The sequence below is a fragment of the Pinus tabuliformis genome, chromosome 1_2 (assembly GCF_031772625.1).
Source record: "Pinus tabuliformis cultivar Carrire ecotype Pingquan chromosome 1_2, CPIR1, whole genome shotgun sequence".
In the NCBI taxonomy this organism is placed as follows: Eukaryota; Viridiplantae; Streptophyta; class Pinopsida; order Pinales; family Pinaceae; genus Pinus; species Pinus tabuliformis.
The window spans coordinates 1,357,923,986-1,357,996,074 of NC_142298.1; the positions used below are offsets into that span (position 1 = coordinate 1,357,923,986).

The following is a 72,089-nucleotide window of genomic DNA, read 5'->3' on the forward strand; positions in this document are numbered from 1 at the left end:
CAACCAATCACGCCAACTCATGTTTTCATCCTCTACATGTCACCCTAATGTTGAGTCATCCTGACTCTTCATAACGATGCATGACAGGCTACCTCTAGGAGATGAACTCCTAGATGGGAATTTTCCCATTAATTGCGGTATGAAATCTCTGTCTACATAGGCCTTAACTCCGGCCTTTTAATGTTTCACATGGTTTCTCCACTTAGCCGTTTAGACATCCCACCATCTAATTTGTGGGCTCCAACTCATCCTAACCTCTTCCACATCGTCAACTACTCCAAGTTGTCTTAGGCCTTATCACCCTGGTGATTCCTTTGCATGCTCTCTCTTTAAGCTTCGAGGGATGATAACCTCGAAGACACATCACCTTAGGTTCCTTCCTCTTGATGCACTTAACGCTGGCCCCATGAAACCTTCGAGGATGAAACCTTCGGGATATGTTATTTCTATTGTGGGCTTTGTCTGCCAATCGCACCAATCCATCGCATTTACTTTTACACATCACCCTTCTACTGAGTTACCCTGACTCTCCCACTGTTGTTGTGCAAAGTGCTACCTATGGGTAACAGAATTTGGGATGGGAAATTTCCCATTAGCTATTATTAGGATTCCAAGAAACTCTCCTAGGTTGTAGCTTAGAGATGCCTGGTAACATATAATTTCAACTATTTTTGCAGGTTTAATGGAAGGAATGATGGTTTGGTTCAAGCCAGATAACCACTTCTACTTTGTCTCACTCCAGACATGCATGAAAACCCTCAGACTACAAGGCTTTAGACCACCAATGCTCACAGTTTTAGATATAAGGTGAATATGGAGAATACTAACCACACCAGCAGATACACAAGACCATGTGATGGTCGGCTGCAACTAGTAAAGAAACCTGTAAATCTAATCTATTAATGCAAAGATAGGATGAAAACTCTCCTGCATTAGATAGAAAGAAACCTGAGCGACCTATTCAGTGATGCATTCAACATTTTAACACGGAGATAAGATGATAGTTATCTGGTGCTAAACATTAAAAGATCTAGAACACAGCATATCAGGCACAAGCTTGGAGCAGAGGAAAATGGACAGTGAGAAATTAACAGCAAAAGAAGCTTGTATTAGCTGAAAATGAAGATGAGACGCTGCAAGTGACAAAATATCTACAGTCTCTAGAGGTTGAACCTTACATCAAATGCCAACCTTGATTACATCTTGCTCCTGGATATTTATAAGTTTACAATACTAAGGCACTTGGTCGTTCAGGTATGGAGGGGTCATAATTGACCACCAACTGCATTTAACCGCCTGATGGAGTCTCTGAACATGTTTGCTTGCTTCAGTGGGTGAATCCGATCTGTTCAGGTGTTGTGCTATCCTTTTAGGCTATTGGAGTGCTCGTACTGGTGGAGTCCATGACTGATAAATTCAGTTACAGAGTCATGCTTGTCCTTTTCTCCTTTCAGCCATGCTTTCTGTTAAATATGGTGGTTGGGAGTCTGACTATGACTAATGATGGCGGAGCTGGTCGTCTCCTTCTTCGGGCAACAAAATGTCAGAGGACATGGAATGCATGGGCAGGTGGATGATTTGTGTGAATGGGAAGAATGACCGTCGGATCGGGGAAATGGACGACGGATATGGCTCAGCGGAGGCTATCGGTTGAGGTGAGATCAGGGTGAGTTGGAGCCATTGGATCTTCTGCAGATATATTGGAGGGTCATTGGGAAATGAAGTTGCACAGTTTTTTATCGAGCTGGGTGGATTGGTCAGGCGGTAACGGTTTTCATTGCACCATTTTCGGGCCTAAAGTGGTAAAAGCCCGGGGCCTAGCGATACCATTCAACGATAGACACGTAGCAGTGGATGAGAGAGAAAAACCGCTATCATCGCGTGCTATCGCTCGATTACGTTATTGGCATGATGAAAGCGAAGACCGTCAGATCTTGACAGGGATGATCTAACGATGGGGATTTGTGGAGTGGGTCGCCTTTATCGGGTGTGAAGGGAGCCGTTGGATCGGCGGGATGATCAACGGTGGGAATGCGGCGTGACAAGTTATGAATGCACTAAGACATATGGTAGGGTTTTGTGGTAGGTTTGGGGTTTTACGCTTGGGGCTAAGGTCCAAAAAGGGGGTTACTTTGTCGGGTTTAGGAGGCAAATAGGGAAACAGAGATGGTGGAGAGTAAGCGGGGTAGAAGGAAAGAAAGGAAGAGTGACCAATGTGAAACCCCTTCTTTGGGCGTAACAATCAAACCATGATCCTTTTTGACCCTAGGAAGTCAGCATTGCATAGCAGAGCTAACACTGGCTCCTTCTGGGGATGAAATCCTCCCTGTGAGGTTTCAAGAATTGTAGACCACTGCCTTTCATTCAAAAACAAGATCAACAATATTTCCTAGTGTTCCATTGGGCATGGAGTCTAATTAAGCCTACAATAAAACTTGTAAAAAGAACATATTTAAAATGTTGAGGTCTAAAGGCCTTAAATAACATAAATCTTCAAAAACCGCCCATTAACTGGGCTACCAAGAACTGTTTCTCCTTCCATACTTCGCAGCATGAAAGTGTTGTTCCCCTGGATCTAAGCAATGACAAAAGGTCCAATCCACTGAGCATCAAACTTCCCATGATTGTCTTTCTTTTCCTTCAGTGCATTCCATTTGAGCACCAAGTATCCAACTTGAAAATTGTCCATCTTTGCCTCTCTGTCAAAGGCTTTCTTGATTCTCTCTTGATGTGCTGCAGACTTTTCAATCAATTGATCTCTGATCTGATGTAATTCAGCCAAGTCATTAATCCTCTTTGCCATGTCATTTTCCTCATTTTGCTCTTCCTACAAGAACTTGGCCACAGGGAGGGTCAACTGGATGGGGAATATAGTCTAAGTGCCATATAGCAGCTTGAACGGAGAATTCCTTGTAGATTTCTTGGTGGTCACCCTGTCAACCCACAATGCATACTTCAGTTTGGAATCCCAGTTCCTTCTGTTGTCTTCTAGCAGCTTTTTTATTATCATTATTAGGCTCTTGTTAGATGATTCTGCCAGACCATTACCTTGAGGGTAATATGAGGTGGAATGTACTAGCTTAATGCCCATTGAGTCACACATGTCCACCAACTCTTTTGCCCTGAAGGCTGCTGCATTGTCTGTAACCAATTTGTGTGGACAGCCAAACCTGGTGAAAATGTTTTCTATCAAGAATCTCATGACCACATGGTGATCAGCTTTCCTAGTAGGGATGGCCTCAATCCATTTAGTGAAGTAGTCAGTGGCTACTAAGATCCATCTGTGTTGGCCACTGGAATGTGGATTAATTTCCCCTATGAAATCCAAACCCCACTGCTGAAAAGGACCACTGGCATGTATTGGCTTCAAGGGTAAGGACTTCAACTGTTGTTTCCCTTCAAACCTTTGGCATTCGTCACAGGATCTTACAAATGACAAGACATTAGAAAATAGAGTGGGCCAGTAATACCCAGCTCTGAGGATCTTGTGGGCTGTGGTTTTCCAATAGTGGTGTCCTCCACAGATGCTGGAATGAAACTGATGCATAACCTCCACAGATTGTTCTTTGTCCAGACATCTTAAAAGGATTCCAGATGGATCCCTCCAATAGAGCAAGTTTTCATGAATGCAATACTTGGCTACTCTGAGCTTAATAGTTCTAGCTTGGCTTGAACTAAGACCTGGAGGAACTTCTAGCTTTAGCAAAAATTGAGCTATTGTAGAATACCATTCACAAGAAGCTAGATTTTCAGCCAACAACTGGTCATGTCCTACTGTTGCTTCTTCTGTCGGTCCATCCTCTAAATTTGTACCTGCGTAGTTTATGTCAAGAATTTTGTAATTTTCTTTAGCCATTAGCTGAGCAAGGCCCTGACCCTTGACCAACCTGGTGGGCTTTAGTTCTATGTTGAATTCAATCAGATTTGCAATCCATTTAGCCCTTTTTCCATTAACATTTGGCCGTGTCAGGACATCCTTTACTGAAGCAGAGGGCACATATGAAATTACCTTGGAGTGCAGAATGTATATTCGGAAAGATTTCAAAGATTTGATAAGGGCATAGGCCTATTTTTTGATAATATCATACCTTAGTTCAGAATCCCTCAATGTTTTGCTGAAGAATGCCACTAGATGCTTTGATCCCTCCTCATATTTCTGCAATAAGACTGCTGTAAGGGTGTCACTAGAAACAAAGGAGAAGATATGGAACTCCTTGCTGTAGTTTGGGCTCATAAAAGTGGGAGCTTCCATAATAGCTCTCTTGATGGCTTCAAAAGATCTTCTTGCTACATCAATCCATTTGATCTCTGATCCCTTTTTTAGCATGGAGGTGATGTGTTTTACTAGTTCTGCGAAATTAGGAATAAACCTCCTTACAAAATTTATTTTGCCCAGAACGGATTAGATGTCCTTTTTTGATCTTGGGACAGACAAGGCCTATATTGCTTTCACTCTTTTTGGGTCAATCTTGACACCTGCAGTGGAAACAATGTGTCCTGGAAGCTTGCCTTCTTCTAGAGCGAACTGTGACTTCTTAGGATTCACTGATATTCCAAACCTTCTGCACTTTAGAAACACCTTCTTCAAATGTTTCAAATGACTTTGATGGCTGCTGGAGTACACTATTATATCATTCAGGTAGACAAGGATGAATTTTTCCTTCTCTCCTATGAACGCTATATCCATGGCTCTCTGAAAGGTAGCTCCAGCATTCATCAGCCCAAAAGGTATCTTGGAGTACATAAAAGTGCCCCAAGGAGTGGTGAATGCAGTCTTTTCTTGGTCATCTAGATGCACAACAACCTGGTTATACCCTGAAAATCCATTCAGGAAAGACATCACTTTGGCTCTCGAGACTTTCTGCAGCAAATGCTCCATCTTGGGCAGAGGATACTTGTCTTTCTTAGAGCATTTGTTTAGGTTCCTGAAATCAACACACAGCCTGATTTCTCTGCTTTTCTTCCTCACCACTACCAAGTTGGATACCCACTTTGAATGTCTCAGAGGAACTATGATTTTGGCAACCAACAACTTCTTGATTTCTTTTTCAATCAGAGGAAGGAGCAAAGGATTCATGGGTCTCAGCTTCTGCTTGAAAGGAATGGTGTCTTTCTCCAATGGGATCTTATGCTGGATGATCTTTTTGTCATAAGTTTTGAGGTCACTGTATTCCTAGGCAAAGACATCAACAAATTTCTTCATTAAGGTGCAGCATTCAGAACTTTGGGTAGCAGACAAATGGGTGGACAGATTTATATACTTTGGATTATTTGGACTCCCTATGTTATGCCTATAGACTGTAGACTGATTTTCTTTTTGGGAATCTTATGAGGCACATCGTTATGGTCAAACAGCTTCTCTAGAGGCACTAGCCCTTTAGGTATATGATTGCTAGGCAACTGTACAATGTTGTCTTGGCCAATTCTGTTCTTTAGCTGGGGCTGGGGACATTCCTCCAAGGTTTCATTTTCTTGGTCAATTTGCATTTCAGAGAATTCATCAATGACTTGCAGAAACCTATTTACTTCATCATCATCCTCAAAGACTTTCTAGTGTTGGACATTATCAGGCAAGGATGGTCTATATTTTATCTGGACTTCATAAACCAATTTAGGGGGCATGGGAGGGATGAACATGTTAGCAGACACAGCAAGGGAATTAGCAAGCTGATTTTTTACTCGAGGAATATATGAGATACAAAAACTATCAAAAGAGTCTTTGAGTCTCCATACCTCATCTCTGTATGCTTTCAGCCTTGGGTGCCTTGTTTGGAACGTTTTGTTCACCTGTTGAATGATGAGATCAACATCTCCAAACACCTTTATGTCTCTAATTCCCATGTCTTTGGCAGCATTTAAGCCCAATATCAGAGCCTCATACTCTGCTATATTGTTGGTGACCTGAAAAGTCAGTTTGAAAGACAGATGTGTGCTTTCTTGTTTTGGAGACACTAGCATTACTCCTGCTCCTGCAGTTTCCTTCGAACAGGCTCCATCAAAGAACATATCCCAAGCCTGTGTCCCTTCTTCTTCCATGGCCTGGTCTACTGGTTTCTTGAGCTGCACCGAGGCCCTATGGGATTCTTCGATTTGGAGAATACATGCTCCAAAATTAGTGTCCACAACGTAAATGGGATGATCAGTGGGATCCTTCTAATCACTAATGATATAGGCTAGCTAGGCTTCCCTGTACAGTCTTATGCTTTCTCCTCCAAAAACTGGGATAGTGGCATAAGATAAGCCATTTTGCAATGTCCCATCTAACCTCTTAATCCACCCTTTGGAAAGTAGCATACCAAACTTAGGGCGGACATCTGCTACCACAATATCCATCATCATGCTTTTCATGGGCAGCTGAGTTAGGGTGATAGCCAAGTCTTTGATTAACCCTAGACATTTCACCTTCCTCGAATCAAAGGAGAACAAGTCATGATAAGGTATGGTAATATCAAGGCCTAACTATTCCATGATAGCTTTGGGCATCAGATTATGGTTGGCCCCTGTGTCCAGCAGACAACTATGGAGGATTTTGTCATGAATGGTCAAGGAGACATAAAATGATGGGGAATTGTTATCAGCAGGTTTAGTCATCGGGCTAAGCACAACTGCCGGTTTATCATCTTATAAATTCACATAGTCATTGGGTGCTTGTGTGGCTTTCAGCTCAAGGGCATCAAGGATGGGCGTCCTAAAGGCCTCACTCTTTACAAGTTCTATCATAGGAACATATATTTTTAACTTCTGGACCTCTGATTCAAAACTGAAAGGGAAAGGAGACTTGTCAAGGCCTCTTACCTTTGGAGCTGGTGCTCTGAGGATGATGGGATCAACTGTTGGTTGCTTCTACTTGCTGATCTGCTGCTATGTGGGGACAACAGCTCTTTGGACGGGATTCTCCTTGACATTAGTCGTTCTTGACCTCAAGTTATATCTTTGCTTATCTTCAGTCTGTAGAACAACTTCTCTATCCCACTCTTGACTGTTCTGGTTTCTGAGTAACGATTCTTCATAGGCAGCTAGTGTCAAAAAGGCAACACTGCCCTTGTCTTCCATACAGTGAATCTCATCCTCTTCATCTAGTTGTTCCTCCTTCATGGCTACGTTCTAGAAAGGAGTCTTAACCCTTTGTTCCTCACTGACCTCTTTTCCCCTCTGAATGATCTGTAATTGTTCATTTGCTCTTCTGAATGGATTTGGATTTCTAGGAGCACATGTATTAGGAAGCCTTGCTTTCCCAGAACTCTGTTCAACCTTAGTTTGGATATCTCGGTAGATCTTAGTCATTTTTTCTATTTTAGGTTCTAAATATGAAGAAGAAGAAGAAGAGGACTCACCTCTCTGCCTCCTTCTATCATCAGGTCCTTTGAGTTTTTCTGCAGCCATGATATTGGATTCCACCTCCAATGCTGCATCTTGCATTTGGCTAGAGTAGCACATCTTCTCTCTCTTAATAGTAGGCAGAAATTAGAATCAAAGGCATTGGCATAGGTGATTTTAGCAGAGGTGGGGGTAGGCTTCACTTCAGTTGGTATCTTGCTATACATACGATTGAATCTCTTATTAAAATCAGACAATGACTCCCCATTTTCCCTTTTCAGGTTGCCAAACTTAGTATGGTAATATAGTAGGTCTTTCTTATCTCCCCAATTTTTTAAAAACACATCATCTAATGCCTCAATGTCTGCTATAAACCTAGGGGTTAGTTCTCTGAACCACTTTCTAGCCTCTCCATCAAGGCTTTGGACAAAAACTCTCATCCACACATCATCTTCACTGATATCTAGGTTATCAGCATAACTATAAAAAGACTCAAGGTGTTCTTCAGATGTTACTCACTCCGTACCAGTGAACTTAGGCATGTATTTTTGATATTCTCTCGCAGGCATGGCATTCAAAGGAATAGGCAAGACTAGGGGTCCATACCTAGCAGCTATGATTCTTTCCATTTTGGTAGGTGCTTGTGGGCCTGCCATGACTGGGGTAGAGGGAAGGATACTGGAAGTTTGAAAGGTAGGGAGTTGAGAAATGACTGACAGGGCTAAAGGAATATTATGGACTGGAAGGGAGGTTTCCTTTGGACTAAGATCCAAAGGGGAACTTATTGGACAAGGAGCTTTATGAATCTCTGAGAGTATTTCTTCACTGATAATGCTAGGCTCTATATTTTCAATGTGTGAATGCTCAGTTACAAGCCTTTCTTGCAGAGATACATAAGGTTGTTTAGGCTTACCTGATCCTGATGCTCCTTTTTGTGAGATCTTGCTTTGCTTGACAATCTTCTCAGGGCTAGGCACTGGGTCAGCTGGTGATTTCTGAGGATTTCTCTGAGTATGTCTCACAAAATGAGCCAGAACTGTAATGTAGAGTCGCCAAGAGGTTCGACCTCTAGTAGGGTCGCCAGATAGATGATTACAACAAAAAATGTGTCCGGACTTTGTCTATAATCAAAGCTGGATCTGTGTTGTTCTCCTAGGGAAGCTGAGCTTCAATCTCCTCTCGCCGGAAATGGCGCCAATTATGTTAGGATTCCAAGAAACTCTCCTAGGTTGTAGCTCGGAGATGCCTGGTAACATATACGTTCAACTATTGTTGCAGGTTTAATGGAAGGAATGATGGTTTGGTTCAAGCTAGATAACCACTTCTACTTTGTCTCACTCCAGACATGCATGAACACCCTCAGACTACAAGGTTTTAGACCACCAATGCTCATAGTTTTAGATATAAGGTGAATATGGAGAATACTAACCACACTAGCAGATACACAAGACCATGTGATGGCTGACTGCAACTAGTAAATAAACCTGTAAATCTAATCTATTAATGCAAAGATAGGATGAAAACTCTCCTCAATTAGATAGAAATAAAGTTGAGCGACCTATTTAGTGATGCATTCAACATTTTAACATGGAGATAAGATTATAGTTATCTGGTGCTAAACATTAAAAGATCTAGAACACAGCATATCAGGACAAGCTTGGAGAAGAAAAAAATGGACAATGAGCAATTAACAACAAAAGAAGCTTGTATTAGCTGAAAATGAAGATGAGACGCTGCAAGTGAGAAAATATCTACAGTCTCCAGAAGTTGAACCTTACATCAAATGCCAACCTTGATTACATCTTGCTCTTGGATATTTATAAGTTTACAATACTAAGGCACTTGGCCATTCAGGTATGGAGGGGTCATAATTGACCACCAACTGCATTTAACCGCCTAATGGAGTCTCTGAACATTTTTGCTTGCTTCAATGGGTGAATCTGATTTGTTCAGATGTTTGCTGTCTTTTTAGGCTGTTGGAGTGCTTGTACCGGTGGAGTCCATGACTGATAAATTCAGTTACAGAGTCATGCTTGTCCTTTTCTCCTTTCGGCCATGCTTTCTGTTAAATATGGTGGTTGGGAGTCTAACTGTGATTGATGATGGCAGAGCTGGTCATCTCCTTCTTCGGGCAACAAAATGTCAGAGGACGTGGAATGCATGGGCAGGTGGATGATTTGGGTGAATGGGAAGAATGACTATCGGATCGGGGAAATGAATGGCAGATATGGCTCGGTGGAGGCTATCAGCCGAGGTGAGATCGGGGTGAGTTGGAGCCGTTATATCTTCCACAGATGGATTAGACAGTCATTGAGAAATGAACTTGCATGGTTGTTTATCGGGCTAGGTGGATTGGTCGGGTGGTAATGGTTTTCATCGCACTGCTTTTGGGCCTAAAGTGGTAAAAGCCCAGGGCCGAGCGATTCCATTCAATGATCGACACGTAGCAATGGATGAGAGAGAAAAACTGCTCTCATCGCATGTTATCACTCGATTACGTTGTTGGCATGATGAAAGCGAAGACCATTAGATCTTGACGGGGATGATCTGACGGTGGGGAGTTGTGGAGCGGGTCGCCTTTATCGAGTGCGAAGGAAGCCATTGGATCGACGGGATGATTAACGGTGGGAATGCGACGCAACAAGTTATGAATGCGCTAAGACATTTGGTAGGGTTTTGTGGTAGGTTTGGGGTTTTGAACTTGGGGCTAAGGTCCAAAAAGGGGGTTACTTTGTCGAGTTTAGGAGGCAAATAGGGAAACAAAGGTGGTGGAGAGTAAGCGGGGTAGAAGGAAAAAAAGGAAGAGTGACCAATGTGAAACTCCTTCTTTGGGCATAACAATCAAACCATGATCCTTTCTGACCATAGGAAGTCAGCATTGCATAGCAGAGTTAACAGCTACCACTCCAATTCTTTTGTGTAAGCGGGTCTTGCCTCAGTCCTTCTAATAATGTGGCATACCTTCTCACATGGGGTCATTTGTTCTCCCACCATCAAATGCATGAACCCTAACTCACCTTGGCCTTTTCCATGACACCGACTCCACTAGGTCATCCTAATCCTTGTCATCCCAGGATTCTTCTTAAGTGATCCTCCATGAACTTTTGGGGATGTGATATTTGGGACACATCAACCGGGGTTGCTTCCATTATGTACACTTTGCATGGTTCACGATAATATTTAAACAAAACAGGTGCAACTCTACCCACATACTCCAGTCCTAGCTCTGCAAAAGGATCCAACGTAGGATTTTTCGAAGTCCAACCTATAGCCATGGCGCCTCTATCACAGGTTATGGGGATTATGCCAAGGTTGAAAATACACAATGTTCTTGCAACACTATAAGACATACACACACACACACATACATATGCTCAATACTAGAAAAATACAATTGCAAAAGGACTAGTTGATCACGTTTAACTTGATTACCACATCACCTATGCTTGTTCATGGACACACACACACACACGTAACTATTTATAGATGCTTACTTCTATAACTCATGAGCATATTTCCCTCATGCACATAACCATTAGTATAAGAATTCCTTGTGATTTCCATTCATTACAATGAGGTCCTATGCCTTTGAATATTAGTCATACTAATGAGTTTATTAAGTGTTGGAAGGTCAACCAAGTCCCCCCCCAAGGAATATATGGGTTCAGAATTTTTTCATCATTGCAACTCAACATTCAAGTTCTAGGTTTAACCCATCAATACTAGTCGTCATTCCTTTCCCAATGCTTAGTCACACTAATTACAAAATTTCATTCACTCAATGCCTACGACACTAATATAAATATAAGTCTCCTTGCATATAGAGCATTAGAGCATACTCATAGTCACAAGGACTAGTTAATAGAATATCATTCTCTTCAATTCACAAGTGAACCACACATCATTCAAGCAATTAATCCAAACTTAACTTAACATTTTGAACACACACACACACACACACATACATGTGTGTGTGTGTGTGTATTCAATGAAATGATTTACATGTATAGAGACTTATCTTGGATTGAAAGCTAGAGTTGCGAAACTAAGTCTAGGACAACAACTCTCCACCCAACCATAAACAGGTTGTAGTCAGTCCTCACTTGTAGTTGTCACCCCCAAGCCAAATTCTAGAGACCGAGGGGCTTAAACACCGATTACCAGTTGAAGCATGGACTCCAGAGTTTCACCCACCGCCACCCACCAACTAATGAAGTAGTCAATAAAATCACAGGGAATCCAGAGGCCCACTACCTCCACCCTTCAACTGCTTGGTAACCAATAATTTCAGGGAGACTAAAGACTTCTTCTCCACCCTGGAATTTCAAGGGATTCCAAAGAAACAATTCTCCACCCTTCAGACAACAACACAATGGTTCCACCCACCTTAGGGATTCCAAAACCCACTGTAAAACAAACATGGAAAGAGAGGCTTCAGAGATCCTCCTTTCAGGAATCCAAGGAACAACCCTCCACCCTGGCCATCAAGAGACTCTAGAGAAAGCCATTTCCACCCTCTAGTTATACAAGAAATCAAGAGGACATTGTTCCTCCCCTAGGAGTGATCTTCTTACTTCCAACCTTTCCAACCGAAGTTGATATCACAATTCTTCCTCCTTTTTTAAGTAAGTCTACTTTGTTGTCAACCTTTTAAGGACTCTTTTTCTCTTCTCCCCCCTTGAACACAAAGACTCCCCTCCCTTTTTAACTCATAGGTTTTCGTGTCTTACTCTCGTCTTCAATTCACAAGTGAACCACACATCGTTCAAGCAATTAATCCAGACTTACCTTAACAATTTGAACATACACACACACACACATACATATATATTTATAGATGCTTACTTCTATAACTCATGAGCTTATTTCCCTCATGCACACAACCATTAGTATAATAATTCCCTATGATTTCCATTCATTACAATGAGGTCCTACACCTTTGAATATTAGTCATACTAATGAGTTTATTAAGTGTTGGAAGGTCAACCCCAATCCCCCTCCAAGGAATATCTAGGTTTAGAGTTTTTCATCATTGCAACTCAACATTCAAGTTCTAGGTTTAACCTATCAATACTAGTCATCATGCCTTTCCCAATCCTTAGTCACGTTGATTACAACATTGTATTCACTCAATGCCTATGACACTAATATAAATATAAGTCTCCCTACATATAGAGCATTAGAGCATAATTATAGTCACAAGGACTAGTTAACAAAATATCATTCTCTTCAATTCACAAGTGAACCACACATCGTTCAAGCAATTAATCTAAACTTAACTTAACAATTTGAACACACACACACAGACACATGTGTGTGTATTCAATGGCACGATTTACATGTATAGAGATATATCTTGGATTGAAAGCTAGAGTTGGGAAACTAAGTCTAGGACAACAACTCTCCACCCAACCATAGATAGGATGTATTTAGTCCTCACTTGTAGTTGTCACCCCTAAGCCAAATTCTAAAGACTAAGGGGCTTAAACACCGACTGCCAGTTGAAGCAGTGACTCCAGAGTTTCACCCACCTCCACCCACCAACTAATGAAGTAGTCATTTGCTTAATGGAATTTAAACACCAACTACTAGTTGAAGCAGGGACTCTAGAGTTTCACCCACCTCTACCCACCAACTAATGAAGTAGTCAATAAAATCATAGGGAATCTAGAGGCCCACTACCTCCACCCTTCAACTGCTCAGTAACCAGTAATTTCAAGGAGACTAAGACTTCTTCTCCACCCTAGAATTTCAATGGATTCCAAAGAAACAAGTCTCCACCCTTCAAAGAACAACACAATGGTTCCACCCACCTTAGGGATTCCAAAACCCACTGTAAAACAAACATGGCAAGAGAGGCTTCAAAGATCCTCCTTTCAGTAATCGAAGGAACCCTCCACACTAGTCATCAAAGGACTCTAGAGAAAGCCATTTCCATCCTCTAGTTATACAGGGAATCAAGAGGACATTGTTCCTCACCTGGGAGCGATCTTCTTACTGCTAATCTTTTCAACCGAAGTTGATATCACAAATCTTCCTCCTTTTTTAGTAAGACTATTTTATTGTCAACCTTTCAAGGACTCTTTTTCTCTTCTTCCCCCCGAACACAGAGACTCCCCTTCCTTGTTAACTCGTAGGTTGTCCTGTCTTACTCTCGTCAACCTTATCTTTTATTCTTATGCACAAAGCCCCCAACCTCATAAATTATTGTCCTCTTAGCATTGTCCCTTGCCCCAACAAGCATGGCCCTCATCCTTCTTTTCCAACTCATTTAATTCAGAGAAAACAAGCCATTTAAAGCTCACCAACCAACCTTCTAGGGTTGTCAAGAGCAGTTCAAATTTCCTACAATAAGGAAATCTCAAAAAATCCCAAGCAGGTAACCTCCTTAGCTCTAGAATCTATGTCCCTTGACTCCATCCATTTTTTTTATCACATATTTACATTGTGTGTACATTAGTGTAGAATAACAGTAGGGGTTGTCACACCATTAGTTACATGTCCCCATAAATCTTTACTAATGAATATGGGTTGCATTCTTTTACTCTAATAGAAATAATTTATATTGGTGAGCTTTGGTACCACAATATTACTTGTTGCCATTGAAAATGAGCAAGAAAGGATGCAAATTCAACATAAGTTGTCCCACTTCAACTCCATATGAGAACAACTGTCCCAAAATCGAGACTCAACCACCACCATTTTTTTATTAGTTTTGAGAGTACAAAAAGAACTAAAAACTCAATAATTCTAAAAAGTGAAGCAAATCTCATTAAGTACAATATATCCCTTAACGAAGGGTGAAAAGCAATAATTTTTTTTTAATATATATCTATATATATATATATATATCTATATATATATATATATATATATATATATATATATATATATATATAACTATTTTACATCCACAATCATACAATAAATCCATTGAACTTTTTCGAGCACCTTTGTCTTATATATATATATATATATATATATATAGATATACACACACACACACACACACACACACACACATATACATATACATAAAACTATTTTACATCCACAATTATACAATAAATCCATTGAACTTTTTCGAGCACCTTTCACATGTCTTACAATGAAAAAGAAAACTTTAAAAAAGTACAACTCTGATATTAAGAACATTGTAATTTAAAATTGTCATATTATGTCCAATTGTATGTTGAAGCAAAAGAAAATGCAACAAATTGAAACTTTGCTATTTCAAATGATTCATTTAATGCCTAATGGCTATTATTGAATAATGGACATGATCAACCATGCCAAGTAGAAACAATCAATGCCCTTCCAAAAGGAGTCTGAGATGCAAAACCATTCCTCTCACATAATAGTCCACTCTACATCTAGGCTCAACTCATCTTGTCTCCCAAACCCATTCAAAGTAGGTAGGCCAAGATCACCATTAAGCTGAGTTTTGTTTCCATGGACATACAAACCCTCAAGGAGCGCAAGAGAGACAACAACTATCCATTTAACATGTCAATTCCACGTGAAGATAAATGAAGGCCATCTCTTCACTATTTTTGAAAATTAATCGAAAGAATGCACAAATTGTGCTCCATGTTGATTCTATAAGGTAAGCATTCAAGTGCGTGCAAGTTGAGCATACAAAATAAACGTGGTAGAAACATGAGATAAAGTCTTTAACACTTTTTGTTATACCAAATAAAGAAAAACCAAGCCAACAATAATGAAGGAATACAAAAATCAACAATATTACATACTAGCTCAAACATTCTCATGACCAAAATGTGTATTTATATATGTGCAACAGATAAGGCATGAAACAATGAATACCTACAATCTCTCCACAATCTCTCATCCTTATAAGAAAAAAGAACGTGTGTGCAACAGCTAGGACATGAAACAATGAATACCTACAATCTCTCCACAATCTCTCATCCTTATAAGAAAAACAAACGTGTGTGCAACAGCTAGGACATGAAACAATGAATACCTACGATCTCTCCACAATCTCTCATCCTTTTAAGAAAAAGGAACGTGTCTTTAATATTTTCATATGAATAACATGTATCATAAAACAAACAATATCGTAAAAAATAATATATAAAACTTAAAACCTATATATCATTGTGGATATTGCATATCTCAAACATATATATAACATTTATTATGTCGTAAGGCGTTTCCCTCTGAAATGAACTCCCCCAAATGCCTTTCTGTCCTAATCCTAGCTGTTAGATCTTTTGTTAGACGATTGAACAAAAATCAGCGGTCTAATTTAATAAAAAATGTTTTAAAACATTAAAAAATATTTAAAAACATTCTACTTTCCACTTGACATCTGTGCGTCGAGCATGGGAAAAGCCCCTGATTCCAGTGTCATCTGGACTGCATATTCTTGCAAGAATTACTGGTGCCTCATTCAGAGAAAATACGAGAAGGGCTTCGATGACTGCAAAGACTGCTTCAATCTTCAAGGCCGGGAGAAAACCAGGTAGGTAAATGGCGGTGGCTCCATGGATTACTCTGTCGACGAGACCATGTAGAGCAGATATGTACATTCATATGGATCTAGGCAGTTCCATGTAGTTTACAAAATAGTTCCATATGTTCATGCAGATAGGGCCGTGCAATCCATAAAGCAACACAGTCCAGACATACAGCATGCCGTATCTTCTCAGGCCAACTGTGCTGCTCAGTTTAGGGTGATTTGTTGACCATAGAGCTGCTGGATTTTAGCACACTGTGAAGGTTTCTTCGTAAGTGTTTTTGAAAGAATGAAAATCTGATTTTGAAGGAGAAATTACCTCTGTATGTGTGAAACTGTTTTATGCTTCCACTATTTAGTTTCCATCTATTGTGTGATTGATGATATGGCCTGAAATTTAATTTCTGGTTAATTAAATTCAGCAAGTTATTTGTTTAATTAAGATCATAACGGCATTAGTCATCCGGCCATTCTTACTGTAGTGTGCCCTACCCTAATGGCAGTAACCCTCAAAGGGATGAGGCCAGCGATCATGCATGTTGGATTTTGAGAAGTGCAGGTGTGTCCGCTTTCTAATATTAAGCAGTCCACTAGGATTTCATTTTTCACTATTGTGTCCACTGTGACCTACCCAAATGGCAGGAGTCTCAAAGGGCAGAGGATGTGTGATGGTGCATATTAGATACTAGGCAGTCCTCTTGAATTCCTTTCTTGTTGTAGTCTGCCCTAAACTAATGGTAGGAGTTTCAAAGGGATGAGACTGTGCGATGGTGCATGTCAGACACTAAGCATTCCATCAGTATTCAGTTCATAATGTAGTGTGCCCTGTCCTGATCCCTAATCCCTAACGGCAGGAAGTCTCAAAGGAATGAGGATGGGAAATGGTGCATATTCATTTTGAAAAATTGAAAGTATGTACAGGTGGGTTGAGCAGATTTTTACGCCGTAAGGCGTTTCCCTCTGAAATGAACTCCCCCAAATGCCTTTCTGTCCTAATCCTAGCCGTTAGATCTTTTGTTAGACGATTGAACAAAAATCAGCGGTCTAATTTAATAAAAAATGTTTTAAAACATTAAAAAATATTTAAAAACGTTCTACTTTCCACTTGACATCTTGTGTCGAGCATGGGAAAAGCCCCTGATTCCAGTGTCGTCTGGACTGCATCTTCTTGCAAGAATTATTGGTGCCTCATTCAGAGAAAATACGAGAAGGGCTTCGATGACTGCAAAGACTGCTTCAATCTTCAAGGCCGGGAGAAAACCAGGTAGGTAAATGGCGGTGGCTCCATGGATTACTCTGTCGACGAGACCATGCAAAGCAGATGTGTACATTCATATTGATCTAGGCAATTCCATGTAGTTTACAAAACAGTTCCATATGTTCATGCAGATAGGGCTGTGCAATCCATAAAGCAACACAGTCCAGACATACAGCATGTCGTATCTTCTCGGGCCAACTGTGCTGCTCAGTTTAGGGTGATTTGTTGACCATAGAGCTGCTGGATTTTAGCACACTGTGAAGGTTTCTTCGTAAGTGTTTTTGAAAGAATGAAAATCTGATTTTGAAGGAGAAATTACCTCTGTATGTGTGAAACTGTTTTATGCTTCCACTATTTAATTTCCAGCTATTGTGTGATTGATGATATGGCCTGAAATTTAATTTCTGGTTAATTAAATTCAGCAAGTTATTTGTTTAATTAAGATCATAACGGCATTAGTCATTCGGCCATTCTTACTGTAGTGTGCCCTACCCTAATGGCAGTAACCCTCAAAGGGATGAGGCCAGCGATCATGCATGTTGGATTTTGAGAAGTGCAGGTGTGTCCGCTTTCTAATATTAAGCAGTCCACCAGGATTTCATTTTTCACTGTTGTGTCCACTGTGACCTACCCAAATGGCAGGAGTCTCAAAGGGCAGAGGATGTGTGATGGTGCATATTAGATACTAGGCAGTCCTCTTGAATTCCTTTCTTGTTGTAGTCTGCCCTAAACTAATGGTAGGAGTTTCAAAGGGATGAGACTGTGCGATGGTGCATGTCAGACACTACCATCAGTATTCAGTTCATAATGTAGTGTGCCCTGTCCTGATCCCTAATCCCTAATGGTAGGAAGTCTCAAAGGAATGAGGATGGGAAATGGTGCATATTCATTTTGAAAAATCGAAAGTATGTACAGGTGGGTTGAGCAGATTTTTACGCCGTAAGGCGTTTCCCTCTGAATGAACTCCCCCAAATGCCTTTCTGTCCTAATCCTAGCCGTTAGATCTTTTGTTAGACGATTGAACAAAAATCAGCGGTCTAATTTAATAAAAAATGTTTTAAAACATTAAAAAATATTTTAAAACGTTCTACTTTCCACTTGACATCTTGCGTCGAGCATGGGAAAAGCCCCTGATTCCAGTGTCGTCTGGACTGCATATTCTTGCAAGAATCACTGGTGCCTCATTCAGAGAAAATACGAGAAGGGCTTCGATGACTGCAAAGACTGCTTCAATCTTCAAGGCCGGGAGAAAACCAGGTAGGTAAATGGCGGTGGCTCCATGGATTACTCTGTCGACGAGACCATGCAGAGCAGATATGTACATTCATACGGATCTAGGCAGTTCCATGTAGTTTACAAAACAGTTCCATATGTTCATGTAGATAGGGTCGTGCAATCCATAAAGCAACACAGTCCAGACATACAGCATGCCGTATCTTCTCGGGCCAACTGTGCTGCTCAGTTTAGGGTGATTTGTTGACCATAGTGCTGCTGGATTTTAGCACACTGTGAAGGTTTCTTCGTAAGTGTTTTTGAAAGAATGAAAATCTGATTTTGAAGGAGAAATTACCTCTGTATGTGTGAAACTGTTTTATGCTTCCACTATTTAATTTCCAGCTATTGTTTGATTGATGATATGGCCTGAAATTTAATTTCTGGTTAATTAAATTCAGCAAGTTATTTGTTTAATTAAGATCATAACGGCATTAGTCATCCGGCCATTCTTACTGTAGTGTGCCCTACCCTAATGGCAGTAACCCTCAAAGGGATGAGGCCAGCGATCATGCATGTTGGATTTTGAGAAGTGCAGGTGTGTCCGCTTTCTAATATTAAGCAGTCCACCAGGATTTCATTTTTCACTGTTGTGTCCACTGTGACCTACCCAAATGGCAGGAGTCTCAAAGGGTAGAGGATGTGTGATGGTGCATATTAGATACTAGGCAGTCCTCTTGAATTCCTTTCTTGTTGTAGTCTGCCCTAAACTAATGGTAGGAGTTTCAAAGGGATGAGACTGTGCGATGGTGCATGTCAGACACTAAGCATTCCATCAGTGTTCAGTTCATAATGTAGTGTGCCCTGTCCTGATCCCTAATCCCTAACGGCAGGAAGTCTCAAAGGAATGAGGATGGGAAATGGTGCATATTCATTTTGAAAAATCGAAAGTATGTACAGGTGGGTTGAGCAGATTTGCCACTGGGTATCATCGAGATTGCCACTGGGCATCATCGAGATTGCATGTTTCGATCACCCATTCAGGAACTATCAGTGGGCCTTTCCATTTTGTTGTCAAAAAATTTCCTCCGATTCGAACGCAGACAAATTGATTAGAAACCCACTCAGCCATTGGCATTCCCTCCTCCTTTTTTTCGAGGCTTCGATCAAATTTCTCTTATCTGCTCTGTACTAGGTGAATTGGGTCTCAGCCATAATCGAGCTTTGGGTTTTAGTCATAATCGAGCTTTGGGTTTCAGTTATAATCGAGCTTTGAAATCTGTAGAAAGGAGGTTATTGAGAGAAGAATAAGTGGATTTGCAGGTTGCTGCCAATTTGATGATTTTGATTGAATGTGCTAATAAACATAATGGCAGATTAGGGAAAATCGAGCTTGGGAGCTTGTCTTTTATTTATATTCAGCTTGATTATATATATATTTTAGTTCGGGTGAAGCGGCATCATGGTGCAGGGAGCAATTTAGGGCAGCTTTTATGATAACAATAATAAGAACTGAACCTTGTTTTTAGGCCTGGATTTAACCGTGGTGGAAATGGAGCCGGGTTTTAGGAGAGAGTTTTTAGCAATCATGGCTAGCGATCTTATGACTAAATATCACGATGGCACTACAAAAATAGATGCGGATGAAACTGCTGGTGAAGAACGCCATCTGAGACACAAGCGCACCAAGTATCATCTGGTAATTTTCCCAGTGAATAATGCTCATTGTTTATATTTTTATTTTTCAAGTCCTTTATTTGAGTTTTAGCTTTTTTTTTATTACGAATCTGGCCTGCATGAACATACCCATCATTGATTATGTTGAGTTTGATTATATGTTGTAGTATGAGTTATAAAACCAACAAATAGACTTTAATCCTATGGTTGTTACAGGACATATTCATTGTTCTTTTCATTTTTATGGAGTGTAGTTTGCTTTGGGTGAGTCTTTATTTTTGAAATAAATGGATCAGGGTTGGTCTCTAGGCCGAAAGGAGCCTAAAGGTATCCATATCATCAGCCTGTGAGAATACAGATGGAGTTGGGGAGAGTGATTTGGAGAGGGACCTGGTTCACCATGATTGCAACGAGTGAAATGAAATGTTTGAAAATTTCTAAGAAGCTGGTGCAGAGCTGCTAAGCCACATCTAGAAAGCAAAACCAAATAAACATCTCTCCTTAGGACATGCAGAGATGGAGTTAAATATTTTTAAGTTTTTAACCATTCAATTTACCTCCCTTTTTCCAACGGCTATGATGTTTGAAAATTTATGCAGAACTGCTAAGCCTCATCTATAACGTGAGTGGAACATAAGCATAAAGTTAAGATTGAGCCTTGAGCTTTGCTAGTGCAAAACCAAATAAACATCTCTCCTTAGGACCTGTAGAGGTGGAGTAAAAGAGTCTTTAAGTTTTTAACTATTCAATTCACCTCCCTTTTTCCAACGGCTATGTTGAAATGTTTTGAGAAAAGTGATTTGAAGAGTACCCTGGGTCACCAAGACTGTTATGAATGAAAGTGTAAATGGATAAGCAATTGGTTGAAACCTCCCAGAGTACTAAAAGAATGTTGGTGACTTACAAGTATGAAGCTATGTTTGAGCCCTGAAATTCTGTTGGGCAAAATTAAATAAAACATCATTTGCTCAAAATACGTTTTTGCCCAAAATTTGTTTAAATCGTCAATAATACGATGTTTGTCGTATTAGTGGCACTCTGAATTTGTTTACAACCTCAAATAGATTTTTGTTTTTACCTGGTTGGTCATTAATAAATTTTGAATGTCTTGAGAATCTTGATTTTTTTTGTAGGGTATCAAGAATTGAAAATATGTCTTTTGACATTGTTGAGGAATTTAAGAAAGTTGTGTGCTTCTACAAAACTTCGCTGAGGCATTGCATGGTGTGGATTTCCTTAGTTTGTTTTTGTATCTACCTTCTATTCTCTTTGGCAATGATGCTTCTATTTCATGTTTTGGTGGATTAGCAGGGGAGCCCTGTAACAAGCACGACATTCTCTCCAGGATTTTTGTTGCATCCATTCGAGGAGGCTAGTCCATTGGGTTTAACGCTGAAGAAAACACCTTCATTCATAGAACTTATTCAAATGAATCTTTCTGAAGGGGACTCAGCAGCTCCCTTAGCTATAAATAATTCCAGCCTGGAGGTGGGGAGAAAGAATGAATCAAAGTGTGCACCAGGACCGGCTATTGCTGACAAGTACAAGGCCTCAAACTTCCCAGCCTTGGTTTTGAGAATTGGTTCTTGGGAGGTAATATGCATAAGAAATTAATACAGCTAAGTTTGCATATTAAATTCTTCAATCTTGTCAGAACATATTAAATATTTTTTGTTCACCTGAACAAGCCTTTTGATAGCCACTGATGGAAACTCATGATATGGTAGTAAGTAATGCACATTTAGCAAGATTGCATTGACATAAAGATGCTGATGATGCCAGCGTATTTCAAGATATGAAGGAGACTTGGTGGTAAAATGCTATGATGCAAAGCGTAGACTTGTTTGGGAAGTCTTGGAGGGTGGTCTGAAGAGCAAGATGGAGATTCATTGGTCAGATATAACCTCTTTGAAGACCAGTTGTCCCGACAATGAACCTGGTACCCTAGAGATTGAAGTAAGCATCAGGTTTTGCTTATTTTTTGTGTCCTACTTGAGGCGGAGTTGAAGTGCAGGTGCTTTTGATATTTCTATACCAGTATCTTTTCTTCTGTATCATACAGGTACGACTTCCATGAACTTGAACGGGCCCTTCAACAGTTTCATTGCCTCCAGAGGGGTTATTCCCATGTATATCACTATAACACAGAGGCTGCCATTCTTTGAAAATACTTTGGACATTGTTCATTCTATGCATGTCTTGAGCAATTGGATTCCCTCACAGCTGCTGGAATTTGTACTCTATGATATCTATAGGATTCTGAGGCCTGTTCTGGCTAGATCTTTTTTTCTACACAAAGGATCAGCTGAAGATCTATGTGCCCATGATTGAGCAGCTAGGGTATAAGAAGCTGAAATGGTCTGTTGCCCCTAAGTTGGATAGAGGGCCCGAGCTCAAAGAAATGTATATCTCTGCTGTCTTGGAGAAGCCACTTAAGAGGCAGTGCGCAGGCTACTTGTAGATGCAGTTTTAAGTTTCATGGGCTTAAGGCCCCTTAACTTAAAACAAATAAACATTTCTCTCTGTAATGTATTTTAATTTTCAATTATGGGAATATATATGATGCCCTTGCCTGTTTTTAAGATATTTGCCACTTTCAGTGTATGGTTCATGTATCTGGGTTTGATTTAGGGCTCCAAGATTTTCATATTCATATTAATATATAAAACACATCTGCAATTTGAATTTCTGGATTTTCTACCGTGCCATGGTTTTCATTGATTTTTGAAAAAATGTGGATGGTTCGTCTGTAATGGTCAAGGGCTGAAATTCAATGGCCATGTTTAGTAGGTTTTGACTGCAATGGCGAAACTGCAAATTAACTGGAATTCATCGAGATAAGCTTATCAAGAGAAATGATAAGCTTATCTCATGACAAATAGGAAAAACGGTGATGTTGAATTCTAGAGAACAAATTGATTAAAATTAGAAGCCCAAAGGACATGGACCAAGAGCATTTTGTGCGCCAAATCCAAATGTAGTCATTTTGAAAGAAAATGGCACTTTTGAAGAACTTCATGAGTACTCAGATCCTTCAACCAATGAAAGAATTCAAGAATCAAATGTCCTAGAATGCATGCAATGTGAAGAGAGCATACAAACTTTTACTCCGTAAAACTATGATGAACATGAAAATTATGAAAAAGATCAAGAGAATTTCATTCAAACAAGAGCTCAACTAAGTAGGTTCAAGCCTAGAAATCAAGTAGGTAAAGGAAAAGCATTCAATAATACTCCTCATTCAACCCTTCATCAAGCTAATGAATAGCATACAAGGAACAAGCTAATGCAATGATGAAGATGACTTATAACATAATGAATGAATTGATAGAGCTACAAATTACTCATTCTTTTGTTAAAGTGATTAAAATACCTCAACAAAAGGAGAACTTGTTGAAAGCCTAGGAGAATACAAATCCATCAAGCTCAAGAATAGAAACAACTTTTATCAGTAGTTAACAAAGACCCAAGTACCTCCACCTAGAGTAAGAAGAAAGATACTCCTTTTTATCTCTCTCAAAAATCATGATTTTTATCTTACATAATTGCATGGTCCATAGTTGTCTACAAATAATATAATGCCACTTTCAATTATGAAGTTTTTAGGATTGGAACACCAAATATTATGAAGCCCCAAAAAAGTATACACGCTATTGGTTCAAAATAGATTCCTTCCTATGATAAAATTAAAGATTTTTGTGCATGGATAAGCTCTGCTCCACATATAAATACAATCTTCTCTCTCATTGTAGTTGACTTTCCAATGGCTTATGGAGTTGTTGTTGGTTGTGATTAATCAAATAGCTGATCGTACCTACGGTTGTATAACTTTGTTTTACTTTTGTATGATCTATGAAATGGATTTTGAAGGGCTGTAAAGCTTTCAAATGAAATATTTTCTCCGGATCTATCCTATACAAATTTGTGACAGAAATAGCGACTAAGATGGCCATAAAGCGATCTCTTACTTCCAGATTAAAGGTTATTTGGGCACAAGTACCATGCGAAATTAGATACAGAGGTTCATTAAATAAAAAAAACAGTTATATTCACTTGGAGCTGGTGCCGAAGAGGATTTGCTGTCTCGTGCATAAGCTTTCACATTCAAGCTTTGGCCTGATGATGTGGATTGCATGATGTGCTTTTTATTGTTCACTGATGAAATATTTGATGCATTTTAAAAAGAATTCTGAGAAATAGTTTGACAAACCATCTAATAGTTCTAACAGATCACTTGGTGAAAGCATTGCTTAAAGCATATTCAGAATAATATTTGTATTGTTGTGCAGGTAATGAAGTATGGTACAAATGAAACACTACCAGACCAAGCCTTAAATGGCCATTCAGCACAGGTGTTATTTTAGCCAATTTGGAACCCACGAGTGCTTTATCTTGATTGTGGTCTTTTATCAAAAGGTGGCAAATCACTTTTAGACAATACTTTTATTTCAAACTGGCGATCAAATGCAAAAACAAATTTGTTTCTCCGCGGCTCTCTCCTCTTTTTTATGAAACTCTGCTTAAATGTAGTCAACTATTTATCATGCTGGAATCGCGGCTCTCTCCTCTTTTTTATGAAACTCTGCTTAAATGTAGTCAACTATTTATCATGCTGGAATCATACAACTGTTTCCTTGATATCTCTGTTACACGGGAACCGCTCCCTAGAAGTGGGAAACTCGTTCCAGTGGTTCCCGCGCTCCCGGAAGCTTTGGAACTATATGGGAACGTTCCCTTTTCTGTGGGAGCTGCAATGGGAGCTTGGGAAAGTTCCGGGAGCTTTGAAGACTGTTTTTTTTGGAGTTCCCGTGTTCCCTGGGGTTGGGGAATACAGAGCATGTAGAAAAATATGTTGAACTTCCCACAAAACATGAGGTTTTCTTGAAACCTTCGCGGGGAGAAAGGCCAAAGACATCCTTAACACCGATATCCTTAATTGAGAAACTGGAGCAATCCCTTGATGGGTTAAGGAAGCGTGTGACACCTCAATGTAAGGGGGATATCTCGAGTGTCATGCTGATGAGTATTTTTTTTTTGTTTATGTATATGTATCGCAGAATATTGTGTGCATATTGTATGTGGCAATCAATGCTTAACCATTAGAGTCGCTTTACTTTTTCTCATAAGAATAACTAGAGAAACATAGGTAAAATTTTTCCTTTGTATTTTTAAGGCAGATTGTTTCAAACACTGGTCATGTTTCAGAGAGCTAATAATGAACTTGACATTTTAATATTTTATATATATAAAAGGGAGAGACTCGGGAAGAGAGACACCCAGAGAATATATTTCTATATAAGAGAGATTATATATTTAAATTGATTTTAATACTTGAATATTTTGATTTAATATTAATTTTGATTATTATATAATTATAAATTTTATATTTTTATATTTTAAATTTTTTTATTATATAATATTACCGTTCCCGATTAGCCGTTTCCTGTAAATTTTGGGGAAACCTCTAGCCGTTCCCGACACCCGTACCCAAGTTCCCAACGTTCCCACGTTCCAGAAACTCATACAACATAGCTTGATATATACCAAACGCTAGAAGAGAATATGAAGAGGAAGAGCAAGCTGCTTTCCCAAGTTCTTGATCACATGATATTGCTTCTTCTAATGTATTTCTGTGAGACACTGAGGGATCTTCTAACACCACAAATTGTTCAGCAAGAGATTCAGAGGACTGCAACACCCGCCTCTGTGTGGAAGATCTGTCAGAAACAACCAACTTCAAGAGTTAGATTCGTAGATCTATTACTTGATTAGAAGAGAAAATGAAGATTAAGTGGTTACTCTAGAGTCTAAATGACAAAATAAATCTTTAATTAATGTCTAGTTTCTATCCTTGCCATCAGGAATCATGCAGGGGAACCATATTTCCCGTAGTGGAGTGTCTAAATCTTGAAACATTTCCCGGTATCTTTCTTAAACTTTTTTAGTTTTTCTTGGATAAGTTTTCTAAACATTTTTAGGTCAAGTTTAGGATGCATTTTGAAAAGAAAGGCCCAATCCTCAAATCGAACTTATACTTATTTCAATTAGATATTTGTTTGCCGAAACTTGGTAGTGAAGAGTGCTGCCCTTGAAGCAAATTTTAAGAGTTGTCTGTTCTTTTCAGCTTTTAGGTTGCTTGGGTAGCCTTCCAGGTTTTTAATGCTATATATTTCTTGTGTAGGAGATTATTTGCTCTTCATAGGCTGTTAAATGTGATTCGAGTCTTCTTTTTGTGTGATTCAATTCTGTTTTTTGTTTCTATATCCTTTTACTAGAGAAGACTATTTACTATTAATGGGCTGTTCAATGCAATTTGCCTTTCTTAAGTGTACTTTTCAGCGCTTTAACAAGTAATTAATTGTACAAAGATAGTTTCTTTACCTTCTTTTCACATACATTACAAAATATATTTTGATTGCAACTCAAAAGTTTTAGGTTTTACATTTCTGATTACTTGTTTTGTGGTTGATGAGGTTTACAATCTGTCAATCTGACAAGGAAAGAAAAGATTCAAGTTAGGAAATATAATGGATATCTCTAATATCTAAATGATTCGTGGTGTCATGACTGTTCGTGTGAACCAAAGATTATATTAAACATCATCAAATATGAGTACAATGATATCATCTAAGCAACCTCACCAATCTCTTCCATTTTAGTTTATTTAGGAAGTAAAGACAAGAAAGGGAATAAGTTTCTCTGTATTCAACTCCAGAACATGGGCATTACTGGCAGTGTTTTGATCAGAGGGAATAGCAGGGCACCAAAAAGAGGAAGTGGTGATGTAGTACTAAGGATAAATTATGAAAGATTCCCTAAATGCAAGTTCATAGAAAATGTAGATGCAACTACTCCCTTATTTGACAAATAAAAAAATGCAATCAATGGTGTACTTGGGAAGAGTCAGTTACTAGCTCTCATCTTGCCATATCTCTTACATGTACAAATTCATAAGAAAAATAATAAAAACTGCACTAAATCCTATAGAATAAGAATCAAAGGTAAAAGAAGAAGGTTCAGAACTTGGGAGGATTTTGGCAGTCTGAGTGAGCCCATCCAATCTGGTTTTTCTCATTGTCATAAACAACAAGGTGCTCTTGCAAAGAGATATCTGCAAAATGCAACACACTTTTGTTACTTTATCTTAATACAATCACCAACATGTAGATTAAGAACATGCCTTAACTGCTCTAGATACAAGCCCACCCAAGGTCATTCATGACATGCTTGTAGAAAAATCAGACTGACAAACACACAAACAAAAAGCAGCAAAACAATATGTTGTTTCATTACCTCCAAGAATATTCGTGTCCACATTACCGATTGCAGTACCATTCAAGATTCCCGAGCAGACGTTACCTTTTTCCTGTGCATTGAAACTCATTCAGCAGTAATCTTTTTTTATCATAGCAATCATTAAGCTTAATGAATAAATAGCTTCTTCAATAATATCTTCTTTGGCAGACTCATAATGTTGATCCTTGAATGCTATCTCATGTTACAATCTCATCTAGTGGTAAAATACAGTTCTTATAGAGTATGTCAAAGCTTATGCATGCTTACACTGATGACCAAATAACCTTCTGGGAAAATTTCCATCTGTTTTGCTCTGGCACTTCTAAATTTGAGTGTTAACAACTGAAAGTATGGTGCCGCCTTTGCAACAGAGCTGATACATTTCACAAAACTCAGGAAGCATTCAGGATACTAATATCTTTCCAATGGCCATAGTTTTTATAATTTGTACTCTAAATAATGCTAAGATGGAAAGGTTGACTTTCTGGCCATAGTTTTTATAATGTGTACTCTAAATAGGCCGGAGATTGAATTGTTGAAATTGAACTCACACTTGATTTTCAAAACTTAACCAAAACCATTTACCTGAACCTATTTTTCCCTCGCCAACAGAGTGGTAGGAATGAGTCTGATGAATCTTGTTCCAACTGATTCCTAGCTAGGTTTTCTTTAACCTGTCAGCATTGCATTATTAGAAACAGACAAATTCCTTATAGTACAAGGGAAGGGTAATTTGTGATACTTACAGCTGAAAGGAAAGCACTATAAGCTTGATTTGTGAAGTATGTGTAGGAGCTACCACTATCAAATATTATTCTTCCTAGTCTTTTTCCATCTCCATCTTTGTCAAGGGGTTTGTTCCCAAACATCATCTGTGCAGCCCCCACATCATAGTGTTTTCTGTAAAACAAGAGAACAGTATGATAATAGAAGTTCACAGATTATTTTAAATAACAAATTAAATCAAGAAAGTTTATTTTAAAGGGATTCCAAGTTAATTCTTAAAGCAGAAGACATGGGAGTTGTTTCTAACTAGAGGCCTATGATGCAACTCAGTGTCCCTAATACCTATGAATTATGGGCCAAGTCTAAAATGCAAGATGCTACTGTAAGTAAATAACAAACTGGCTTTAGGATGGGAAGATACTTGTCAGAGAATATAGTTAACTCGTAGGAAATTCTGGACTGAGCTTCAAGAACAGATCAAAATATATTGTTAGTGATGTACTTCTCCAAGGCTTAGACAGAATGGAGTTGCATGTTTTCATGTTGATGTTTCTGAAGGAAGGAATACTGTTGCAATGACGTCTCTTTACTTCATCTTTTTCTTAATAAATATGCCATAGGGTATATGATAATAATAATTTCAGGTCTTAAACAAATACATCTCCTACAAAGTGGTTCTTAGCTGATTAACAATTATCTTGCAACGGACATAGTTTTACACCTACAAACAGATCATATAATGTGGAATGGACTAGAAAGCCTGTTGACAACATTTGTTTAGTAATTTGAGCTTAAATTGGACGTTAAGGAAGAAGTTATAGCCACCCATTCTATGAATCTATTCAAATGGAGTAATGGCTTCTTCAGCAAGGATGGAGATAGTTACAGAAAGAAGAAAGAAGTAGCCTCTATTGGAAACCATTTTTCCTACAAGTTTCCTCTTACTAAACATGGGAGTGAGCTACAAATAAAATAAACATAACAAGTAAATATGAATGGATAACAGTTATATATTCATAGTTGGGGAATCTATCATCTTTTGAAAGGGTCTTTGCACAATGTCTATTGATTATTCCCCTCCAAAAAGTAAGCATCTTGGTCACATGATTGCATTATAGTTTATAACAAATGATAAATGGTCAGATAGAAACTAAGCAAGTAAAATGCATGCATTAATTCTAAAGTGGACAGCATGGAGCTAAAACAATTAGTTATTCAACACTATACATTTGGTACCAACTTCCAAGTATAAGGCGGTAGGCTAAACATATTAAAAACATGAGCCATGGAAATGGCTGATAATATGAAAGGAGAAAAAAACAACTTGCTTGAAAGCAGAAAGAGTTTTTCATATATTTAACATTATGTATATTATAGAAGTAAAAGATGAATCTTTTATCATATTGTTCAAGTTCCTTTGGAGACGATGGTGAAAATGTTCTCAGATTGTTATTCACATTTGTAATAACCTAAGATGGTCCTCGTTTTTTTTTTTTTTCAGAGAGAAAATCCACATATGGCCGAAGCCTACAGATATTTTTTACAATACGGCCGAAGCCAGCAGAATATGGCCGAAGCCAGCAGAATACGGCATAGCCGTTCGAAATCGCCCAGCGAGGGGCAGCCGCAGGACTCGATCACGGCTGGGGGGTGCGAAAGCCAACCGCCCCAGCCGTCCTATCATGCACGTCATGTGCTGATGGTCCTCGTTTTATCTGGTAATCTAACTCAAAATAGTTGGTATCCCTCTCTAAGATCGCTGAGGCAAATGACATTTAAAAGGCCGCAAAGAAGAAGAAACCTTGATGAAGATCAAGCCTGCTAAGTTGCATGTGAAAAGACAACTGTTTAAGATCTTAAGCTGGAACTAATGTACAGACACTTGAGTGACAACTAGAAACATGGAATCTAGCTCAATATCCTTCTCTAGGATAGCATGAGGCAAAGGAATGTTTCAAGACATCTGGAAGTTGGAACCTTAGATTTTTATATCAGAAAGGTCACAAAGAAAAGGAAGAACCTTGATGAATATTAAACCTGCTAAGTTGTATATGAGAAAAACATCTGATTAAGATCTTAAAATGGAACTATTGCACTTGGGTGACAACTAAAAACATGGAATCTAGCCTTTGACAATTTTAAATTAGTCGTTATCAAAACAAGATGAAAGAATGTAGTAAATGATATTTATAGACAATATCCACACTAAAGAATAGTTAGACAGAAAATGAGATGCTAATATATATGTCAGATAAAATGTGTAACAAAAATGAAGGTGGCATTGTTTATTTTGGGAAATGCTAATCTATTTACAAGCGTTTCAGGTATTTTTGTTCCAGGGCATGGAAGTAACCTTTAAGGAAAATCAAAGAGAAAGATGTAAAGATGGGATTGTAGTGTGCCCTACCCTAATGGCAGTAACCCTCAAAGGGATGAGGCCAGCGATCATGCATGTTGGATTTTGAGAAGTGCAGGTGTGTCCGCTTTCTAATATTAAGCAGTCCACCAGGATTTCATTTTTCACTGTTGTGTCCACTGTGACCTACCCAAATGGCAGGAGTCTCAAAGGGCAGAGGATGTGTGATGGTGCATATTAGATACTAGGCAGTCCTCTTGAATTCCTTTCTTGTTGTAGTCTGCCCTAAACTAATGGTAGGAGTTTCAAAGGGATGAGACTGTGCGATGGTGCATGTCAGATACTAAGCATTCCATCAGTATTCAGTTCATAATGTAGTGTGCCCTGTCCTGATCCCTAACGACAGGAAGTCTCAAAGGAATGAGGATGGGAAATGGTGCATATTCATTTTGAGTAGTGGGTGTGTCTACTTTCTAAAAATAAACTGTCCACGAGGATTCCATTCTTACTGCAGTATGCCCTATCCTCATGGCAGGAATCTCAAAGGGGATGAGATTGGGGTAACGATGCATATTGGATACTATGCAGTCCACCCATATTACATTCTTACTGTAATGGACCCTACCCAAATGGCAGGAAATCTCAAAGGCACGAGGCTGGGAGACGGGGTATAATGTATTTTGAGAAGTTCAGGCGTGTCTACTAAATCTCGAAGGTGTGAGGCTGGGTGATGGTGGATACTGAATCCTAGGCAGTCCCCCAGGGTTACATTCTTGCTGTAGTGTGTTCTATCTGAAGGCAAGAGTCTCAAAGGGGCGAGGTTGGGTGATGATGCATATTGGATATTAAGCAGTCCACCAGGATTGCGTTCTTCCTGTAGTATGTCCCACCCTGATGGCGGTGGCTCCATGGATTACTCTGTCGACGAGGTCTTGAATCTGAAGAAGAAGACAATTCGAATTGGGTTGGACATCGGAGGAGGAACAGGAACTTTCGCCGTGAGAATGAGGGAGCGGAATGTAACAATTATTACGACTTCCATGAACTTGAACGGGCCCTTCAACAGTTTCATTGCCTCTAGAGGGGTTATTCCCATGTATATCACTATAACACAGAGGCTGCCATTCTTTGAAAATACTTTGGACATTGTTCATTCTATGCATGTCTTGAGCAATTGGATTCCCTCACAGCTGCTGGAATTTGTACTCTATGATATCTATAGGATTCTGAGGCCTGGAGGCCTGTTCTGGCTAGATCATTTTTTCTGCACAAAGGATCAGCTGAAGATCTATGTGCCCATGATTGAGTAGCTAGGGTATAAGAAGCTGAAATGGTCTGTTGCCCCTAAGTTGGATAGAGGGCCCGAGCTCAAAGAAATGTATATCTCTGCTGTCTTGGAGAAGCCACTTAAGAGGCAGTGAGCAGGCTACTTGTAGATGCAGTTTTAAGTTTCATGGGCTTAAGGTCCCTTAACTTAAAACAAATAAACATTTCTCTCTGTAATGTATTTTAATTTTCAATTATGGGAATATATATGATGCCCTTGCCTGTTTTTAAGATATTTGCCACTTTCAGTGTATGGTTCATGTATCTGGGTTTGATTTAGGGCTCCAAGATTTTCATATTCATATTAATATATAAAACAGATCTGCAATTTGAATTTCTGGATTTTCTACCATGCCATGGTTTTCATTGATTTTTGAAAAAATGTGGATGGTTCGTCTGTAATGGTCAAGGGCTGAAATTCAATGGCCATGTTTAGTAGGTTTTGACTGCAATGGCGAAACTGCAAATTAACTGGAATTCATCGAGATTGAATTACGAATGGAATAACAAGCAGATACGGTATACAGTAAAATCGCGTTATTTTTATGGCTGTGAAATGTAGAATTTGTGTACTGTGTCCAAACTCTTTGTAACAGTGATAAGGACTTGGCCTCTTCTTCAATACACAAAATAGGGTTCCTTGATTTTAATAATATAGATGACATATGATGCCCACTGATTGTCTTTTCAAGGCTTGGAAATATATGCATACAAAATCTTGACTTCCTTAAATTATGAACGGCCTTAGAACTGTCCTTTAAAAGATTCTCCGCTTCCTTACAAATATGTGGAATGAGAAGTCCACCACCTTTCTTCTTTTATAGCCCGGAGATCAAGAAATCACAACTCCAATGACCTATACTGGTTGGCCAAACTCACAGAGCATGACAGTATATAGCAGTGCTTTATGTGACATAGGCTTCTTGGCCTTATTACAAGCACAAGGAATAAGTAGGCATCTTCTTAGATAAAACAATCGACATTAACAAAACTTTCTCTCTTCAATAACTCAGAGAACAAAGAGGCATGAATAGGTCGGATTCACTGTCTGAATTGAAGAGCAAGAGAGAATATACGACAGCAGGGAGAGACCATGCAGAGCAGATATGTACATTCATACGGATCTAGGCAGTTCCATGTAGTTTACAAAACAGTTCCATATGTTCATGCAGATAGGGCCGTGCAATCCATAAAGCAACACAGTCCAGACATACAGCATGCCGTATCTTCTCGGGCCAACTGTACTGCTTAGTTTAGGGTGATTTGTTGACCATAGAGCTGCTAGATTTTAGCACACTGTGAAGGTTTCTTCGTAAGTGTTTTTGAAAGAATGAAAATCTAATTTTGAAGGAGAAATTACCTCTGTATGTGTGAAACTATTTTATGCTTCCACTATTTAATTTCCAGCTATTGTGTGATTGATGATATGGCCTGAAATTTAATTTCTGGTTAATTAAATTCAGCAAGTTATTTGTTTAATTAAGATCTTAAGGGCATTAGTCATCTGGCCATTCTTACTGTAGTGTGCCCTACCCTAATGGCAGTAACCCTCAAAGGGATGAGGCCAGCGATCATGCATGTTGGATTTTGAGAAGTGCAGGTGTGTCCGCTTTTTAATATTAAGCAGTCCACCATAACATTTCTGCCTCCATACCACAAGATCGAGAATAGTGTAATCCTTTCTCCAAGGTTGGCTTCATGAAATGACCTTTGGCATATTCTTGTGTTCTTGCACTTTTCTTGGCCTCCTAGGAGAATAAATTTATTTTCAAAAGACTTATCCAAAAGCATACTTATGCCCAGAATGTAAAAGAGAGATAGCTCCATTGCATAGCAGACCTTTATTGTTTCTTGTGCTCAGAACAATAGGAACACTTGGCTCCTTCTTAATGTGGTTCAGAGAACTAGGCCAACAACTTGGTTCTTCATTGCTCCATAGGACTCTCTTTAATTCATTGATCAAATCCAAATAAATATATGTATCCCTAGAGTCACTTATTTGATCCTCAACAAATTTTCTTGTTGGACATCTTTGTTTACAAGACTTGAATTTATGTGAGCACAGGTGACCGGATGGAAGGATTGCTAGCTTCAGAATTCTGATGCAGAGGTGCCAAAGGGATCAGATCTTCAAACATACTGTTGACTGCTTTATCCACTGAGAAGATTGGACTCAGATCAACAAATTCTTAAAACAAAACTCTTCATTGACTTCTTATCATGACACGTGGTTTAGCCACTGAAGGAGGACTTTCCTATTGTAAGAACATTGAAATATTACCTCCGCAAATAGCATATCAAAAGTACCTAAAAAAAGTTAAATCACTGCATTAAATGGGTAATATGCATTAAATTACCCAATCCATGATGAGGAGGGGTCCTTCGCATCCAGGCATCCATATTCATAAGACCATCTTTCATAAGATCCTGGCTCAACGCATCAAAGTGCCCAATGACCTAATCAAGATGCCAAAATCAGTGTCCTCACAGTGCCCTCTACTCATTGTGCTCGCCAAGACATAGGATCAGCCATGCACATCCTTCTTCCAATGTGTTCTTCATGAGGCACCTTGAGAGATACCATACCTCTGATTTTATGTTCATACACGCTGCTACAGGGGTCTGCTCCAAAGTGCCTCGCACTTCTTCTATCTTCCAGACTTCCAAGGGTACTGTCACCCTTATCCAATGGTGCCAACACAAAGGAGCTGCATACTTTTCTTGGATGAACTTCCTTTGCTTTAGCTACTAGACAAAAATATGATCACATGGAGGGCTGCCACTAAACCTTCTCAACAAAATCACATCAACTGCTAGATAATGACATTATGGAGGGCTTTTACTATTCTTCAAAAATCATTTTCAGACTGATGTCTAAAGGGACCATCCCTTCTCATAACTGCATCCTCTATTTTTATTGGCTTTAGGGCACCTCTTATGAAGGTTTCGAAGACATGAATATATATTCCTTATTGATTTGCAAGTTGGCTTGAATGGAACAGGCTTTTAACACTTGTATATATATATGTGTGTGTGTGTGTGCTTGTAACAGTGATAAGGACTTGGCCTCTTCTTCAATACACAAATAGGGTTCCTTGATTTTACTAATATAGATGACATAGGATGCCCACTGATTGTCTTTTCAAGGCTTGCAAATATATGCAAACAGAATCTCGACTTCCTTAAATTATGAAGGGCCTTAGAACTGTCCTTTAAAAGATTCTCCGCTTCCTTACAAATATGTGGAATGAGAAGTCCACCACCTTTCTTCTTTCATAGCCCGGAGATCAAGAAATCACAGCCCCAATGACCTATACTGGTCGGCCAAATTCACAGAGCATGATAGTATATAGCAGTTCTTTATGTGACATAGGCTTCTTGGCCTTATTACAAGCACAAGGAATAAGTAGGCATCTTCTTAGATAAAACAATCGACATTAACAAAACTTTTTCTCTTCAATAACTCAGAGAACAAAGAGGCATGAATAGGTCAGATTCACTGTCTGGTTGATGGCATACTTTTTATAAATAAATTTCCATGGCTATTACGGTTCAATTAAGAGCCAATCTCTTGCAGAGTTCAGAGTTGAATTCATCTGTAACTGCCTTTGATTTAGGGAGTGGTCGAGAAAAAACTTCAATGCCTAACAAGACTGTGATGATCACAACCATAAATGTAGCTTGGGCAGAAGAAAACAGTGTACTACATTTGTACATGCAGAGCCTTCGAATAGTTATTGAATCATGTTCTCCTCGTTGCAGTGGACCAGGGGTCATTTAATCGTTGCCAACATATTCATCACACTGCTATATTTTGCTAAAAGAAATATCTGATTTCAATGAATCTGCCTCTGCATACCAAGACTGGCGTGAATGGTAAAATTCAATGAATCTTCCTCTGCATGCTCAATGAATCTACCTCTGCATGCCACTAGAAGTTGTTGGATGAAAATATTTGTTTTAAAGGCAAGAAATGGAATGGTTTTTTTGTTATTTGGATTACCAAAAGAAATGGCTTAGTTAAGATAGCTTATAAATGGAGGCATAAATTCTGAGGCTCTCATGGTGTTATTTCAATATATTGGCCCTGTTCAAGTTTTGAATGATTCAGAAATTAGCAGATTTGTTAAATAGTGGAGGCAGGAAATTTGCACTTCTTTTCTGTCAAACCTGGTAGCTGATAAAAGATGAGAAACAACTTAATCACACACATGTTGGTAAAAGCCTAATACTAAGAAGGCAGGTAGAAGTGGATGATTAAAATTGTTTATAGGTTTAGCCAACAGTTTTATTGGTAACATGCGTAGTTTGAACTTTTGGTGATATTGTTTCATCACATAGGCTGACTACAGTTTGGTGAATTGTTACTGGAAATATACTTAAATCAAGATAAAATATAGGTGGTAATACCTAGTTGAATGGAGAGTCCCAGTATATTGGCCCTTTTGAGGATTATTACTTGACCAGTTTGTTGCCTTAGTCTGCTGAGTAATTTTTTTTTTTGTTGGTTGGTTGTTGTTGTAATTGGTAAATTGTATAGGTGATTTTCATTCACATGCTTATTGGAATAGCTGGCTTCTTGAATAGGGCAGTCATGCAGTTGAGTATGTGAGAGGGGTTTGTAGAACACATTATCTAATGAACTCTTATGAAGAGACAAAAAGTCTCACTCATAGCCTACTCAGGGCTTCAGATGGGAATTTCTTTTATAGACTGATCAACTTATTAGAACTACTGCTGCACTTTCTTCATCCACAAAAGCCACTTGAAAATGCTTGAAAATAAACTCTCTGTAAGGGCCATTGTCAATAAAAATATTTGCAGTGGAGGCCCTCAGCCCAACAACCATTTTAGCCAGCCTTGGAAGGCAAATAGTTGAGTTCAAACATGATGAAAATTTAATTCCCTGTATACAAAAGCATGTATTAGGTGTTGATAATGGCTAGAAATATGCACTGAAGATGTATATACCTCATTTTGTACAAAAATGAACAGAAGAGGTAGAGGTATAAGGTTCACCTCGAATTTTTTTGCAAGTTCAATCCACTGTAGGATGTGAAAGGAAGTGTCATAATGCTAAGAGTGAAAAAGAGGGGAAGGAAGAAACTAATAATTTCAGAAATTCTAGCTTTCTATCCGTACCTTGATTTGTTCTAATAAAATAAATATTAATTGTTTGTCGACATCCAGGGAGCTATCTGGTAATAATAAAAATATTTTATTAGTATTATAATAATAATAACAACAATGGAAAGGTGGGGAAGGAAGAAACTAATAATTTCATAAATTTGGACCTTTTATCCTAGCTTTATTTGTTCTTCAGATCCAACTAATATTTTGTAGATCCAACTTATGGTGAACCAGTAGCTTGAAAGACAATTGCAAGTCATTCAACCAACAACGATCTATAAGCGTGCCATAGTATTATGTCTCTGCGTATTCACAATAGTGATTCCATTGTCATATTATTATTCCCCACTTGGTCAGAGAGATGACACAAGGGGTTTCTACATGTTGACCAACCATGTAAATTGGATCTTATAAGTTAAAATTCTTGTTTTCTAGCCTTCTATTTCTGTAGATATCAATTGTGTAGTTGATGGCATACTTTTTATAAATTCTTCTACAAACTATTATTATTTACAAAATATTCATTTTCAGAATACACATAACTAACTATTGCAATTGTAACTCATTATCATCCACCCTTGCTTTCAACAATGTCCATTCACATGTCCCTATTCTTCCCCATTCTATGCTATTCTTCTCCACTCTATACATGTCTCTATTCTTCTCCACTTTATGCTATTCTTCCTCACTCTATGCCTGTTACGGCGTTTCCTTTGCAACATAAAGTGCAAATGCTAGTTTTACATTGTTCACACTGAAGTAAAATAAGCGTATGAAATTCTTATTGCTATTGTCGCGTTCTGTCACACAACCTAAATTTTTTGTGGTTTGATTACAAAGAAAGAAGGAAAATTTGCATCGGTTTATGCGTGCTAAACTCCAAATTTACTGTTTGCCTTCGCGCACACAGCATCTCTGCTATTACATTTCTCAAATTTTAAATCTTATCTGACATTCTCAAGGTCGACACTCCCTTATTGTAAGTGATTTTCCACTTTAAACAGAACACTCTGTGATTTATATCTAGATTATGCGTTTAATGATTTGCTCAATTCATCCTAACTGCGGAGAAACTTTAGAACCCGATTTGGAACGGTGGAGGATGTTTCAAACGCGGATTTTCCACTTTAAACAGAACACTCTGTGATTTGTATCTAGATTATGCGTTTAATGATTTGCTCAATTCATCCTAACTGCGGAGAAACTTTAGAACCCGATTTGGTACAGTGAGGATGTTTCAAACCCGGATTTCTAACAGTGGTTGCCAGCCTCTTATTAAACAATAATTTCTTGACACAAACGGATCATAGCAAATTCTCGTTTGAATAATCTTGGTATTTTATCACATTTTGGTTTCTGCTGAGCGTTAAATGAATCCTACAGTAAGGCAGGAAGAAGCTCTTTTACCACATTATGTTACATTTCCTTCAGATGCAGATGATTAGATTTAATGATTTAAGATGCCCACATCGTTTTAGTCTCATGATATACCAACTCTGTGGTCTAAGTTTTGGCACCTCTACCATTGCCAGTGATACCAATGTGTATAATGACAGCAAATCAAATGGAATCCATAAGAATGTGCATATTAAAACTCAACAAGGACTCAGCGGCGACGTTTTCCATAGTTATGGTCGTCTCTTGCAGGTATGTGTGAACACCAAATCCCTGAGAGATGGAAAGCAGATCCAGGGCCACATGATCAAAACTGGCTTTCAGGGGGACATATTTGCATATAACAATCTAGTTAACATGTATGCTAAAAATGGCCTGCTTGAGGAAGCATTCCAAGTATTTGTAAAAATCACTGAACGAAATGTGGTCTCATGGACTGCCATCATTGCAGGCTATGCTCAGGATGGACAAGGGAAGCCGGCGTTGGATCTCTTCTGTCAAATGCATAGGGAAGGTGCGAAGCCAAACCAGTTTACCTTTGCCAGTTTTCTTCGGGCATGCACAGGCTTGTCGTCCCTAGAGGAAGGCATGCAGGTTCATGCCTTTGCAAGCAAAACTGGATTCAGGTCAGATGTGTTTGTGGGGAGTGCATTGGTGGATATGTATGCTAAATGTGATAACATAGAGGATGCACGAAAAGTGTTTGACGAAATGCTGCATAAAAATGCAGTTTCTTGGACTGCAATGGTTGTAGGGTATGCACAGAATCAGCAAGGTGAGGAGGCACTGAAACTCTTTTGTCAAATGCAGTGGGAAGGCATACAGCCTGATGGATTTTCGTTGTCCAGTGTTCTCGGTGTATGTGCAAGCCTTGCATTTTTGCAAGAGGGGAAACAGGTCCATACCCATGTTATCAAAAGTGGGCTAGAGTCAGATGTCTCTGTAAGGAATGTTCTGGTGGATATGTATGCCAAGTGCTGTCACACAGAGGATGCGCGCGTTGTTTTTGAGAAAATGTCTGGAAGAAATGCAGTGTCCTGGACAACAATGATTGCCGGATATGCTCAGAACTTCCAAGCTGAAGAGGCCCTGAAACTCTTTCAACAAATGCTGTGGTCCGGGATGAGGCCTGATCAGTTTACCTATGCTAGTGTTGTCAGTGCTTGTGCCAGTTTAGCAGCTCTAGAAGAGGGTATCCAGATCCATGCTTATATCATCAAAAGCGGAGTTGAAGTAGATGAATTTGTTAAAAATGCTCTTGTAGACATGTATGCCAAATGCGAAAGTCTTATTGATGCGTGCACTGTGTTTGACAAAATGCTTGAGAGAACAGTTGTTTCATGTAATGCAATGATTGCAGGTTATGCTCAGCATGGCCAGATATATGGAGCCCTGGAACTCCTAGTCAATATGCAGCGCAGGGGCATGAAACCAAACCAGTCAACATTTGTCAGTGTTATCAGGGCATGTGCCACTGCAGTAGCTCTGGAGCAGGGCAAGCAAGTTCATGCCCACATCATCAAAACTGACATCGTCTCAGATATTTTTGTGGGAAGTGCTCTTGTTGATGTGTATTCTAAATGTGGAAGTATAGTGGATGCAAGCAAACTTTTCAGTAGAATGCCTGAACGAGACATTGTTTCATGGAATGCTATGGTTGCAGGGTATGCGATGAACGAGCACGGTGAGGAAACCTTTAATATTTATACTCAAATGTTGTGGGACGAGATGAAACCTAACCATTTCACCTTTGTTGGCGTGCTTACCTCATGTGCTGACCTGGCAACTTTGGAACAGGGGATACAGATTCATAACCAAATTATCAAACTTGGGTTCGAGTCAGATGCTTATGTGGGGAATGCTCTGGTTGACATGTATGCAAAATGTGGGGTGCTCGAGCATGCACGCAAATTATTCGACCAGATGTTGGATAGAGATGTGGTCTGCTGGAATGCAATGATTTCACGATATGCTCAACATGGGCATGGCAAAGAGGCTCTGGCACTCTTTGCACAAATGCAAGATGCTGGAGTGAAACCCACTCACATAACTTTTGTTGGTATTCTTTCTGCATGTAGCCATGTAGGCCTAGTTGATGAAGGATACCATTATTTTGAATCCATGAATGTGGATTATGGCATTGAACCAAGAATTGAACACTATGCTTGCATGGTTGATCTTCTAGGTCGTGCTGGGCGCCTCGTGGAGGCAAAGGGTTTCATTGATCAACTGGCATTTGAACCTGGTGCGTTGCTGTGGCGAACTTTGCTTGGAGCTTGCAGAGTTCATGGCAATGTCAACCTAGGAAGACTTGCAGCAGAACATGTTCTTGAACTGGAGCCACAAGATGCTGGGTCATATGTTCTGCTGTCCAACATTTATGCCTCAGCTAGAAACTGGGACGAGGTAATACAGGTAAGGAAAATGATGAACGATAGAGGGGTGAAAAAGGAACCAGGACGGAGTTGGATTGAAGTCCAAAAGAGGGTGCATGTATTTGTTGTAGGAGATAAATCGCATCCACAGACAGACGAGATTTATGCAAAGTTGGACAATTTGATTGAACAGATCAAGAGTGCAGGTTATGTTCCTGACACAAATTTCGTGCTACATGATATGGAACAAAAGCAGAAGAAACACTCTCTAACCTACCATAGTGAGAAGCTGGCCATTGCATTTGGGCTTCTCAACACAGCTGTTGGGACACACATTAGAATAATCAAAAACCTCCGTGTGTGTGGTGACTGCCACACCGCTTTCAAGTTCATTTCCAAGCTTGTCGAGAGGAAAATTGTTGTAAGGGATACAAACCGTTTTCATCATTTCCAAGATGGGCTATGTTCTTGCGGAGACTATTGGTGACATAAAGCAACTTGAAATGAATACAAGATTCTCTACATTTGTTCCCGCCTTGAGAGACAGCTACTATGAGGAATATTATATTTTGCAGTCTCATGGTTCTTATCGCAGAAGTCAAGACCAGAAGCATTAGAAAGTAGGCATATATTTTCATGTGCTTATTTGTGAAGGAAGTGAGGACTTGGAACTCTTGCTGTGGATGTCAAGGGGGTCTTCTCTTAGATCAAGTTGGTCATTGCATTTGGGCCTCTCAACTCAACTGTTGGGACACTGTAACACCGAGCTTCGGGTTCAAGGAACAAGGGAAGAGCTGGATGAGGTGACAGTCTCCATGATGTCAAAGAGGGGGATTTTAGGGGAAGACATGAATGAAATGCTAAAACATTATGAAAAAATCAATGTTACATATACAAAGTAATAAACTAATCACATGCAAATTGAACAATTCCATGAACAACATATACTATTCATGAATCATGACAACCCCAAGGATTAGCTCATTTGGTCGAGTCCCCAACGTTAAAGCACCTTTGCTATTGAGAGGTCACAGGTTCATTCTCTCGACACCCTCAGGGTCAGGCTCCGTAGTTGAGCTGGCAGGAAGTGATCCTTTCAGGTGGATCTGCCTAGTACAATATTCTGTGGATGTAGTGGTCCAGAGTCGGTGAACTACATAGAAAAGAAACATATACTATTCACGATTCAAAAAAACTTGAATACAAACTTGTGATTGATAATATCACGAAGATGTCCCAATTTAACTTCAGTTTGATGCAATATGAAAATTCCATTTACACAAACAATTATTACATTGTCCAAAATGGTAAAATGCCAAAAATATGTGCTGAGAATGCATAGCCTGAACAGTGAAGACTAATATGTATATAATATAAATCATTCTTCTACTACTTTGTTGCTTATGAAAATTTCTTTTGCCTCACTTGGTCATCTTGCATCATTATTGTCAGTCAACCTCCATTCTAATACCATCTTACAACCCATCAGACAATCCCACCCATGGTTCTGCTTTCCTTGCCAATTTGTGAAGTATTCCTGCGTCCACAGTCCATCGTATTGCAGCTCCTTCTAAACAGTGTGGAGCCTTCAAAGTTTAAAGGCAAGATTATTTCCCACAAAACAATTTTTTTTGTGCTCTCTTAGAGTTGAGTTTGTTACAACTTACTCTTATAGAGTCGATAAAACTATATACACACCAATTGATCTTCTAACCACTAAGAAAATGGCAACCTAAGACATCAAAAGTATAGCAAGTTGTACAATTTCTAGAGCTCTGTCCCATACATCCTCCACCATAAAATGGAAATCACCTGTGGAATAGTCCGATCATCTCTTGTAACAAATATGTAATTGGAGCTACTGAGTTTTGCAAAATCTAGAAACTGTTATTGAATTATCCTCACTTAACGAGCACAGTATATCTCTGATATTGCTATACAATACCCTTCAATCCCTGTAGATAGTCTATAGATGCATAAGCAACCAAATGAAGGTGTTCATCTTGTTCAACCTCTGCTCAATCAACTTTTGTGGTTCTCTTGGATGATCAGTGAATTTTTAATTTCTTGCTAAAACTATTGCATACCATATCGTGCTTATTATTTGAAAATGACAAAATATTTATCTGCAATAGTACCATCAATCATAAAAAATCATCATTTTTACCTCTATTCCTTGTTTGATGCCAATTTATAACCAATCATTGCTACTTTATATTGCAAGGCTTATTGAACTCAATTATATGCTTTGGAAAAATGAAAAAGATGCCATTACATTGTGTGCTAATCGAGTCAAGGAACTAATTACCAAAGTCATGAACATTTGTATCTTTCTTCGATTAAAATAATATGGCTGATCCTAAAAGGTCCATAAGTGAATTATTTAATGCAAGTACACAAGCATATCAAAATATTTACTATTTATTTGAATCAATAATTTAACAGTTCAACCCATTGCAATTATTGTAACCTATGTCTTCTATTGTGTCTTTAACACATCGAGAAAATATGTGTCCTCAATCTTTTAAGCATAATCAATTGCTCTCAAAATTATTGAAAAGAGCTCATAATAATGTTTCGTAAGGTCTGTTGTAGCGGCTGCAACACTCCAAAATTTTGTCTTGCACTCAAATTTTGGAGCCTTGTTTTTCCTTTGATGGTTGCAAACACTCGAGTTCATTCCTTGATCTATTTTAGAGTCTTTTCACCTTTTTGCTTGCTTAACCAACTGTCATCTTTTGGCATATTGATTGCTTTGTCATGCTTGCGATCTTGTTCTGGTCATTTCGAAGGCTTGTCTTTGTGTGTTTGGGTTGTCTTAGCTATGTGAACACTTGTCGCACTCACACACAAAGTTGTAAGCATTGTTGCACAAGTGTCGTCACGATCGTCCAAAGGTCTATCCCAAGTGTCACACTTGTCGCTTTCAACTCTAGACAGTCCCACAGAGAGTCATGCTTTGCTATGTTGTCCTGGTGATCAGTGTTGTCATCTTGTCATGTTGTCGAAGTACGTTAAGTGTGTGATCACAATGTCGAGTCATCACAAGTTCACTTGCCTCTCAAACTTAGCCATTTTCCTAAAAAAATCTCGACGGAACAACTTCACTTCATCGGACCCCGATTAAGTTGCACTGCACAGTCTCAACGCTTAGTGGTGCTGCTATGTTGTTTGGAACTGTGCAGTTCTTGAGGCTGTCCTCTGAGTCAGTTGCACAGCGTAATCCCAGAGGTGAGCAACTTGTCTTCCTTCCCAAAATTGCGCAGAGACTGCCTCACTGCCTCTGAACTACGCACTTCGCAAGAACATTTATCAAGCCTCCCTCCTGCTTGCTGGAACCATGCCTTGTGCAGAGACCTGAGCCTGCACTGCTCCTAGAAATTCCGTAGAGATGTCCTCCCAGTGACTTCCCTTAGTCGAGACTCACTGCTCTCAAAAACTGCGCAAAACTGTCCTCTGGTCCCTCTACTGTCCGACCTTGTCTTCCCTTTCGAAACCGCGCAGAGATGTCCCTCAGGGTCCCACCTTGCAACTGCATAATTCTGCCTCCTAGTAGCCTTTATGCAGTTTTCCTGGACAGTGAATATTGTGCCCCAGAGTTCCTTGTCCAAGCCTGAGCTGCGCTTTATGCAATCTCAGTGATCAACCCCCCTCCCTGTCACCTAGAACTGCACAATGCATAGTTACTGGGTCTTCTCCCAACTTGTCCTCTGTCCCGGGCCCGAAACATGGAAAACAATTGATCATGCTAGACTAGGAGGTTTTAGATTTGATGTTGTCCCGTCATGAGTGAATTGCAAGCACAGGTACATTGGTAGGTCATGGCGATACAACAAACATGATGAAGAAGGAGTGCACATGCTAGAGGACTTACTTGCAAATGAACGGACGAACAAAGCGCATCAAGAAACAAGCGAAAGGAACACATGCATGGAACCATCTAACAAGACCAAGACCATCGAAGAGCCGACAACACCAGGCCATGCAGAGGAGAAGACAAAGCACATCTGAGAGTACATCCATCACTTAGCAGTTCAATAGCTTGACATGGACACCACAGCCAATGAGTATATGTCAGTAGTGTCGTGTCAAGTTGTGTCATGAGTTGTCAAGGCCACATCACCACTATGGGCCATATCTGTTGTAACTAAATGTAATGTAAAGTAAAAGTCCAATGGATGCACACAAGAAGTTGAAGAGTCATGTCAGTTGAAAAATCATAGGAAGTTCAACGATCATGAGGGTAGTTCAAGAGTCACAAGGGTCAAGCATCACCCTTGGCTATATATATCTTTCTCATTGTATGAGCAAGGACTTTTCACCTTGGTTCCTCCCACATAGCTTTGAGAGTTTTCAATCAGTTCTTTGAGGAGCGAGGAGTGGCTCCAGTGTCCCACTACTAGGACTAGTGATGTATGGTGTACAAATGTGTCTTGGAACTTTTGCTTAATTCAAAAGCCTATTAAGGCTAGCACATTTTTTGTAGATGTTTGTAAGAATACTCTTTTGGCATTTGTAATACATGTTTGTTTCACCTGTACTAAGATAGTTGAATTACTTCGGTTGTTTTAATACTTACATTGTTGGGAATGTGTTGTACTGGTTATCACCACTGTCTAATCCCTGTGGACTACTTCGTGGGATACTAGACATACCACCTTTGTGTATTGGTTATCATCATTGTCACATTCTTATGGACTACTCCACCGGATACATGACAAACCATCTTTGTTTTCTGGTTATAATGATCGTCACATCCATGTGGACTACTCCGCTGGGTGGTGTACGTGTTGTCCCCTTCACTTCGGTTTTAACGACTGTTGCATCCACTGTGGACTATTCCGCTGGATGCTGGACAAACCTTTCTGGTTCGCGTGTGTCTCTTCCTGGGTGGTACTATTACCTCTCACTTAGAGGCTCACTTTACTCTCTCCCTTTGCAATAAGAGAACCGAGGCATGAGTTACATTACGCACTCACCAGGCATACTCACCTCTCTTTTTGAAGACACCAGCATAACACTCTCATGTGTTGAACAACAAGAGCTAAGGAAAATCTCTAAGTAAATGGTAGCCAGACCATCATACCGGATGAGACTCCTACACCAAATGATGTGAGGTATAATTGAGACTTCATACTAGGTAGATCTCCTGAATGTTGCTGGGTTCAACATCGTCAACATTTCTGGCGCTAGAAGGAGGGTCGTCAACAGTTTATGGTTGATTGTCTCATCGACCCAACTCATCCATCATCTAGTTAAGGCAGTAACACTCATTCCCTCTCCCCTATGCGCAACTCTGAAGTTGGTCATTTCTCACCTCCTAGACCTGAACGTGAAATTTCGTATCAGCATATCTGCGTTGTCTGTCCCATCACCCGTCAATTCGCTAAAACTGTTGGACTGATTCCAGGAGTGTACACTCTTCCATATTTGCAAAGGAAGCAAAAGACTACTCCCATGGGGGTGGTAGTCTCATCTGTGGAAGAAGAAACTCCCACAGGGGTGGTAGTCTCATCTGTGGAAGAAGCAATCTTTGCCACTCTTGAAGAGCTGGCAAACGCTGTGGAAAATGAAGAGGAACCTCCAAAATTTTGAAAGGAAGAAGAAGACAACATCTTACTCTTGGCCTCAAGTTTCGGTGCAGGGGACGGAGAGGAAGGCAACAGAAGAGGTGGAGGCAAAGACGAACCAACAGATTCAAAGGAAGAGCCATCAAATTCCGAAGAAGAGGAGGAGGATGAAGAAGAGGACAACGTGGCAGAGTAAAATCTGGAATGGATGACTTAGGGCCCATTGGCACTTCCCGGTGTCCTGCACACGATTTCAATACACGCGGAGAAGCCTTTAACGAAGTATGATATTAACAAGAGAGTGAAGGAAGAAGACCACTTAGACACATTCTACCTACATCTGCAGACACTCGAGGTACGTTATGATGACATTGCATGCAGACTGTTTCCATGTACCTTGGATGGCAGAGCAGTTGTATGGTACCACAACCTTCCACCAAATTCCATCCAGAACTAGGGGATGTTCAAAAGGATCTTTCTTGAAAAGTTTGTTGAAGACAAGACCCCCGCCATGTTGTTAAAGGAGTTGGGTAGTCTCAAGATGGAGTAGAAAGAGAAGGTCAAAGATTTCAATCAGAGGTTTAACTGAATTCTGAACAAGTTCTCAGCAGACACTAAACCTCATGACTCCATCACCATCGACTACTACACATATGCCCTGCCAACTAGTATTGCGCAGTTCGTCAAGCAAGCTCCAAGACCAACCTTGAAAAAAAATTGTGAAGAGGCTATTCCTGTGGAGAAAGCCCTGCACACTATTGGAGCCATTGTAGATGACGAATCCACTAAGGACTCCAAGGACACGGGCAAGAGGTCTCAGGCCTCTGTGAGTAAGGCTAAGGAAAAGGAAGCAAGTGACATTGAGAGCCTTACTCGTCTCCTCAAGTCCCTGACTATCGAAGTTGCTGAAGTTAAATAATGGACAAGCGAGACAACCGTGAGCAGCAGGCCTTCTAGGTACCTGCCAAAGAAGAATGCGACTTCAGGCAACAGCTAGCCAGTCAAATCTGTGTAGAGCTCCAACATGGTGTTGAACCTTGAAAAGCTCGTGGTAGACTCGTACTGCTCATTCCACTGTGAACAACATTCGGAAAGAATGTGCCTGAAGTGGAACCATATGATGAGCAACATGGCCACACAGTTTTCCGAAGGCATCGTGGCCAATGAACAGGCTGAGCCCAATGATGAAGATGAAGAATATGTTGCATCTGATGAAGCCCCAAGTATTGGGCATGTAGTAAACATGTATTAGTGTTCGCGCACAGCCCAGAAGACCACCACCAAGAAGGAGCCTCCAAGTGATGGTCTGGCCCCAAAGCAAAATAATCGGTACAACTTGAGAAGTCAAGGGGTCCCCACTGTGTTTGAGATACTGAGAGATAAAATAAAAAAATACATGCTAAGGACAGTAGATCCATCGGTCAACTCAACACAGAAAACTTAGAGCAAGTTCGAGAAGACAACTATAGAAAAAAGTACTCCCATGAGCAACAAAGACAAGAGCAGCCCATCGGACACCACGAACAAAAGTCTACCCCTGGACACCTCGGTGAGTCTTCCTGCTCTGAATTACAACATTGTAGAGGACATGAAGAAAACACGTGCAAACATATCTTTGTATGAGTTAACCAAAATCATGAGTTAACAAGACATTCTTCTACATGCACTTGGGCAAACCTCTATAGGTGATGCTACCTCTTCTAGCAAGGGATCAAGTAAGTCTCCTGACACACTTGCATCCATGCTCAATGTGCTCTGTATGGAGGAGGCGAATTCACTGTGCCCACCTTTCTTGTTATCATTTAAAATCTTCAATTTCAATGTCCACAACTGTTTGGTTGATTTTGGCGCATGAACTAATGTCATGCCACTCTGCATCTCTAAGAAGATCAATGCCCAATGGAGAAAGACAACTGCGTAGATCATCCAACTTGACAGAACATGTGTGCCGACAATTGGTGAACTTTTGTATGTGATCATCTGGTTATCGTCCGATGGACGAGTTCATCAATGCATCAATATTGTGATTGTGGACATCCCGGAAGCATATGGCGTATATCTCAGCAGAGACTGGTCAAGCAAGCTGCAAGGATACTTTTCCATTGAATGGTCGCACTTGTGGCTTCCGTATAAGGATAGAAACAACCAGATTTGGGTATTTTTAGAGAGATACATGAGACACAATGTGACTCCCTTGGATGGACAAAATGAACCATTGGCTTTTGCAGAACTTATGTTTGACAATTGCTTTCTGGAGACACAGTTGGGGTGCTATCTTGCACAGCCATCCCCGACCCCACCAGACACACAGTTGGGTCTCTTTCCCTACCCAGCTAGCGAGAATGAGACTTGTACAATAGTTCGTAACAATAGTTGAAGTAGTGATAGTAGTACTAGTGCGATAAGCAATCCTTGTACATATGATATGTGGACCATGTACTTTGACGGTTCCAAAACATAGGAGGGCTCTGGAGACAGTTGTGCCTTAATATATCCGCTGCAGAGAAAACATTTTTAATCTCTAGCCGCTTGGAGTTTGAGTGCACGAAAAACACCGCCAAGTATGAAGCACTCATCTTGGGCCAAAAAAAATCCATCAGCCTCAACGTTGTTGTTCTAAAATGGTAGGTGACTTAGAGATCGTGGTGCATCGGGTACGTAACACTATACACGGTGTGTCACCCCATCTTAAGAGTTATCAAGAAGAGGTATGGCGAATTATCTCTTAATTCCAAGCTTTCAATATTATTCTATACCAAGAATGCGTAATGCAGTTGCAGATGTCTTAGTGAATGCAGTTGCTAGGATGTCACCGTTAAGGGATAGATTTTCTGTTGAGATTTTGTATAAACCATCTGTCCAGGATAACATCACTAATTTATGCATTTTTGATGATAATCAATAGATACTACATTTCATGGCTAACATTGACGTCTTCAAAGATGCAACGATAGACGAGGATGAGCACGAGCAGTGTCTGCAGGATGCAGCCGATGTAAGCAAAACCAACCTTATCCCTAAGGGTGTAGTATCACTTGAGAAGCTGTACGACTTGAAAAACTGATTTCAGAGACCTGTGAATGCTAAAACCCACAACTCTACATTATTGCATGAACAGATTAATTTGAGAATGGACAAGGATCCAAAGTTTGTAAATCTCGGTACATGCACATCACAAGAGCGATAAGCTTTCATTCGCCTCTTCAGATAGTACCGTGGTGTGTTCGCACGGATGTTCGATGACCTGAAGACATATGACACGCGAATAATCTAGCATGTCATTCCAATTAAGGAAGTGGCCGAGCCTTTCCAATAGAAGCTAAGGAAAGTTCATCATTCACTTGAGCCCCTCATATAGAAACAATTGACCAAGTTGTTGGATACTTAGATTATCTACAAAGTTCGACATTCCACGCGGGTTTCCAATCTAGTTCCTATTAGAAAGAAGTCCAGGAGATCTGCCTGTGCGTAGATTTTCATAATCTCAACTGCACCTCGGACAAGGACAACCACCTAATGTCGTCCATGGAGCATATAATGGAGACAATATCTGGAGCAGAGATGTTTTCTTTACTTTACGACTTTTCAGGATACAACCAGGGCCTAGTAGCAGAGCTTGACAGACTCAAAACAACATTTTGTACCAAGTGGGATACGTTTTCTTTCCACAGAATGTTGTTTGGTCTAGTGAAAGCAGGCGCAAATTTTCAGCGCGCAATGGACATCGCCTTTCATGGGCTCATCGGACAGAGCGTGGTGGTCTACCTCAATGATGTGACAGTTTTATCAAGACAACGGTCAAACCATCTGTGCGATCTTACGGAAATCTTTGAGCGATGTCGAAAATATGGGATATCATTTAATCCCAAAAAGAGCACCTTTGCAGTGTTCGAGGGAAACCTGCTTGGACACATCATTACCAAGACTGGGATCAAGGTAGATCCTGACAGAGTTCAGACAATCACGCAGATTCCTCAGCCTGTGAACAAGAAATCCATGCAGTCTTTCCTGGGGAAATCAACTTTTGCAGAAAGTTCATCTCTGATTATGCGTAGATTGTCAAATCTATCCAAGAGATGATCAAGAAGGACACAATCTACATTTGGGGAAAGAAGGAAAGGGATGCATTCGCCTGTATCAAGCAAGCTATAACAGAAGCACCCGCACTGTACAACCCAAACTTCAACAAATATTTCTTGCTCTATAATTTTTCTTCTGACACTTAACTTATTGTTATGCTCACTCTAAAAGATGAGTTGAACAATGAACGACCCATCTTCTTCATGAGTGCAAGCCTACAAGGCCCTGAACTGAACTATCCCACTGTGGACAAACAAGCATATGCAATGTACAAGGCAATGAAGCATTTCAAACCCTACCTCTTCGAGAACCATCACCCAATAATCTGATCACTGCTTGTTCAGCACGAGCTGGGTGAAAGAAGTGTTGAAGAAAGGTGTAACTAGGTTCGGTCTTCATAAATGTAATTTTGATCTTTGTATTTGTAAAATAAAAGAATTATAATTTTTGTAAATTGTAAAAGTGAGTTTCTTGCTCATTGCATAGGTCAAGCACATGTTTGAGTGCTTCTAGGAAAGTCAAAGAGTCAACGTAATTGTCAAAGACCCATGTGGGCATGTTACACTGTAAATCTATGTAGTAGAGTCAAAGAAATATGTCAAAAGAGATCTTCCAAATAAAAGACAAGTCTCCTCTTCAAGTCGGCTCAAAGAAATGAATTTTTTGGTGCACTTAAGGACATGTCGGCCTCTCTGGCTCAAGTCGGCCCAAATAGGAGGGACAGACTCCTATATATAGGGCATTTTGACCTCACCAAAAGAGCATCAATCATCTATGAAATCAACGAAGAAGAGAGAAAGAAAAAGGTGCGAAAAAGGAGCATAAAGGTGATTCTAGGGCAGTGAAGAAGAAGGAAGAGAAACCAAGTTTGGGAGGGCCGTTTTGGGGCCAATCCTTGCCACATATGCGAATGAAAAAAGGCATGTCTATTGTCATAAAATAACCCTAAGTGTAGCAACATAAGAAGAAGTGTTTTGGGTGCCTCCATCTCAAGTGAAGTAGGTCTTACCTAAAGTGAAGGAAGGAAGCAAGAAAAAGGGTTTATTTCAAGCCCTAGATTAGCCACACGTGCGAAGAAATCAGATCTGCAGTAGGGTTAAGAGGATCAACCTCTAACTCAGAGATACACCAGAAGAAGAGGCTCATTATCTAGCCTAAGTATCAAGGAGAAGGAAGACTTCCAAGCGAGGTAGAGAAGGAAAGGAAGACACCAAAGAAGAGGTCTCTAAGGAGACCTAGGGTTTCTGTAGTTGCTGGAAAAAATAGTGAAGGAAAGTTGCCAGAAGAAGTGTGAAGGAAAAGATCAAGGTGCAGTGCAAAAGGAGGAATTTTCAAAAGAGAGGTTGTGTCTTGTGCTTGGAGGATCTATAGTTCAAGGGTCTAGGATTTGGCATTTGTCAATTGAAGCTTCAATAAGATAAAATTGCAGAAGGGTTTTCCTCTCTAGGAGGGAGAGATATTTTTCTTTGACTGAGAGCCAACATGTTGTGTTCTTGTCTTTTTTGTTTTGATAATTGTTTGATGAAGTAAGAGAACACACTCTAATAATAATAAGAGAATATTGCACTAACAAGAAAAGTAAAAAGTACTCCACAAATAGTTATCATTGTCAGAAGAATCTCATCCAAATCTAGATGCCCTAGATTCTTAAACATGGAATCAAAACTAAGGTGACGCATTAAGGAGAGAATCTCAAGAACACATAAGCATCAAGATCAAGAAGAAAGGGATCACAAAGGTTGAAGCATCATATCCACAAGAAAGGGTTCCAAATCCATCAAAGACAACAAGGATTACTATTTCCTCTCCTAGATCCATCAAGACAGACTACCATCCTGGGAACAAACGAAAGAATAAATCCTTCCATCTAAAGGCATCTACAAGAAGGTTCATCCAAGAATGGTTTACATCAAAGACTCATCATCATCAAAGGAAGGTACTCAGATCCAAGCGCATCATTGAAGATCTCCAGATCTACACATTGAAAAGTTTTCATCATCAAATCTCTCACAAGGCACCTTGAAGGAAGCATCTTAAAGAACTCCAAGATCCAAGAAGATGAAGCTTCAATCATCAAGGAAGCAAAAAGATCTCTTCATCACTAACACTCTCAAGTAAGTATTTTTATGTCCTCTTCTGAACATATCAAAATATATTTTTTCAAGGAGAGCAACAAATTGGTTGGCACTGCTAATTTCCTTGCATGGAAAAACAGTACTGATCTACTTCTTAAAGAAAATGAACTTATGGACTACATCAAAGGAAGTGTCACTGTTCCTGCTAAGGAACAAACTCAAGACCTAGAAAATTATAATAAGGATGAAACAAGGGCTCAAAGGATTCTGATAGAATCCATCCATCAAGGACCCTCTCATTCCTTATGTTTCCAAAGTTTAAACATCTAAAGAAATATAAGATAAGCTGGTGGAGCTATTATCAGTTAGAACAATTGGAGAAGTGATATCGTTGCGTAATGAATTATATAAAATGAAGATATCCAAGGAAGAAGGAATAACTTCGTACTTCATGAAGGTCTTTGAGATGAGAGACCAACTGCAAGAACTAGGAGAAGTTATGTCAGACAAAGAGATGACAACTGTGGTGCTCAATGCATTACCTGAGGAATGGGGCAACTTCACATCAAGTATATATGCCAAGAAGGAAGCCACCCCATTGAATGAACTTTGGTCTCTATGCAAAATTGAAGAGACTCAACTCAAAGCCAAGGATGATGTGGGATCAAAGGAGCAAGCATTTGCTGCTATGGCCAAGAGAAAAGGAAAATTTGGCAAGTTTGGTCCACAGAGAAAGGGTAAAAGAGATATGTCCAAAGTCCAATGCTTTGGCTGTCAAGAGTATGGACACTATAAGAGGGATTTTCCTAAGTTCAAGAAGGACAACAATAAGAGGAAATGAGAAGAAGCCCACATTACCCAAGAAGTGAAAGAAGAAGAGAAGAAGCAGAAGAAGGAGGACCCTCCGGATATCTACTATGACTAAGATCAACTTCTTCACATAAGCCTTCTTTAAAGTTTTGGGTATCATATGAACACATAACAGTAAGATAGAATGCATGATTTATGAGAATGGCATCTTCAGAGTATAAGAGCATTATGGAGAGATAACTCAGATAAAGATATTCATGTAGGAAGGATGTAACCATTGAATAACCTCATCAATGCATAAAGGAATGATCATGACTAGGAAGAATCATCTTAGAAAGCCACTATCATCAACAGAAAGGAGAATTTGCAGAATGAGGACTATAAGGATCCTCTGGTGGAATCTTCAATAGAGGGTTCATGACTTTCAGGAAAAGAAGATGTCTTGATAGGAATTCCACTTATGGGGATTCAAGAAAGGATGATATGTAGGGAGAGTGAAGAATATTGAGATAATCTCAATCAAGGAAGCTGTCATAAGAAATTGAGATAATATCAACAAAGGAAGTTGTCAAAGGAAGCTGAAATGATCTAGGAAAGAACTAAGATGAGGTATGTATGCATCTATGTTAATTCATGTCATCATTTAAATTAATGAGCATGGAAAATTTCTCTAGAAGCATGGTCTAGAATAGGGTAGATCTCTTTTCATTGAGAATATGCACGAAGGCATGGTTCACACACTGATAAAGGTCAACATGAGAAATGTCCTCATATGAAGTATGAGGTGATTGACAAGAGAACCTATAAAGAAGCATATGGGAAAAGAGATCAAGGATAAAAGGACACCATGGACACTAGGAATCAACATCTGACAGATTTGTTGAGACATCTCTTGAAAGAAGGCACGAAAGTTTTGGCCAAGGAAGAAAAAGATCAAAGGACCCTTGACACCTAGAAAGGCCTTGGAGATATGAACATGCAGGATGCTAATGATTCAAGCCAACAATATGTCATGATGAAGAGCCATCTCGTAAGGTACTGTTTGATTTAATGTTATGTTTTGATTTCTTGAATAATATCTGGATGAGTTCATGTAGGGCTATTGGAACAAGGGTTGTAAGTGCAAGTACAACTAGCATTCATGTGGTGGATAGAAATTCCTGAAAGAGGCATGATGAGAAAGAAGTATTCATATGACGAAGGTTCTAGATATGTATCAAGAAGGCCACTCTCCATGAAGAAATGAATGACATGGTGAACTAAGAAGGAAAGTGATCGTTGCCTGACAAAGGTTCTAGATATGTATCAAGAAGGCCACTCTCCATGAACAAATGAATGACATGGCGAACTAAGAAGGAAAGTGATCGTTCCCTGATGCCCTACAAGGAAGAAGCTTGACTCGATTTCATGACATCAAGGAAATAAATTGATCAAGCAACTGAAGGACCCACAAAGAAGAAGTTGTTGATGAAAATGAGAGTCCCTAGTTGAAGAGGGAGATCTAACAAGTCCCTAATTAAGAGGAAGCTTGTCTAAGTTCCTGGTTAGATGAAACTTGGGTACATTCCTTTAAAGAAATGGACATATCTTCCTTAGTTGAGAGAGAGAGATAGACACAACATTCTTAACTTCACTCGGGAAGAAATAATGGAAGATTAGGTAATCATCTAGCATCTGATGCTCTTTGAGGATGTGTAGGGCATCCAAGATAAGATTAGGCAAGAGGACCGATATTCTTTGAGGGCTGGGAACTTGTTGTGTTGTACAACAAAACCCCATTTCATAAAAATATTTACACAAGATCTTAATATGAAATGGGTCCCTTTAAAAATAAACTTAGTTAGATGTGTGAATAAAATGGTATTTACCTCATCACAAGAAAATCCTTACCAAAAGGCCCTATGTAAATGAATCATTTTATAAAGCCTTTTAATTAAAAAACAAAGTGTTCCTTTAAAAATATTATAAAACTATTCTATATTGCGATAAAGCGATCGGAGATCGCATATCGCAATATCAAAGGAAACACACACAAAAACAAGACCTCACCCAATTCTCCGATCCGAAAAGGTAATCGCAATCGGTAATCGGGAAAACAAATGCCAAACGGACAATAAAGCAAAGCCCCTCAACTCCTCCGATGCGATAAAGCAAATCGCAATCGGCAAATCGGCCGTGTCAATGATAAAAGGACATATGAAAAGGCATAATCAACTCTCGATGCGATAAAGCTAATCGCAATCGGCAATCGGCGGAGTCACATGACAAAGGGATAAAGCTCAAGCCAAATCCCGACTACGATCTATTAATTGGGCGCGCATCTCGAAAGGGAATTATACATTAAAACAGTTTGCATGCATTATATTGTATCACCTTTCGGTAATCGGAGATATTTACAGCGAGTCCTTAAGCCCTTCCCGTTGACACTCCCGATCGCCGATTTGCGATTTATCGCCGATCACCGATCAATGAAATCTAAAGCATGCTTGAGACAATCATTCGGCATATGAGCGACGTGATGGGCATTTATGATGTTATTTACCACGATTGACAGTTTAAACGGCTATTCAATACCACAGTTAAGGATAGATCTTTCAAAAGATTTTATCCGTGGTAATCCTTAACTATATTTTATTTATCATATGCCAATCGACGTAATTCTATTCATTGTAATATTGGCTTGCAGCAACACTTTCTTTGTATTACGGTTTGCAACTCTTTGTGTAGAATTCTTCCGAAACCAGAAATCCAGAGAAAATGGGGAAGAAATCAAAGAAGTCTACAACAACAGCTCCTGCAGTCAAAGATCCCAGACCAAGCAAAAAAGGATTAATCTCAGATACGACATGCCTTGGTCTAGGAAATACCAGCTGGGAAAGTATTTACAATCTGATAGAAGCAGAGGAGCCCAAAGAATTATCAGAGGAAGCCACAGCCGATTCAACTAACAAATCAGAAGGAACTCTTAAAGAATTGGCTTGTTCTTATCTTCACAGGATAGCAGCGCGAGCTAAAATCCTGCCATATACTGACGTAGTAAGATGGGTGGTGGAGAAAATTCCAGTCTCGGACAGAACATTTTGCACAGTTGATGGGAGGATATTCGGCTCATTTCAGCTTGAGGATCTCATGAAAATGTACCACTTACCTCAACCTGAGAAGCGATACAACAAGGCATTCTTGGAAGCGTTTGCGAAGGAAAACGACTCAGAGTCAGCCCCAATAAGGCAATGGAGGCATTTCTTGGAAAAACACAAGCACGAGTCATCAGGTAAGTACTCTGTTGACTCATTGGCTTCCCCTTATTGCTATGCTGGGGCTATGATGTGTAGGATGTGGGGAATACATGATTCTGCCAAATTTACCATAGAAATGGTTCCCCTAATGGAAGCTGCAATCAATGGTTATGTGATGGATTGGGAAAATATTTTGTTCGATAAACTAGCCACAACAATTTTAGAGTACAGAACAAATGCACATAAAACTTCCCAGATTATTCCCCCTTTTTATTACAGTGCGTACATTATAGATACTATTTGCTTTAACTCTGAATATGTAATACTCGGATGGAGATGGACTCCCTAAGACCTGAATCCAATCCATATTTACCACCAGCAGTTATGGAAGGTGCATTACAAGAATCACTTGTATAAAATTTGCAATGGTTTTATTCTCCCTGTATATTATTCTATTTTAATAAACCTACCCCCAAAATATCCCCAGAGGCAGAAATTGACTTGATAGCAATAGGTAGTTGGTTCGGGGAAGATAAATTTACTTATATAAGGCTTTTTGGTAGCCTTAATAAACCCCATGTTCTCCCCTTGTATGTGTCTGATAAGTTGTTAGCTCAGGAATTGTTTTATCAAATAACAGTAGAAGCGACATCCAGAACCCTTAAGGATTCAAAGAAACACATGTGGCCAATCTTCCCTTTACGATGCGGCATTTTCACTCTACATGACTACAAGCATGCAGAGAAGGAGACAGAAAAGATGCTAATGCTGAATCTTGCCACAATTCCTAACAGGCCATATGATCCCAGACAGGTTGCTTATAATGTCACATCTCAAGCCAAACTTGCTAAGTTTGATCATAAAGCGGATGACTTCGATGATCTATTTTCTTCAGCTGAATCATTATTTCAGGTTAAAGGATTGGCCAAGATGAGGTATCAAGATGAAGGGCTAGAAACATTTAATAGGCTTAGAGACCAAAGGTTGCAAACTCTGCCTTTAGACCTATTAGCCACAACCCCGACAATCCAGTCAAGCGAAACTGAATAGAAAGCTGCTGATAAAGCTCCTGTAGTGGAAAAAGTTCCTGAGAAAGAAAAAACACCAGAGCAGGAGCAGGAACAGGAACAGGGAAAAGGCAGTGAACTCATTGATTCAGACATTCATATTGATCCCAAACTACTCAAAGAATGGAAATAGTTTGACTCAATCATCAGCAATACTGAGAGCTTGCAGGGATTTAGCACACCTGAAGTAACAACTGGTCAGAAGAAAACAACTAATACAGTTCCAACCGAAGGAACTAGCAGCCCACCCATGACTCAAAAAGATGTCGAAATGATTCCAGAGAACCCTTCTGGTGAGATTGTTCTGCATGTAGAAGAAATACCACCCTTAGATGTCTTCTACAGCCCTAAGCATAGGGCTGTAATAAAGAGATAAAGGAAAAAAAGAAAACTTGATCAATATTCTCTTTTACCTACACAGATGGAGATAACTAATGTGGTATGGAGAGAGGAAGTCAACCCTTCCGAAGATCTTACTAAACTCTCTCAGTATGCTGGGGCATACACAACAGCTACTATGGACAAGGCATCAGAAGTCAGCAATTTTCTTAAAGAGAAGGATCAAGCAATCATCTCACTGGAGACACAGGTACATGAAAAACAACAGAGGATAGAGCAGTTAGAGCAGCATTTAGTAGCATAAAAGCAGTCAAATGGCCAATTAAATGAGAAATTGCTCAAAGAGAAACAAAGGATAGATCAACATGCAGTGCCGAAGCAAAAAGAAATATCTCAAGCATTGAACAAGCTGAAGACAATGAATGAACAGTTGAGGAAATCAAAATATGAACAGATCGCTCAACTGTCACTGCAAATAGAAAAGTTCAAGGAATTTCCTCAAGTAGAGGAATTCAAATCATAGGCTCTCCAAATTACTAAGGCACTATCTACTCAGTTGAGCTTGTTATGTAATAATATTTCTCTTGTTCCTCCCTTCTGTGAAATTTCCTCGTCTATGATTGATAAGTCAGTTGATGCAAGACAAAAATTGGAGCAAGCAGATGAAACACTAACAGAGTTTCTCTCTTGGAAAGAAACAAAGGAAGGACAAGCTGCAAATCTGCCCCAAATTCTGGAATCACACAAGGAAATCCTGTTCCTTGAGTGGCAATCTCAACTAATGAAAGCAGAAAGGGAAACATCGAGATGTAGATCGGCGACTGGTAATCTAGTGGAATTGATTAATAATACTCTTTATTTGTCAAATTTAATTTCAGAATGTACTCCAGGGAAACTGCCATCAGTCAAAGCATTGGAGCAGATATGGAAACAGGAGCTGGAAAAGAGGGAGAGATTGATCACGAGCATTCAAACTTTAACGTGGGAAACCTTTTGGTTCTTCCTTGTTAAACCATATAGTCAAAGGACAGCGATGAAATGCCTTACCGATGCAATCAGTTACATGATTCCTGAAATTACTGATGCCACATATACTGCCCAACTACATTCACGTATGAGTCATCCTCCAGAACTGCAACCGATGCTTGCCATATGCCAGCTCAAGCCAAAATATGGTCAACCAAAATAATGAACCATCCTTACCGACTACAAGCATGTCTATTTCGGGGAGATTTTCAGATATTTGTGATTTGGTTACACCAGCTCACATCATTTTTATTTCATAGTTAGTTAGTTTAGATAGTATTTATAGACCCTTTCATGTTTAAAGAAAGGGTCCTAAAATTTTTGTATTAAGACTTGGATTGGAAGTTGCACTCTTGTGCTTCCGATATATATATATATATATATATATATATATATATATATATATATATATATATATATTTTAGGAAAGGACCTGATTTCTGAGTTTTAATGAAGAGTACTTTTGTCTGATATGCACTACTGCTTTCTATAAAAGTATTTCCAAGTTAGAAAGTGGGATCCAAATGCAATTAATGTTGAAGGGGATTCAAACATGTATGGTACTATTATCTATGTTTTGCTTCATTCTTTTATGTGAACTAGCATTCATTCATTTTGCTATTATTGATGTATATATAAGCTCTTACAACATTTTCTTTTTCTTATCACTATTGAATATTCAAGAGTTGTTATTTTACATCTATCTATGCATCAATGATATATACAGATTAATGCAATAATGTTTTAATTATTACTTTGTCCAACTACTTGAACAAAGTAATTATCATATGAATAAATATTTTTGTTTAAAAGTAGAGTCATCTACATGCCTACTTTTCAATAAGAACCATTAAGAATTGTACTAAGACAAAGACTTCCCGGGATAGATTAGTTAATTAAATTATTGCATTTTAGAATAAATCTTTCATCATCTCCATTAGATATAAGTAAATCAAACACTTATCCATCCCATTCATAAATCATTGGGAAACTGGTCCCATTATATTCAGTTGAAGCCACCACACCAAACGGAAAAGGAGCTGCCTTTAAGGTCCGGACCGGGTGGTTTTTTGCGATGTTGATGTAGCGATTTTCGAGGCATCAACATTTTTGGCGCTAGAAGGAGGGCATGAACTATGAATGGTGAGCAAACCCAAATATACAATCCAATCTGAGAGTAAATATCCCTCCACCTCACCTCCGACTTCCCTCTCATAGGCTGGAACTCCAGTTTTCAAGCGAGAAGTAGAGGAGACAACGACCACTACTCAACCCCAAAACATCTCAGGTAAATTAACTCCAGAATCTCCTGAAGTATAGTCTCTCATCCACAAACTTCAAGGATCCTCAATATCACCACAGAAGTCTGAGGTATCTCAAGGCAGTGTAACTTCGCAATTCATTCCTTCTCACCCTCTCACCGGACTTCAGAGTGAAAAGCTTGGTATTGAATCTACTGAGTTACCTCTTCCTAAAAGGAAATGAGCAAGGAAAACAACTGAAGGATTTGATACTGAAACTTTCTCATCATCATCATCCATTTCATCTTCTCCAGTGCGAAGTCAACCATCCACTCCTCCACTCCAGATTGTTGTTCAACAGGGAACTGGAACTTCAACATCTGTTTCTCAACCTCCTCAAACTTCAATATCTACTCCTTCCCAACCATCTGGAACTTCATCAGCACTATCATCTAGTAGTAGCTCAACAATGGCACAAAATCCATGGAACAATCCTGGTGCAGTCACAATGCCTGCACCTTTGCACCCATTGCCAGCTCATCCTGAAAAATGGTTGCCGAAATTTAATCCAGATGCAGGCATACAGGCAGATGAGCACATTAACAACTTTATGTTGTTAGTCAACTTAAAAGGAGTTACAGAGGAAGATGTGGTTGTTAGACTTTTCCCTTATACCCTACAAGGATCAGCTGGGTCTTGGTACTTTTCCTTGCCATCAGGATCCATTACTAGTTGGAACATTTTTCAAGAATAGTTCTTGACTAAATACGGTGATGACAGATCTCTAGCGACGTTAATCAATGATCTTTCAAATCTTAGGATAGAGTCTAAAGAACCTATAAAAGAGTTCAATTCACGGTTTAATAAACTCTTAAATAAGATTCCGACTGCCTCTAAACCTAGTGAGCAAGTTAGAAGCGAATGGTATATAACAGCTTTACCCTCAAATATAGCTATCTTTGTAGATAGAGCTGCAAAACCGACTCTAGCAGAAAATATGAAAGAGGCACTTGCTGTAGAAAAATGCATCATTGCCTTAGAAAAGAAAGCTGCTCTTGAAGATAGAAAATCAAAAAAGGTCTCCTTCAAAGATGATTCAAAGAAGAAAATGGCTAAAGATCCCTATGATATGGAAGGTCTCCAAAAAGTTCTCAAGACTATGTCAAACGAAATGATAGAAATCAAGAAGCAAGTAGCTGAGACTTCAACAAAAAGGCCATTTAGAAACTTTAAGAAACCTGAATCAAAACCCCCAAATGCTATATCCAATGCAGACTCAGAACCCAAAGAAGATGAAGAAGAAGAGACAATCTTATCATCTGAAGAAACTGAAGAAGAGGTAATTGTAGAATGTCATGGGATATGGGACTTTATCTTGCCTAATTCTAATACAGAAAATGAACAAGAAGCTTTCCCTGTAATCACTAGTAGTAAAGGTACTCCTGAACCTATTCAAATAACTCAGAAGAAAAGGAATACAAGTACCACTACTAAAGAAAAAGTTCCCACAAAGAAGTCCACAGTGATACCTTCTCAAAATCAGCCATCAGCTTCAAATCCACCTGCAACATCTAAAACGTTAGTAGTTACAGAATTTGTGGATTACAACATTATTGAAAACATGAAGAAAACAAAGGCAAATATCACAATGTTTGAGCTTAGTAAACTCAAACATCAAGAAAAATTACTGCTTAAGGAGTTAGACGTCGTACCTTCTTCTCCCCTTCCAAATGCTGTATTGTCCAAAGCTACTAATGAAATAGGTAAACCACCTCCTGGTAGAGTAGAAGCTACTGATGCTGTTCTAATTGGAGATAGATCAAATTCCCATACTCCTCCTTTTCTCTTAACCTACGAGATTTATAATAGAAATATGCACAATTTCTTGATAGACTCAGGGGCTTCTTCGAATATAATGCCAGATTTAGTTTGTTCCAAACTAAACATTGAACCCCAAAAGTCTGCAATCCATATTGTCCAGTTGGATAGAACTAAGGTCCAAGTATTAGGAGAAATCAACTCAGTTACCATTAGGTTATCAGCTGACCCAAGAGTTGTTCAGAGAATTGATATTTTAATTGCTGATATTCCTGAGTTCTATGGTTTGATTTTAAGTAGAGACTGGTTTGATAAATTTCATGGTTATATTTCCACCGATTGGTCGCACATATGGCTGCCCTATAACGGAAAGCCAAATCAGATAAAGATTGATCGGGAGAAACATATGACTCATACTGTTACTGAGTTTGAGCAAGAAAACCAGCCAATAGCATTCAACAACAACATTCTAGGTAACTATTCATCTGAATCATTCTTTGGTAATTTTACTGCTCAATCATCACCTTTCTCAGTTAATAGTTTCACATCTCAAATTGAAAATTTTCTCCAAATAGATACATCAAGGTGTGTTAAAATCGCTGAGGAAACTGTAAATAAAACTGTAGATAAACCTTTGTTTTGGTCATTATACTTTGACGGGCCTAAATCTAATGAAGGTGTAGGAGCAGGATGTATTTTAGCTAGTTCTGAGGGAGAAAAGACCATGTTATCATGCAGATTAGAATTTGAGTGCACAAACAATACTGCTGAATATGAAGCCTTGATTCAAGGACTTTATAAAGCAATCGGTCTTAAAGTTCAATATTTGAAAGTGTTTGGTGACTCTGAAATTGTTATAAGACAAGTCAGAAATACTATACATTGCCTTTCTAGTCACCTTAAACATTATCAATCCTTGGTGCAAGACCTTGTATCTCATTTTCTAGCATTTAATATTTCTCCCATCCCAAGATCTCAAAATGCAGTGGCAGATTTACTAGCTAATGTTGCTTCTAAGCTCCTGCCATTTGAAGATTACAATCCCGATAGATTTTCAGTAGAGTTAATTTTTAGACCATCAATTCCTGACAATGTCACTAACTGGCGAGTGTTCAATCATGATGATGACATTTTAAATTTCTTAACTTCTGATAAGTCCTATGATGATCAAATTATTGATGAAAGTGAGCATGATCTTCAAATGAAGGAAAAGCTTGAAGAAAACTCAATACCCAAACCAGTAGTCAAACTTGAAGACCTTTATGACATCAAAGATAGGTTTAAACAGGTTACTAATTCAAAGCTCCAAAGTTCTACTTTGAGATTTGAATTAATAAACCTTGGTACTGAGGAGAATCCACAAAACATCAATTTGGGATTAGGACTTACTTCAGAAGAAAGAATTGCATTTATCAGATTATTGCATAAATATAAAAATGTCTTTGCTTGGAAATATGATGATTTGAAAACGTATGATACATCTATCATACAACATACAATTCCGATGATATCTGAAGAAAAACCAGTACAACAGAAATTAAGGAAGATTCATCCTAACTTAGAGAGTCAAATAAAAGCTGAATTAAACAAACTCTTGAAAGCTAAGATAATTTTTCTTGTTAGACATTCAAATTGGGTGTCCAACATGGTGCCAGTAAGGAAGAAAAATGGTGACATTAGAATTTGTATTGATTTCAGAAATCTTAATAAAGCAAGTCAAAAGGATAACTTCCCTTTACCTACCATGGAGAAAACTCTCCATTCAGTAGCTGGTTCTGAATTAATGTCCTTCTTAGATGGTTTTTCAGGGTATAACCAAATTTTGGTCCACCCTGATGACAGACTTAAGACTACCTTCAGAACCAAATGGGGAACTTATGCCTATCAAAAAATGCCTTTCGGATTAATCAATGCTGGAGCTACATTTCAAAGAGAAATGGACATCACATTCAAAGGCCTAATCAATAAATCAATAGTTGTCTATTTGGATGACATTACTATTTTCTCTAAGAAAAGATCAAATCACTTGCATGATTTGAAACAAATCTTTGAGCGCTGCAAAAGGTATGGCATTTCAGTCAATCCTAAGAAGTCATTTTTTGCTCCTGACCAAAGTAAACTCTTGGGCTTCATTGTTTCAAAGGATGGTATTTATATTGATCCAAATAGAATCAAAGAGATTTATGATATTCCATTTCCACATAATAAAAAGACAATGCAATCATTTTTAGGCCAGATTAATTTTGTAAAAAGATTTGTCCTAGATTTTTCGCAGATTGTTTTACCATTACAAACCATGATCAAGAAAAACTCAGTGTTTAAATGGGGACATATAGAAAAATAAGCTTTTGATTTGATCAAGCAAGCAATCATAAATGCTCCTGCATTAAACACCCCTGATTTTTCAAATCATTTCATTCTATATACTCTCGCATCTGATTCATCTTATGCAGCAGTGCTGACACAAATCAATGATCAAAACTTGGAAGCACCAATTTCATTTTATAGTTCAAACCTTCAAGGTGCTGAACTCAATTACTCCGAAGTTGAAAAACAAGCCTTTGCTGTATATAAAGCCATCAAACACTTCAGGCCCTTTCTCTTAAAGGCTCATACAAAAGTTATAGTCCCTTTTTTAGCAGTAAGACAGTTACTAGTTCAAAGGGAATTGGGAGAAAAAAGGGCAAATTGGGTCACAACATTACAAGAATATGATTTGGACATAAAACCAGCAAAGATTGTCAAAGGCCAAGGTTTTTGCAGGTTGTTAGTAGGAGCTTCTAATATTCAGGAACATGAAGGTACAAACGGTATTGAAGAAATCAATGAGATAAGTACCATTAATCCTGAATCCCAATATGCAGATTTGATATTCTATTTAAAAAATGGGTACGCTCCTTCTAATCTTTCCTATAAAAATAAACATGCCATAAGACTAAAGGAAAATAATTTCATGATTGTTGATGATGTGTTGTTTAGATGGAATTATGATTCAATTTTGTTAAGATGCTTAGAAAAACCTGAAGCGCAAAAGGTCTTGCAGGAACTACATGATGGTTCGGCAGGAGGACATTTTGGAGCTGATACAACAGCCCACAAAATCATTCATGCTGGGTATTATTGGCCCACCTTATTTAGAGATACTCATGAATATGTAAGGAAATGCCAAACATGTCAAACTACCAGTGGAAGACAAAGGAATTCAGTTTTTCCTTTGCAGCCAGTCAACATTGAACAACCCTTTGAACAATGGGGATTGGATATCATTGGAGAAATTATTCCACATTCATCCAAGCAACATAGGTATATCATTACAGCTATTGATTACTTTACTAAGTGGGTGGAAGCAGTTCCTTTGAAGACCGCAAACTCCGAGGCAATCATTGAATTCATAGATTAGTTTATCATTACCAGGTTTGGTGTCCCAAACACTCTTATTTTTAATAATGCATCTTATGATGAATTAACCGAATCATTAGTTTGTTGGATATACGCTTGTTTCCTTGAACAAAGTTTGGAAGTAGCGTATATAAATTTGAGTATGAAAAGAAAAATATTATTGACTTAACTAACACTAATTCACCCCCCCCCTCTCAGTATTATTTCCAGCAGTTATTCCATCCTGCAATTAGTACAGTGTTTCTCGCGGAAGGGCAGCAAAATTGAGGCCAATTCCTTTGATCCTGCCAACTGCAGCTCTGTCGATCTCATTTATTGTTGCTAGCAGTCCTTCTGGTAACACTATGGTATTAGCCATCCTTGTGCATAGCATCTGTTCTTCTGCTGATGTACCTATTGCGATGTAGGTAGACAAGGTTCATTCCTGCGAGGGCCGCACCTGTAGTTCCTACAGATGCTCCCATAGGGTCCCCAACATAGTCTGTTGCTCTATCATAACTTCTTGGAGCGCTTCCTTGGTGACATCGCGAACCATCTTGCCGATGTCGTAGAGGTCTCATTTTGTTAATGTGATCAGGTTGATGGCCAGCTTCGAGGCCTTGACCTTTTTATGTGGATCGATTTTTTGGGGACGCATGGTCATTTGAGTTGGGTTGAAGTGGTTCCTGGGTCCGTTCGCTCTTCTGCAAGGTCTGTGTCCTATGTCCCCTATCCTACAAACACTTCCCAGCCTGCCTCTGCCTGCGCTGTTGTGGCCTTTGCTACTGCTGCTTCGGCGGCCTTCTTTTGCTCCATGGCTGCCTGTGCCACTTCACAGGCTACCCTGACCTCAGCTACCACTTTTTTGTTGCGCCTTTTCTCGGCCAGTTCGGTGACGCGTAGCTTGGCATCCTCCTTCCTTTTCTGCACTATTGTATTCTCCAATTCCACCAAACCTTGGGTGCGCCATTCAGGAGTCCATGTCTCTAACACTGTAAAGATCATGTCGTCAGTGGCTATGAATGTGTTGGGCAGCGGATCCCCCGCGTAATGGTTTTAGGGCTTAAAGTCCACAATTTTGGGTAAAAGTATGGTAAAGGTTCCGCAAAGTGCGCGAAGTGTGAATCGTAATGAGTCAAGTCAAAGGGTTGCCCTCCCGAAAATAATGTAAGAAAATAGAAAGTGAGTCAGCCTGCCCATGGTCCATAGACCATGGGAATGTATAAATAGAGTAAGGATCTAAGGTTAGAAAGCAGTTTTTGGGTTTTTGGATCTTGAATGTTATGGGTTTATGAAAGAAATATTCTCTGCATCTATAAGTCTGAGTCGAGGGTGTTAGTAGATAGATAGAGGCTCTGCAGCTGTGTGTGTAGAGGCCTGGTAGAGTCCACAGCTGTGTGCGCAGACCCCTGTAGCTAAGTGTGCAGGGTGGATCTAGTTGTACTGAACAAGAGATAAATAAAGATAAGGGTTTCTGAATCATTGTGTGTTTTATCGCGAATCTATCTGTTTTCTTATGTTCTAAATTTATGCATATTTGTGATTGCATGCACTGGTTATTACTGTTAAATGTTCGCTTAAAGACCTTAAGGAGTAGAGCTGAGCTATAATAAAAACATATAATAATAAGAATCTAGGAAGCACCCATCGTAGATCTATGCGCAGGACAGACAGCCGCGCAGAGCAACACGAGTGCACAGATCGGATCGTGACCCCTCCAGTCCTCATCAAGACATCCCTAGGGTGCAAAAACCTAGTTCCAGCACCCTCCCCTACTACCTCGGGTGAGACTTCAGTCCGTGCTCCATGGACTATTGTCGAAAGGGTCAGTAGAGCAGAATTTGTTTGGCTAAAACACTTCTGAATCTAGGTCAGGCCCCAACAAGCTAACAAATGGTTCCGTTGCTGGAACCAGGATCTGCTTAAGGGATGTCTGATGTCAGAACACTAGAACCCTACGAAGAAAGAACTTAAAGATTGGTTGGATTAGAAGCTTCACGAGTTTGCGGTATAGGAAAAAAAACTCCATAGATATCTGAGGAGAGGTGGCCGGATCGCTACATATACACGGAAATCCACTAGATCTTCTTCGTATCGACAGAACTGTATGAGTGGAAGGTCAAGGAAGGTGCAAACCTGATCATCCCATCGTGTGGAATCCAGAATTGGTAGGCAGGCTAGAGGCATCTGAAGATAAAATCACATGGGCAGTAGATCACTAGTTGGATCGGATAATAGGAGGATTTATCACTGAGTTCGCGATAGACACAACTGTAAGTTATAGCGAACCAGAAAGATGATTTCTTAAAGGACCATAGGGTAAGTACATGAAATCATTGAATACCTAGTGTGATGCAGGAAAGTGTTCCCTCTGCAGACAGAGGCAACCCTTCTAGCCCTAGAGTGGGTCTAGTCACAAACAAGGACAAATCAACAACAATTTTCCTTAAATAGTTCAAGTTGGAGGCCTAACTCAACCGGTGGTCGATGGAGTTCCGTTGTGCTGCTCCAGCTTCCGCTTCCTTCTCTTAATGAGTAATCAACCTGAAATAAAGCAAAGAAAATACAACAAAGCACGTAACCGGATACAACAAATGATCTATTTACTCATAAAGTCAATAAGTCATGAGCTATCTAGTAAATTTCATACAAGACATAGGAAAACATAATTGATTGCATTAATTATGAAAAAGAGTAAGCTTACAACCCAGGTCTTGACGTCACAAGCCTTCTCAGAGGGATCCAGCCAGCATGTTCCTCAAGGATTCACTCTTGAAAGTGGATCTCCCAATACACAAGTCTCACTCACTCACAAGTTTTACACAAGATCAAAGGCACTTCACAACCTTCCTCAAGCTCTCAACAAACCCACACTTGTCACACTCACACCATCTATCTAACAAGCTCACAGTACTATCAGCAACACTCCAAAGACTAAGAATTCCAAAACTAGCAGCTCATAGCAATGGTGAGAACTTAAATAGGAGAAGGAGTCTCCATGAATGGTGGGAGGATGAGCTTATCTCCAAGGAAGGTAGCACAAATGACGGAACAGCCATGCCAGAGAAAGGAGGGTGACATAAACAAGACCAAAAACCAGGTCTAGAGTCATCTGGAAGGCCGACTGTTGGAACAAACTCGCCCAAACTGGATCATCGCGGGAACATAACTGGTCTGCCGCACTGACATTGCTATTACATAATGGAGATAGTCATGCCATCATGGGAAACTACAAATGACAGTAGCACTGGCACATGAAATTTGACCATCACGGGAATCACGTGTACTTCCACGATGGCAGCACTTATGGACTATTTTGGAGCACCCATCAGTGTGTTTATTTGGCCAACAGACGCGATGAGGCAGAAACATTGGCAAAGTGGGTCATTTGGCAACATCAGAGAGCATGATCATGAATGATTTTGGACTCATGACATAGTAGGAAGACTGGGATGCAGGCAGTGACAAATTACTGTGTAACAGATGCCCCCTAAAGTATGAAGACCAAGAGAGAGGGAGGGGTGAAATGCTTTATGAAACTGACTGAGCTGGAACACCATCCGGAAGAACCTGCATGCAAGTACAACTGATATCTCTGATAAGGAATTACATGTAGTCTAGGCATGGGTGCAGCCATCCAAAAGACATATGAAATAGGTCTGTGGTATGGACGTAGCCATCCAGCTAATGAGACCATGATGATGATAAAGGTATGGTTTCATCCATCCATGAAGACTCAGGTATGGTCGCAACCATCCATCAATGAGTCATGTAATCATAAAACCAATCCACGCAGCTCGAACATGTGTAATCTGAGTTTGGGGTCTTGAACTCATCCGATCATAGTACAAATCCTAACATGTGAATAGATGTGCTGAGGTCGAGCATGATAGAACATCACTTTATTACCGGTTAATGATGAAAACCGTTAACAAGCACGAGAGAAACTACCAATAATGCCAATGGCTCTCAAGGTACTGTCCAGCATAATCCACGAAGTGTGAAAAAGGAGCTGAATTCGAACACCCGTGGAATCACCCAATCGATGACCAATGATGAAAGTCGACCGTCAGGTGTGAAGAACTTGCCATTGAGGCATGCAAGCTCTAAGGTACTAAAGGGGATCTCTAGGTCAATCTCCTGGATAAAGAGCTGATGTCAACAGGAGACGACCCGTCGCAGGAGGGCCATAATGTTTCCCCCATCAACAACATGAGATAAGGAACAAGTGGAAGATGGCGAAACAGAGTATCAGAGGAGAAGGTGAGGGTGTAAACTGCAGAAGGATTATACTCTTGAACATATCGACAACATGACTCCGGAGGGGGGTGTTGCAGCATTCAGGCATTAAAGGATCAGAGGCTTGATGGAGACGGCATGAATCGAATGGAATGAGGCTAGAATGATAATCCAAACCCACGGAAGGTCAAATGACGACGTATGGATGTCCCAACCTGACAAGAAGCAAAAGTGTCGATGTTCAAGAGTGACTAGCTGCCATAGACAATCAATGATAAACCTGTTGTTGAGTCCAACCTAGTAATAGTTTAACGAGCCCTAGGAAGGAAAAGCTTGAGTCTCGTCATGGTGATGAGTTCAATGTCGTCAGGGTTTAACGAGTCTGACATAGGTAAAACTCGGAGTCTTTTTCATGTTTAGAGAGTTTGAAAAAGACACGAAAAAGAAAACTCCAGGGGGGTCCTTTTTCGTAGAGTTGTGTCTCTCGAGCCCGAAAAAGTATAAAACGATACTCAAAAGAACCGCCCGACCATTATGATCGAGGAGTACTTTTTGTGGGTAGTGACTTTGACCTGAAAAAGTAGAAAAGAGGTCAGAAGCACGTTGTTTCGCAACCAATAATGAGCCTGAAACGACAAAAGCCCGACGATCTTTTCTGTGTTTAAACGATCGAAAAAAAGAGCTTAAAGGCGACCGCCTCTCGTTTCTTTTAACGATTCAAGAGGGAAACTCGGCCATCTTTTCATTCTTCAAGTCGGAAAAGAGCTTAAAGACGACTTTCCGGGATCAAGTGTATATTAAACTATCATAATTCCACCACCTGAAGCTCTGCACAAAAACACGTCACACGTAAACCTGCTCGAGATAAAATGAACAATATCCATAAAAACATAGTTAAAACATCATATTTTGACTATCCATATGGAAAAAACTATGAGAAAAAACCCACATTTATAAAATGTAACTTTTAAATTTGCAAAAATCACTATAAAAAGGAATTAACCCATTCATTTTTACCATAGCACTGTTTAATTCACCGTGGAGAAACTTGGAGCACTGAAGTTGGCGAGCAAAATTCAGCCCTGTCCATGCATCATTCACCCCGAAACTCATTCCAGGTAGACACACATTGCCCTGCGCTTCATTTTAATGCTTTTTTCATGCATTTTGACCATGCAAAGTGTTAGTTTAGGCGGGTTTTCAAACCGCGTTCCGCAGCTCGGTCATCGCGGGTTTACCCTATCGGGTCCGTGATGGCCGAAATTTTTTTACACTGGGCGCGCTCCGATCATCGCGGAAAAGTGATGTACTTCCATGATGATCGCAAAAAACTTGAACTAGCTACATCGCGTCATCGCGTCTATTTTTAAAACAGTCGCGATGACGCCGCGAACTTATGATTTTGTGCAAATTCCGCGTCGAAATTTCTAAAAGAAGTGCTAATTCAATTTCTCTCATCCTGCAGGCTATAATGGCATTCGTCTAGCAAGAACGTATGCATGATAACAATGATATAGAAGCTTTCACTGATGCGGGGTGCTGAAATGTATTATGGGCATGCGGATTGCTCAAATTCTTCCTAACTCCACTCTTGCGGTCACAACCTGACTTGCTGGAGCTACTGATTAGGGCCTGGAATCCCACAGATGGGAAATTTATCATCTGAGGCCGGGATATCAAGTTTGACTCTATAGACATCTACTTTTTGACTGGGCTATCTCGTAGAGGTGAGAGGCTAATTCTAGAGGGTCAGCGACCCGGGGGTGATTCCCTAGATATGCTGATGGCTCAAGTGTGCCCAGGGGCACCCAAGACAAGGAGTGGGAAGGTGGAAATCCCAATAGTGAACGATGTAGTCCTTCGTGCTATGCTTTTCATGGTGACACGGGAAGCGGGCTCCTTAGCCCAACATGAGGCTTCGAAGACTCAACTCCGGCTGGCTCTCGAGTGTCTCAATCCCACCATGTTTAACTGAGCAAAGACAGTGATGGCAAACATAAAGAGGCAACTCACCAACTACCATCACGGAGAGACGAAGTAGTTTGGTTATGGATCCATTTTAGTCCCACTCATGCTGGAGCGGGTGCCGGCACTGCAGTTGCAAGACATGGATTTGGACTTACCCAGGCCACATGAGACGAGGGCCACGCAATGGGCTCACGTCATGCCACGAGGAGGTGGCGGACGACCAGTGGCGTGGGGGACATTTTTCCGAGAGTGGCTGGAGTGATAGACGATCTTCGTGGAGGATTGGCCATATGCCGGCATGGACTTCCGCGGAGATCCTGACATGCAGCTACCCGCTGGAGAGAAGTGGGATGATGGTGGTAAGACACTTGATCACATTTTTTTATTTTTATTTTTATGATGTTTTTGATTTTTTTTCATGTACATGTCCTAATGACGAACGCTATGGTATGCAGATGTAGGACCAGTGAGACCCCTCGGACTGGCTCCAGAGGTGCGGAGGGACGCGCAGGGCATTGGAGCACTAGCCCTGGCTCCTCCAGAAGATGATACGATGGAGACAGTGATCCAGAACCTTGAGGGCCTACTAGTAGGGATTCCAGATTACATGGGGATCGAGGAGGTCCCCAGAGTGTCCCAGATCCACACAGTAGGAGTGGAACCCAGGATGCACCGCCTGCTGAGATGGATGG

General features: G+C 39.7%; 2 protein-coding genes and 2 pseudogenes across 3 annotated transcripts; 3 read left to right on the forward strand and 1 right to left on the reverse strand.

Moving 5' to 3' along the window:
- The first annotated feature begins 19,806 nt into the window (after nucleotides 1–19,806).
- Nucleotides 19,807–22,184, forward strand: LOC149211271 (uncharacterized). Of its 2 annotated transcripts, XM_089396988.1 has the most exons (3): nucleotides 19,807–19,968; nucleotides 21,080–21,539; nucleotides 21,729–22,184. In XM_089396988.1, exons 2-3 carry the CDS (start codon nucleotides 21,375–21,377, stop codon nucleotides 21,951–21,953), a joined length of 390 nt encoding a protein of 129 aa, XP_089253114.1. In that variant the 5' UTR covers nucleotides 19,807–19,968; nucleotides 21,080–21,374; the 3' UTR covers nucleotides 21,954–22,184. The 2 variants fall into 2 exon arrangements, with proteins under 2 accessions (XP_089253114.1, XP_089253115.1); XM_089396989.1 differs by lacking the exon at nucleotides 19,807–19,968 and having other exon boundaries at nucleotides 21,078–21,539.
- A 777-nt stretch (nucleotides 22,185–22,961) lies between these two features.
- Nucleotides 22,962–28,221, reverse strand: LOC149211272 (aspartyl protease APCB1-like). Its single transcript, XM_089399237.1, has 7 exons — nucleotides 27,989–28,221; nucleotides 27,828–27,916; nucleotides 27,510–27,615; nucleotides 27,240–27,312; nucleotides 26,970–27,057; nucleotides 25,434–25,663; nucleotides 22,962–22,978 (listed from the first exon to the last, which is right to left on the reverse strand). Exons 1-7 carry the CDS (start codon nucleotides 28,112–28,114, stop codon nucleotides 22,962–22,964), a joined length of 729 nt encoding a protein of 242 aa, XP_089255363.1. The 5' UTR covers nucleotides 28,115–28,221.
- Nucleotides 28,222–31,205: 2,984 nt separating this feature from the next.
- Nucleotides 31,206–31,885, forward strand: LOC149211273 (putative methyltransferase At1g29790 pseudogene; annotated as a pseudogene).
- Nucleotides 31,886–38,262: 6,377 nt separating this feature from the next.
- Nucleotides 38,263–41,037, forward strand: LOC149211274 (pentatricopeptide repeat-containing protein At2g03880, mitochondrial pseudogene; annotated as a pseudogene).
- The last annotated feature ends 31,052 nt before the right edge of the window (nucleotides 41,038–72,089 follow it).

What these genes read in the sequence shown, in the direction of transcription:
- LOC149211272 (XM_089399237.1), bottom strand. Translation starts at nt 28,114, where the DNA reads ATGATGTTTGGGAACAAACCCCTTGACAAAGATGGAGATGGAAAAAGA. An exon ending in AAGGTTATTTGGTCATCAGT is followed by an intron (nt 27,313 to 27,509) that starts GTAAGCATGCAT and finishes TTCAATGCACAG; the next exon opens with GAAAAAGGTAACGTCTGCTC. An exon ending in GACTGCCAAAATCCTCCCAA is followed by an intron (nt 25,664 to 26,969) that starts GTTCTGAACCTT and finishes TGTTTCTGACAG; the next exon opens with ATCTTCCACACAGAGGCGGG.
- LOC149211271 (XM_089396988.1), top strand. Translation starts at nt 21,375, where the DNA reads ATGAATCTTTCTGAAGGGGACTCAGCAGCTCCCTTAGCTATAAATAAT. An exon ending in TGAGAATTGGTTCTTGGGAG is followed by an intron (nt 21,540 to 21,728) that starts GTAATATGCATA and finishes TGATGATGCCAG; the next exon opens with CGTATTTCAAGATATGAAGG.